A 72,089-nucleotide genomic window follows, 5' to 3' on the forward strand; every position below is an offset into this window, starting at 1 on the left:
AAAAATTTTTGCATGGTGTAGAAAATGTTGACAAACACTCTACATTTGTGAGATAAGTTTGCAGACCGCGATAGCAGTGGTCAAAACGTACCACGAATAATCTGGTTGCGCGGGCCTTACTGTAATCACCTGGGCCGGTGCAGACGCGGCCTGTGTGTACTGCACGCCCGGTACTCTTACTGGCTTGTCAGCCATTGCCTCGCCTTTTGCTAAACCGGTGTTAGGGAAATCTGGCAGGCCCTATTTTACGCTGTTGGTCGCCACCCTTTCTCTGAGAATGTTGGGCTAGAGTAATCAGCGGCAGAGCTGCTCATATCATTTTCTCAACCCGTTTAGAACACACGCTGAAGACAAATAAGGGTACGAGTCAATGTCATAGAAGAAAGTGACCTGAAAAACTATAACGTCTTTTCATGGCGTTTTCAAGATATATTCGTTTTTTTTTAAATAATTGCGCCTGGCGTAAATTTTGCAAAATATGGCACTTGGCTCCTTAAAAACACGATAACCCATTAATCTTCTTTAGCATCTTGCTACCATTGCAGCTCGATTAATTACGTGTCTTGTATTTTCTCAGGAAAACTGGATTGAATCAAAAATGCCGAACATTTGCGTCCAGTTTGTGGGTGTGTATTATCGCACAAAGTTCGTATGTATCATTTATTTTAAACTACGGATTTAAGGGCATCGAGTTCAGCTAACCAACACCCATACCGGTTGCCTTTAGATGAGTGCATTGGGTGTTTTTTTCGGAATCATCACACCAGGAATTAAAAATTGCTGTATTTTGAAGAGCCGCTTTAATGACTAGAGTCATTGCCAGGGGCGGTATACATAGCTGCAACTGCCACCAATTGCACTTTAGTGGTTTATGCCAATTTTTCTTAAATATAAAATCATTCCCTACATTTATTTTAATTGTAGTTGTTGTATATAGAATAGTTTATTTTGTTTATTAACCCTGGAAGGTATGGTATTTACTCATACGGGTTTGTATAGTGCCGAGTCAAACAAAGCATATTTGCCAAACACAAATCTTGGTGCTTAAATTCTTTTAAAACGTGCGTAAAACTGTCGCCTTTTAAGTTCAAAGACATTTAATTCAAGAATGTTGTTTGCACGATTTTCAGATGTGGTCCAGCTTTCAGAAACTTGCCGCAGTGTAAAGATAACGTACAGACACGCCCTTCAATGAAAATGTAGGATTGACTTCACGGGCTAGGAACAGCTAGCAAGTTGACAGTGTTTGTGACCAATCCCAAAATAATACATTGTTTTCCATTCAAAACATCAAGTTTTAGACGTCACTCCGATATGTTCCATTATAAATTCTACATTCACGCAAAACTTCAAAAGAATGTTTTGCTTGAAGAATCTATTTTTGTTCTTCTGTTCTTTGTACTTTCGGTTCCGTTTTAAAACCGTATTAAAGCCGCGGCAAATGGCGTTCGTTGGTCGGTCATTTTATTTCGCAACATTAATAGCATTATTTCTCGTGTTCGATGTGTGACGCAGAGGGCTTTGAGGGAAGGCTACGGTAACGATGTCGTCCACAGCTCGCCATCTGTAATGATAAGAACAGCGTTGCTTCTAATTATGCGAGCCCGGCTTTTCGGGCCTGAATCCCGCAGTGAGGCTAACGATGTTTCACTGGTGCCGATTTATTACGGGAGAGCCAGTAGGGAGAAGACGAGCGTTGGCGACATGCGTGCACTACTACGGGGCTGCGCCTGCGCTGTGCGTGGTTGCGATAGTCGACGTAGCGACCACTTTTTTTCCGCGGCGCCGCTCCCAAGATCCACGACCTCACAGCCATCCATTTTAAAGTGATCAGCATCGGCATGGGTCGTTACTGTCGTGTGGACAAGGGAGAGAGGGAACGTGACGCGTTTGCACGTTACCATGCTATGCACCCAGAGGGAGAGAGAGAGAGAGAGAGAGAGAGAGAGAGAGAGAGAGAGAGAGAGAGAGAGAGAGAGAGAGAGAGAGAGAGAAAGCTGTAATAAATACGGTAGAAATGGTTCTCCATTTAGGTTCCCGCTGGAAATTTGCCGTTCGTAACCGGAACTGACCGGCACTAGCTGAGCCCCACCGCCACACTCTTGTAACCTGATCGTTTTGTATAGGAGCAGACGATGACGCGACGTGCTAAGGCGGCGCCATATAGCCCCGCCTTCCCCTTTGGGATGGGGACTATTTGAGTAGGCGAGGTTGGTGCCAATTAAACACTATAGAATTTATACCGGATCATCTTGACCAGGCCAGCCAGGCTACGAGCATTTATGACACCAACGTGCTGCAATGGCTGCACGGTTGCTGCAAATTGGTACACTTATGTCAACCAGACGGCAAGTCGTCCAAACCCACCCCCCGCCGCGGTGGCTCAGTGGCTAAGGCGTTGTGCTGCTGAGCGCGAGGCAGTCGCTTTCCTGATGGAGGCGAGAAGAGAAAACGCCCGTGTGTTCGAGATTTCGGCGCACTTTATAGATCCCCAGGTGGTCGAAATTAATCTGGAGCCTTCCACAATGGCAATAAAGTTCATTGTTTGTCTGTCTGTCCTTCCCAATGGCGCGCCTCGTAACCCATCTTGTTTCGGCGCGTAAACCCCCCTACTCAATCAATCAACCCCAACCCACAAGCAGGCATTAGCAGTTGATCAGTGCCTGTACCTCTCGCTAATCGAGCGGCGCTCACACCATCTGTTGGGTCACATCCGCAACTTATTCTCTGGACCTGGCTCACTCAGTGAAGACGCTAATTGATCAACCCATCAGCCTCCCCTCTGCACCTTCCAGAAGTGGAAAAGTGGGAACTCCGGACAAGACATTGTCGTGCAGCGCAGGGGCCTCAATGCCGCCTACGCAACGGACTATAATAGGGGAATATCGTAAACTGCTACACTGATGTGCCGTTAACCTGCAGCGCAGGTAAAGGTGTCGAACATGTTCTACGGCGGCCCTTCAGCTTCATGAAGACGTAAGACGACGATAAAAAGCGTAGATAGCAGGAAATGAACAACGTACGAAGCAAGCCAGTCCTTCTTTTTTTTTTTACAATTTTTTTCACAGTTATTTTACTTCATTTAAATGCCCTTACCGAGGCATTTTTAAGATCTTCAAAGTTAGTCTTTATCTCATTTTCTCTAAACTGCAGTCGCCGAGTTTTCCAATATCGGTCCCGGACGCCGACTTCCGTTAAATCCTTCTTCCCCGGTGCGGCTCCTAGTGCCCAGGAGCGCAGAGCTTTCCTCAAATTGTCGCACAGAAGTCGTTTACGTGCGCCACGATGTGCGTTAACCCTTTTTCGCTGAGCGCCCGCTGTAATTTAAAGTTCAGTCCTCACGGGGAACTCATTTGGCTTAATCCTCGCGCCCAGAGGGACGATTCTGCGCGCACCACAAGGTCGCTTCGAGTCTTAAATGAGCGAGAAGAAATTAGAGTCACCTTCCAAGACGTGGAGGAGCAGTCGTCGTCGGGTAGTCGATGAAAACTCGGCGCAAAAAGACGACCTGCCTGTTTTCTTTCACAGAGAGACGGGAGGTAACTTATGAGAGAACAGCCCCCTCCCCGTAAAGAAAGCAAAGTGCCATACGCCAGGTAATAACACTTCTTGCCACAGATTAGAAACTCCAATGACAATGACAGGTTAGTCAACGTAGGTTTCCCTTTTTGTAGGCGAAAGTCAGGTGTTAGCGGAGTTCATTTGTTTTATAATGACTAAAGCTTTACTTGGTGGTTTTATCCCATGGGATAAAACGTCGACATCAGAAGTAAAAAAGTTCAGGGTAACTACGCAACAATTCGTATTTAAGTTTTTTTTATTTGAAAGAAAAGAAAAATGTGTACATCAATGGAGTATTAAGAACAAGGTTGCAAGTTGTAACATGAATGTTCTAACCAACAGTAAATGTAAAAATAAAGTAATAAAGAAACACCGGGGGCTTTTTTATTGCTTCCTTACTCCTAAAAGTACTGGTTAATATATTTTGGCCTTTTTAACATCGATATTAGATATGTAAACGGGCGAAAAATGATTGCGCAGAACTTTCGCCCGCTCAACTCTTATTATTTTGGACGTCGAGACACTACGGTCGTTAAGAAAGATTCTGGAAAAGCCCAAATATATATTTCTAGAATAGGACCCGATGTATAATAAGAGGGCAAGGGAAGAAAAACACAAGTTTGATTTATTGGCTAGATGGGCACGTCAGAATAATAGTCACGGAAAATTTAACGCTGACTTCAAAATATCAGGCAACAGCTCAAGGAAAGATGTGAAACCGAGCCACCTGCTCGCAACGGCCCTATGACGATTGAGGTTGCACTTTTTAAATGCCAAAGCCTGCAGACAGTACGGCAAGATGGCTGGTTTTAAAGCATAAAGTTCCTTGGTAAGTATACTAGAGAGGAAACTGCGTCTGGGAATCCATGTCGGCGGGAGGGGGGGGGGGGGTTCCGGCCTTTTGAGAAGACCACAGCTGCTGGCTTGGCATCTCTGTCGGATATTTAAGCGTCTTGTTGAGTTTGCTGTCTTCAATACTCAGTGTTCTGTCTACGAGGCAGCTGCTCCGGCCGTAATAGCCGAAACGCTCTTCGCTTCTCTCCCTTCCCTTGGAAACTCGAAATGAATTCACTCAATATGCTCATGCTATGACAGCTGGGCTTCATTACAAGCAAGTGAGAGGACTAGGTCCGGCGAGCGACCATGAGAACATATTTGCATAAGTTCTGATGGCCCACAATGTAAAAACGTTAGTTTGGGGTAAGGAGAGTGCGCTCCCCGGTTCTTTTTTGCAGTAGCCGTAGATAAGTCAATAGTGGCCGGACATCTTGACTGAGCGCGTAATTTGCCACTCCGAAAGTTGTAGGAAGCGGTCTGTTACGAAAACACGAACAAAAACAACCCGAAGGCGAGGTGCTCGTTTTCATAGGCACGCGCATAAATGTTTCTCAGCATTTCGAACAACTAAGTATTTGAAATGTTTGCTAAATAAGACTCCTTAAGCAGTTTCTTCCAAAATCTTACGTAACTGTTCACCACCAGTTTGGTCTGCAGAATAGTAGCCATAATCTCTCTGGCGGAGTTAAAGCGGCGTGTTTTATGTTATAATTATATAATTACGCACTCTTTTTCGCGTTTTCGTGGCATTGTATTTGAATATACGGCCACTAAAACGTTTCAACACAACCCAATGATGAAACGAATGTTATCGCGCAGTATAACGGCAGACCATGACGACACAGATGTCCTTGGCAGCCGTATAGACGCTAGCACCACCTTCCTCTCTAGAGTATATAGCAAGAAACTCTGTGATTTTGAGTAAAAATCGGGAATCTTTTTTTTCCTTCGAGGGATATTAAACCAAGAAACCTTGCAGAACACACACATCCACGACAAAAAAAAAAAAAAGAAAACTAGTGGAGCTTGCTCTCAGTCACGCAAGGCTTGTACCATAGCGAAGTTGCAGGATTCCTTTCTACATGAGCCCTGAAGGACACATCACCACGCATTTGTACAAGTTTGAAATCGTTTATTCGCATGTTCGGTCGTCGCTTAGCGCTCTGCTAGTAGTAGTTACCGTCATATGCATAGATATCATCGTGCTTCTCATATAGAGCCTTACATCCGCGGTAGCGCTTGACGACAGCTGGGGCGCAGCGGTGGCGCGTACGTGCACGGCGCATGCGCGGCACTCCTGGAGTGACATCGATTTTCGGTGTAGCAGGTGTTGTGCAAACTGCGGTGTTGTTGGTTGCTAGGCAACGTGACCCGCTTTCTCGAGTTTTTCGCTGGTTTTTTGTTTTGTTTTGTTTTGTTCTTGTTAAAGCCACTGCAAGAGCGTGGGACGGTCGGTGGTCTCCGCGAGGCACGCGCTCAGGAGCGCACGGCATGTTCTCGGAATTTGTAATGCGTTACGCGTTGCACGCCACACATTACGGCCAGCTACAACAGCTCCGCTATTAAAAAGAACACCAATATATGTCAGCAGTGCTGAATCAACACATTACGACCATCTTCCAATGTTTTCAAGTAAAAATGTTTTTCATGCCACATTTTTTCCATCTATTTAAGTCAGTACCCGCATTCAAAGGACAAAGGCAACGACAGTTTTGTGTTTAAAAATCTGCATCTTAATTTAGCCCCAATTCTTCCCTGTTTCCGTCTTTCTTGTGCCACGTAGGGTACGGTAGCGTATAATTGTGTCTACGTCTCTTTCGAACTGCATCCGTATCATCACGACATGTAATTTCAGCGCATGTGTGAAATCTTTGGGGCTCGCTTTTAGCGAGCTTTGTTGTCGCGCAAGCACATGCGAAGGCACATACTAATCTCAAAACTGGAAAGAAAAAGCCTCCATTCCATTTTCCTCCCGCTGAAATGACGCTGTTGGAAAAGGCAGTGCTTGTAGAGCCACCATGTCTTTTTATTTTCGTATGGGCCCACATGTCTGCAGCACCGTGTAAACCAAGACGAATGGGAAGCGGAAGAATTACGACACAGCTCTCAGGTGTTCGTCCTGAAGAAAAACGTAGATGGAGAGGGATTCCCTTCATCCATCATAATCAGTCGCCGAAGCCATTTCCCGCTGTGCCCAGTCAAGCAGGAAGAGAATAACATTTTCAGGCAGTTCTTTTAAAGTGGAATTTCCCAGAACTTTGCCGTTTTATGTCACACCTCAGGCGTTCACGCGTGAATTGTTAAGTTTATCGAACAGGAGACGAACACCTAGGGTGAACACCTACGGTATTGGGCTGTTGTGCAGAGCCGCGACAGAGCCCCGTGCAATTAAGATCGTTGCACATCCCACGCTGTCATCTAAAACAGAGTTTGGGTGCAAATTTTTGCTAGGTCATTCGAAGTTCCACTTTAACACATACATATGAAGCTATTAAAGCTTCCTACACTATTACATTGTGTAACTTGCTATCCTTGAGCTTTTCTTGTTAATTTTATAAAAGGATTTCGCCTTAATGGCGGTACCTGCATTTTTCTTGATCCTTTGAAATTTAAGATGAATTAACTTTCCCCTGTAAGGAGATGAGCACTATATGTCAGAAATGCAGTTTGAAAAGCAAAAAAAAAAAAAAAAAACCAATAATACCGCTTTCAACGTGTGGGTACAGAAAGAGTTAATCACAAAGGCACTTTAGGTTATTTCTTTCTTTAAAATTCCATCAATTCAGCATTTCATTCTGTAATGGGGTGACCACTAGATGCCAGAAATTTATATTATCCTATTACTTTCGTGCAGGTACTACTTGAGTTTCTGGCATTTTTCGGAGGAACTGGTCTCGGCATTTTCCGGTGGCGGCTAATCTCAACTCAGAATTTTCAAACACTGTTTTGGCGATTCTTTTCCGCTGAAATATGTTGCAGTCCGGTGCTAATTTTTCTGGGGTACTGCAATATTCTACCATTAAGTAATTTATTCTCTCATCACCCCTTATTTCTTAAAGATATCAAAGACTATTTGTTCAGACAAAAGTGGTTGAAACGCAAAGCTTCGACCGCGTTAGAATGGCACAAACGAATGGATGTCGTCTTCATAACTCCACCAACCTACGTCCGATTCCGACCACGGGAAGCCCCCCCCCCTTTTTTTTTTTGAGACGCTTGAAGTGCCTTCGCTTATTATCATTTCCCTTTTGTGAAACCACATTGCGTAAAGTTGGCTGTCCTGCAGTGCATAGCAAAGAAAACTTTGCTTTCGGAAATAAACAAAGTTTCCTGCGAACGGTGGGCACTTTTGTACTCACGCATAGCCTCGCTTACTTAACACACGGCAAGCACTGAGCTTCCTCTCGTTATGCCACTGCGAACGGGCCCGGTTAGCGCATTAGCCTACCATCCCGGAGGCCCACGTTTAATCACCCGCCGCGGTGGCTCATTGGCTAAGGCGTTGCGCTCCTGAGCACGACGTCGCGGGTTCGGATCCCGGCCGCGGCGGCCGCTTTTCTGATGGAGGCGAAAAGCAAAAATGCCCGTGTGTACGAGATTTCGGCGCACGTTAAAGGTCTTCAGGTGTTCGAAATTAATCTGGAGCCCTCCACTACGGCGCGCCTCATCACCTGCGTTGCGTCGGCGCGTTAAACCCTACAATCAATCAATCAATCAATCAATCAATCAATAAATCAATCAATCAATCAATCAATCAATCAATCAATCAATCAATCAATCAATCAATCAATCAATCAATCAATCAATCAATCAATCAATCAATCAATCAATCAATCAATCAGCACGCTTAATTCCCGTACATACCTAAACAGGATTTTTCTTCTCTTTGGGCGCTGGGTGTTTAAGACCACACACATCAAAATCTATGGGAAGGTAGCCCATACAGCCCCGCTTCAGAAAACCCAGAGCGCTGCGCAAGGTTGGCCGAGGCAGCAATATTTTGCGGCCGCAGCCCAGCTCTCACGGAATCGTGTCTCAAGCTAAGCGCTTCACCTTGAAAATGTAAACTTCCTCTGGCGTCCCTGCAAATTGTGTAAGGCTTCTTTGGCGCGGAGTAGTCCAGATTACACTGTACGGCAGTGTACCATACTGCACTATACCACGTTGTAATATCCCATAATATACTTACAATTACACATTTCGTCATTGCTAGCACAAAATAATTTATAACTGTGTGAACGGGTGCCCTGCTATCATTAAATCGATGTCACCACTGCTGACTCCTTGCTTCACAATGAAGATACGGAGCACGTCGATGTTTTTCTCCGGCCTTGAATTTATATGGCTTAGTAGAAAGAACTCGCTTCACCACCCTTGCAAGTTATTTAAAAGGTAAAACATGACGTAAATATGATATATCTCTTTCACACAATAATTAAAAATAAAAAAAAAACCTCCCGCGATTTCTGTAAAGGAAGGTTGGGAAAAAAAATATTTGAGGCTCGCAGCACGTCGTGGACGGCTGTTCAAAGGAGGCGAACCATTACAGTTGTTCATATATTTCGCCAATCCAAGACTAGCCTTTGTAGCCTACTGTCCTAATGATGGGTCAGAAAGCAACACCGACCGCACGTGATCCGTAAGCGATTCACTTCGTTGGCATAAACGAAACCTCTGGGAGGATTCTCACGTTCGCTCAGAGAAGCGCGAAAAGAAACGATGGAGCGTCGACAATAAGAATGATTTAGAGCCAGAAGATGCAGTGACGGTCTGCTTTTCGCAGTTTGCTTGCTCAAGCTGAATTAGGCGACTGCGGTGAGCGAGTGGCGGGTGGCAAAAAAAAAAAGCGCACCTGGAAAAAAAATCGGGATCCGTAGATTTCTACGCCGCAACATCTATGATTAGCTCGTCGGTCCCATTTATATTCAACAAAACAAAAGAAAAAAGCTGAGGGCCTTTAGCAACAGAAAAAACTGCTACGATTCCCAGGTCCCAAGGCGAAGTGTAAGCAATACCGCTTCATTTTTTATGCCCTCGTTATTCATATACGGACTTTGTCGTTTTGTTTTAATTGCGCTTTTTTGTAGCACAAAAGCTCAGCAGTTTGAAGCGCGCTGCGAGAAGCTGCATTGCTTGCAGGTAACCCACTACCGATTGTTATTATTACCACCTGTGTTGTTTTGTGTCATAAAAGCAGACTTGTTTGCTAAGAGATCAGAAAACTCGTTATTCCGATACACACGCACACACAAAGGCACATTCACACACAGAGGCACCCACCGACAGAAAAACAAGAGCGCTAACTCCGGCGTAAATCAAACGAGTATTAGTGTGATTAGACCAAAAGATGAGGATAACTCGGATAGATGCCTTATTCGCCGATATATTTGAAACATTTTTATTTAGTATTTACCTGCAATGAAGTTTGAACAGAATAGTCGCCTTTTAACCCGGTCCTAGGCTTTCACATCTATCAGCGACTATATAGTATAAGATCTTAACCTCATATGTTATTGAATGTAAGTGAAATTTAATGAACCGAGAAATCGCCTCTGGAAAGTGGCACACCACAGTGAACGGCTATGGATACTGAAACTCTGCGGTTATTTGTCTTACCTTTATTTACAGAGTCTGCGCTACTATCTCAAGAAACAGCTACGTGCATTTTCCTGTCCAGTTCACAGCTGTTTGCTCCCGCTTCAAGCAACAATGACAAGGTACAAAGAGGAGAGGCAGAGTACTTGGCGTCATCTGAATTTCTTCGTGATGGGCGGGATAGTGCAGCATCAGATTTTTATAAATATAAAGTGTTGCGACACTGACAATCTGGAGGAATTTCTGCTAACCTTTCCCAATCTGTGCTGCACCGGTACTGTACCTCGCTGCAGAGAACCAAAGCCATAGTAAGTATATTTCATAGAAAACAAAGCTTCGTACTAACCCCCAAGGGGGTCACTACATCCCTTGAAGCATGCTCAATTTTTTTCTTTTGTCAAAAACACTGACAATGTGAAGCGAAGCGTTGATTTATCAGGGCGTTGAAATGAACCGAGGCCGAGAAAGGAACAAAAAGAACATGCGCAATAAAAGCCCACCCTTAGTAGTGTCGCCGTATCCCGCTTGCCCATCGCTGTTACCCCACCGGCAGCATGCACTTGGAAATGCGTCTTCACAATACGTGGGACTGGGGCGAATTTTTCGTTTCGTACCACACGCCTACCCTAGTTAGATAAAGGGCGGCGACGTTCGGTGTACGGAGGCGCCCCTTAGGGGTTCCAAACTTCCCCGCAACCTAAAATGGTCACTGCTAGCGCACGCTGCGGACGTCATCCGTGTCTATCGCATATCTGGCGAGAAGGCCCTGTGCACACAAACACGTGCCGAGCAGGATATGGTTCCGGCGAATCCCCAGCAATACGGCAGCGCCCCGAGTAGAGAGTGAGAGAAATAAAACAAAGCAGCCCACCACGGACGCTTGCTGAAAAGGATGCTTTGCACCAGTAGCGACCTCTTGGAGCTTTCTCGCCAAAACAAACGGGATTTCTCCGCAGCTGCACTTCTTTCGTCAGAATATTCTAGGCGAAGGCTTCAAAATATTCTCGTATGTCGGAGTTTTTCAAAATTTTCAGTTTGTTACACCCTCTCGTATGCCCGAGCATCTAATAACGCTGAAAAACCACTAGTTGACCCGCCGCGGTGGTTAAGTGGCTGAGGCGGTTGCGCGGCTGAGTGCGGGGACGCGGGTTCGATCCCGTTATAAAAAAATAATTGTCATAGAAATGAAGCGTGAACAACCAAAGTTTGTATTTAGTTCGCTATAGCTGATAATTCACTATATCAGTGCTCGTCATAATAACTTTCAACTGTATGTATGTACATACATACATACATACATACATACATACATACATACATACATACATACATACATACATACAGTCTTCGTCAAAATTTTGCGGGCCACGGCGACCGTGGCCGGAGCAGGCGCGCGGCCGAGCAGGGGCGCTGCTCTTACCGCTGTCGGCTGGTTACGCGGCTAAGGAGAGTGAGGGGAACTTTCGCGCTTCCTTTCATTGTATGGCTGGCGCGATAAGTGCAGCGGGGCCGGTTTCTATGAGCAGGCGCATTTCGCTTAAGCGCAGGCACTTTGCGCAGCCCTTGTCGCGCCGGACACACTACAAAAGCAAGAGCAAAAGTTCCCGTCACTCTCTTTAGCCGCGTAACCAGCCGACAGCGGCAAAAGCAGCGCCCCTGCTCGGCCGCGTGCCTACTCCAGCCACGGTCGCCGTGGCCCGCAAAATTTTGACAGACTGTACATACATACATACATACATACATACACACATACATACATACATACCTACATACATACATACATACATACATACATACATGCATACATACACACATGCATGCATACATACATACATACATACATACATACATACATACATACATACATACATACATACATACATACATACATACATACAGACAGACAGAGAGACAGACAGACAGGCAGGCAGGCAGCCGGATGGATGGACGGACGGACGGGCGGAAGGACCAAACTTTTTTCCTTTAAGTAGCGCAAAGACTTGGTCGCGTATGTGCCGCAAAAAATTGGCCGCGTATGTGCTCACTTCGCTGCAAATGTCACTGAAAGACGATAGTCCTCTCTGGGCCTCTGCCTCGTGACTGTCTCTTCTGCGCCCCTCCCATCTCTCACTCTCTTCACTCCCCCTTACGATCCTCAGACGGTAAACAAAGTCAATTCAGTTTTCCGAGTTTCACTGGTCTAAGAAAGCACTAAATACACAGAAAGTATTCAACACTAAGAAAGCTTCGCTCTCAACCATCGTCGTCGTCAGAGAGTTGCATAATTTTTCTTCGGACCACGGGAAGCGCTTTTTCTCTTTCCCGTCACCCACGATCATCATCATCGTCAGAGAAAGTTGGCTTTTCTGCAGCGTGCTTTCGGCGAAACATACGCCATCAGTGAGACATGGGAGGCTTCGCTTTAAAAGGAATCAAAAGACAGGTGGGGCCCATCAATGCAGCCCAGCATGGACGTGGAGCTTCTGTCGTGCCGTGAGTGTAAGATGTTGCCTAATGCACATATGGTAAACCATGTTTGACGTCGGCTTTAATACCTGTCAACAAACCAGTGCCATTTGTACCTTGCTGAATTTTACCTGTAGCAAAGTTGAACTAACCGCTCCCCTCGCATGCATCCGTCATTTCTGCGAGGAAAAAATTTTCTATACTCGGTTACAACTCAAGAACGGCACCACCTCATGTATTGTATCACTCCGCCAAAGCGCCGGACCCGTGACGTCAGTGCGCCCGCGTTTTGAAAGGGGTTTGCTATGAATGCGTGATATCGTCTGCCTTGTCTCACGCAGTTTGTTTGTCGTCACTGGAGTCGTTTATAAGTATATTAAGCCAAAAAATCACGGGAACGGCTCACGCCAGCTTCAAAATATTCCCAGTAACACCCTACTTGCGCCGCGCGGAGAAACATCCGGCTATAGTGATAAGGCACAGCGGCAACTTCCGGTGCCGTTCTTAAGTTGTCACCGAGTATACACGTATCACAATCGTCGTGTGCTCTAACATGGCGTCACTTGCCCTAATTTGGGTATTCCATTAGGGTGTGCACAAGAATGCATAATGCGAGTGCCAAACGCCGCCAAGGAATTTTAAATTCGACCGTCTTGAAGTGTTGCGCGACCACTTATGCATGCGCGGGTTCTTATCACCGGGCGAAATATAAAAGCATGGGCGCGCACGCAGTGGCGTCACGCGACAAATAGACGTTCAAGCCAATTAGGGAGATCAGTGGTTCTAATACATTTACCGATTCGTGCCCACCTTCCGAACAGCTAGGCTCTCCAGGCAACATAACTTATACAAATTTCACGAGTATCTTTGTTCCGGGAGCTTAAAGCACCAACTATGGCGGCGCCGGAGGTTTCTTTCGTCGCAGCAGCTTTTACTGCCCAACTTGAGATTTGCGGTTCACTGCGATTACTCTTTGAAATTTGCAGCCACGGCAGTCTGGCCGTGACCAAACAGCGTTATTTAGAAATATCGGCCTGGTAAAAGCGTGAGCTCCCAAATGCGGGTTTTCAAAATACTTACCTCCCGTTGGACTGGGGGAAAAGCAGTCACCAGTAGAAGAAGGCAGTGTATATCCACGCGGCGAATAATGGACAATTGAGAAATAGGTATAAGTATTGGACAACTTAGCGTTTATCTCTCTAAAAACGCCCTGTCAATGGATTCGAAACACAGTTAGCAGCTGGGGTGCGAGGCACTTAAAGTTAGGACAGTTGCCACAGAGACCAGAAGACAACAGCGGACGATGCGCAACTAAAGCAATAAACACAGTGAGTGTAGCCTTGTTGTCTTCTGGTCCTGGTGGCTACTGTACTAAGTGTAAGCCCTTCCGTCCTCAGCTATGCCACCCCAACTAGACCCTGCCGATGCCCTGACAATTGGCAGGGACACTGCTCGGCGTGTGCAAGCATACATCCTTCGTATTGAGCTGGCAGATCAACCACACACAGTTTGTATCCTCGCTATCTCACTTGTAAGCAGTAAACAATGGGGACTCGTATCAATGTTTATTCTGAGCCCCAAAGGTCATGGCCATGCAGATATACGGATCTGGCATGAGGGGAGCTTACTCTACTTTCAAGGCGAGACCTAAGCACCACATTCTGCTAAAAACTGCCCGGTGCCAAAAATGGCCGCGTCTGCGAAGAGTAAATACAAAATACAATTGGAGTTTGTACGGGATTTAAACCTGGGTCTCCAGATAGCGCCAACGGCGATAGCACCGCACTACCTCCTTGTTTTATTTATTGCCTAACTTTGACTTATTCACGAAAAGCAACAGATGGCAGCACAAGGCTAAATGAGATAGTACGATGCCTCCGTCCGGATCTCCGGGATGGCTTTGACGTTAAAAAAGTTATTTCAGTGTAGTCGATGGTTCTTTGCATGGCGACCATTCCGACACAGGCTATTGGGCTCCGAGTTTTTCATCATAAAGCGACACACACTCACAAAAAAACTGCCTCACCCGCCGAGCTACATCCGCGCGTTGGCAGTGGCGGAAAAAATTACACTAGTGCGTTCACCGTGACACGTGAACGTGATGGAACGTGATTAGAACACGTCCACCAGAGCCGCAGAGAACTCTGAGTGTGGTGAAGCGGTGGTGATGTTACCAGTCAGTTTTTTTTAAGTGATTTGTGCCTAAAGACGAAGGAACAAATGCGAAAAAACAAACGCACGCATGGTGTAGTAGTAGAGGATTCCGTCGAAGCGATTCGCGCTAAAATACTAAGGAAGGAATGCGACGAAAAAGGCGCAAATACGATGTAGAAATTAGTAAGCCTTTACAAAAAACGCCTGACTTTCGCCTTGCAAGAGCCCCGTAGAATTTATTTATCCTCCTTTGCTATGCCACTCTGTTAGATTTTTGGGGAAGTAGCCTGAAAACGACAATGCAATAATATTGTCGTGAAACATCTCCAGGTAAGGGCCTGTTGCTTTGGTCTCTGATATGATACGGTCCGTCTACTGTCTGGCAAGCAATAGCACGTGTTGGGGCTATTGGTGGTGTAGAAAACAGCAGGCGTTAGTAGTGCACCCTATTGCGCTCACCCTAGTGCATGGTTCAACCGAAGCGGCCCCAACGCTTGCAAAACCCCGACTACGCATCGAAGCGGGAACGCACAAGCGTCTTAAACCGTGCTAATACTTGCTCCTGCCTCGCTGCTATCGTCACAATTCAACCGCTTTCACCATACCTGTAGCTGGGAGAACGTTGCGGGAAGCTGTAGCTGAACTCCAGAGGAGGAGCCAATGCTGTGGATCTGTTTCGGCTACTCTACACATGCGCTCTCGGTCGCGGGCCTTCTGTTTTCGCAAGCAGATGCGTTTCGCACCGACCTGCAACGATCGTCAGTACACTCTTCACTTGCAAATGAGAGTACTTTGCAGCGACAGAAGGTGACGAGAGACGAAGCATGCAATTATTTCGCGTACACTAAGACAAAAATTTCCTTAAGGCGTTTTAAAATCACGTTAAAGTCCTATAAGTGTTGAAGCGAGGTGGCTTGTCTCAGAAGGTTGCACTGCCGTGAACGCAATAGTGAGTAGAAGTTTAGCAGCCGCAGCACTTGCGTATTACCACAGAACATGCGAGAACGGGAGAACTCCACCCAACATTAATCTCTGCGCTACTATTTGTGACCTGGAAAATTATAAAAGGTCAAAAGACATTTCGCAGAGCAGTGTAACCGTTCTTCCTATATAATCACGAAAGCATGACACAAGGAGATAAAAAATTGAGAGTAAAAGTGTCCAAACATTTTCACTGAGTATTACGAAGAATTTTGAAACTCGCTGCTGAACTACCGTTAGTTGGATTGCCAAAATTAAGCTATCTTTGTAGCTTAGATATTCGTCAGTACCTAGTCTTGGTGCACAATGTTGGGAATAAGCCATCCCACTGCTGCCACCAACCTTGGGACCCGCATCCCAGCCCTGTCACCAATGTTGGGAATCAGCCATCCCAACGATGTCACCACTGTTGGGACTGGGCCTTCTCACCGCAGCCAACTCTGCTGCGACTGGCCATCCGAGCGCAGTCGCCGGTGTAGCGACGTTGCCTTGCTCCCATCGCTATCGACGCGGCGCATAGCAGAGCGATGAAGTTCTCGAGCCGAAGAAAAGTTAAACCAACATTCATATCAGTATGTTCAAGGGTAACAAAGGTGTTACATGGATCGCACAAAGCCGACAGCATCTCTCCACTCGGTGCTTCGGAAAAGTGCCGCCGATAAGTGCCGCGCTAGCTTCTGCCTCCGGGCGGGTTTTTATACCCCTGGAAGTCCGTTATAGCCGCGAGCGGTTTGAATGGCTAGAATCAGGACTCTCGCTGGCCGAAGTTTTAAATCAGATGAACGGAGGCGAAGTGGTTGCGTCAGCCGCGCCGCCACGATGGGGAAAGGAAAGGCGACGCCATCGCCGTCTCCGCGAAGCCGTCTCCCAGCATGTAAACCGCATGACGGCCAGCGGTCGTTCACCTGATGCATGATTCGGCCGAGCCGCCGAGACGGGAAAAGGAGAGGCTACTCTGCGGTCATGCAAGTTTGGGCCTGTCGGCCGCGGGTGGTTTGATCTGGTTTGGACGAGGCGTGAATCGGCTTCGCTGTTGGCGCGTCGCCCCGTGCAACGAATTTGGGCTGGGCGCTCTGGCACAAAACATGTACCGTGAGAAGATTCTGTGGAGGGGAGTGAGGGGAGTGGGGGGGGGGGGAGCGTGCCGAGAAGTGCTGGAACATTTCATGGCAAATTGGGTACGTATTTAATATGCCTTCTTATTGTCGGCGACACGTAGCGGGCGCGGCAAGCTCTGGGGTGCCTTAGCTGCTGCTGCCGCTGTTTAATTAGGTCAGCTGTATGTCTTTCTAAAAAGACAAGTTGGAATCTCAAAGTCTAAATAGGGAATTATTGGGACGGTGAACTAAAACAAAAGTTATTCCGACCTGAGGGTTAGTTTAGGAGACAGTACTGAACATGTTACATGCGCACAAAGCCAGACTTGAGATAGGCGTGATAAATAACATCAGGCGAAAATGACAAATAAGGAATAAAAAGGGACTGCACAATTAGGAACATAGACGACTAAAGCAATGGGGATCAAAATGAGAGTGTGAGATACAGCTGCACAAAGAGAGGCGGACGCTGGCCTCCCATTTAAAGTTTTCTGAGAAAACCGCTAACTATTACACTCCACGCATGATTTATGCACACTGTCCCACTAGACGTTTAGTGTACTGCCAGACACCCCATGCGAAAGGCAAAAAAAATTCCTTAGTTCCAGTTTCACTAGAACGTTTTTACGGCAAAGCAGTATATGTCTCACACGTAGACACATACTGCTTTGAGAACGTTGAGAACGTAGACGACGTTCTCAACGCAAGGCACAAACTTATCTTTATGTTTTATCTGGCAGCCTTTCTTCTTTGATTTGGCAGGAGATATTTCTTCGAAAAGATTTGACAGTTGTTCGGGCGCTGAAAAAACTCGTACGGCAGCCTCCGCGCAGTCGATGTTTTTCTCCGCGTGTATCCGTTCTACGCGCGTGCCGCCACGTGCACTTTTAACGGCTCACGAATCAGGCTACTTCTTGTTCCATTCTGGCAGGGTGCCGGGTTATACCTGTCATCATCGCTCCTGTCTGCTGCTCTGGCGACCTCAGTTCGAATCCCGCGCGATACCCAGTTTATTTTCGCTTGGCAGGGGTGTTCTTTTAGCTACCGTTTGTGTTGACGTCGACAACGACGACTAGGACTAGTACGGTCAGTTCTTGTGTTTGATGACACACCTAAGGCCTTAAAAAGTGGGGCTAAAGTTTCTTTGTTACGTCCTTGGACGTAGCAATAGGTGTTCCGGGTGCCGTACAGTTATCAACCTGATTTAAATCCCTTGGATCCGCGTCTGCGTAGGGTGACAGTGTGACGTCAGTGGCGAGAAGATGGAGCAAGGCGTCGGAGCGGACGTACCCCGTGTGGAAAAGGAGGACGCCGCGTGGCAAGGGTGACGGGTTGATTGTTAGCCATTGTCTTTGCGCGGGCTAAAGCGACGTACAGAGCAAACGAAGGTGTTTCAAAAGACGTGTCTGAATGACAAGCAGCTGTCTCAGCAGGACACGAGAAAATTGCAAAAAAGATCAGGGTGTTTCCGAAGAAATGGAATAACAGGTCTGTGCTTACGCGCCTATAACGCACACGAAACGTGACAGATATTTTTTCCTGGTGAATAGAGATTGCAAGGCTGGTACGTATTTCACTTGTAAGGGATTTATTATAAGCAAATGTGGTCTTCGCAACATTCAATAATGTTTTTGGCGTGTAATTCTGCATGTACCTACGTACGGCAGAAAATCCGTCAACCTTACTTCCATGTTGCCCAACATACGAGCAGCACTGAAGAACAATAATAATCTAAGGCTTGGGTCAGCGCTGCCATATTTTTATGAGCGTGCAATTTAGTGTCGAAATAGAAGTCCGGGATACACACGTTCAACCAAACTCTTGTAATAATGCCCTAATTTTGCGCATTTGAAGGCATACCACATGGTAATCAGATTTCGTAATGCCACCCTCCTCTTGAAAGCTGGTTGGGTCCTGTATCGACCGGTTACCGCACAAGAGAAAGCCACTGCATCGCTGCACGACCTTCTAGTCTCCTAAGGTTGTAAACAACCCCGTCAAGTGCAACGCTGGGTTTACAACGTTGGTACATTTCTGGCCCAGCTTCAGCTCGCACGTGACGTTGAAACTACACGTCCTTTGCGGATGAACAGCGCTGGCTTAGGAGAGCACGCTCAGGCCAACAACGCCTGGCAGTAATCGATGCGCTGCCATCGAAGGAAGACGCGTCAGCCTGTCACTATACAACGAAGCACGCCAGTGTGCGTGGGCATAGGCCGCCGCATTTCGGGGAGAAAATGGCATAGACACTGGGTATTTACAGGCCGGCAGCCACTGAAAGCATTATACGACGTATATTGCATACAAGGGCTGACTGTCTATGCTGTGGCATAGGCCTTTCTTTTTCTGTTTTTTTCTCTGGTGATGTAAGATGTTACGCCGTTAAAAACTTGTGATGGCCGACCAAAGGTTTATTAAATCATATTTCCGACCAGACTATATTTCGTCAAACATTACACTTAAAAGTTGTTACGCCTGCTTCGTACTGTTTGGGATACTACATCGGGGCGTTCAACTCGCGATCGCGATATACGTGTCTCCATGACTTGAGCAGCGCAAAGCTCGCACTTTAGGAAAATGGCTGTTGTTGACACAGGGAGGGCTCATAAACCCTTCCTTTCTCCTTATCTAATGACCTATACAATTCATTCCGCGTCTGCGCAGTTAAAGCCGATCGTGGTGGCCGCGCAGTTTCTGCACCCGCGGCAGATGCCGCTAGCTGAACCTATGGCAAGCGCTTATGACATTATCTAGCCGAGCTAGGAAGCCTTGTTTCACCTCCTCTCTTATTCTTGAGCCGTGCCTATACTCACTCGCATAAACAGACGGTGGCGCATGCTACCTCCGGAAGTTGTTCAAGGCCCTACTCTAAAATGCGTGGCAGCCTTCCTGGGGACCCGGTCACATGCGGGGTATTTTTATTACATACGTGACATGAGGAGAATAGGTTGGTGTGGGCCGAATTCCTGCTATGCACAGCCACATCCATAATGCCTGCAGTAGCCTGGGTTGGCTTTACCGATTGTGCAACTTGTGCCTCCTGCGAAGCACGTCGCAGGATCATCAGCCGCCGCATCGACGGTTACGCCAGCTTTCTTTCGAAAGACGCATAAAGAATGCGGGAAACGCGGGGTGGCAGCTTCCAGGGAATACCCAAAGCACTCAAGTACCACAACAATGACCGCTATTAATACAGCCTCATCCCCGCAATGGAGCCTCAAATACCAGCTCTCATCTCCCTAAACGCTCATCCGGTAGCCATAATGTTACTACGTAGATCACAAGGCCTGCAGGGGCCGTCCTACTTACTCGTGTTCTCACAACTACTTTCTATAAGACTTTCTTCCAGTTACTACTACTAAACTACTTTTTTTTCGCTCAAGTCTTTGTCATGTAACATCGGCGCTTTAGTGTTTCACCAATTGGGCACCGTGGACCTGAAGCTTTTGTACTTTGGTAGTGACGCTGACCTATCGTCAATCCCGCATTATGTCTTCATCAGAATTCGAATTCCCTCCCCATTCTCGCGCAGACTCATAGGTCTCCTCTCATATTTTTTCGCCCGTCTGAGTGTTGCCCCAGTTTCGCGAACATTCTTCTCGAGTTTTCGGCGTCCGAACTATTTGCATGCGGCCTTGTCTAGAACGCGCGCCTTCTTGCATGCCGTCGAAGTATTGACAAATACCGGATAGAGAGGTCGAGAGAGGAGGAAACGAAAATTATGCCGCACCGAAGCGCGCGTGTGCGCGATATTGCCGCGAGATTGCCTTCGGCCCCGCAGCCGCTAGGAGCAACGCTTTTTCCGACATACTGTGGAGTATATTCAGAATAGCGTGGGGGCTGTTCGAATATTGTAGCTGAAAGCGATGGCGGCGCACGCTGGCCGGCTTATATGTTTAGTTCATATCTCCACTTCTATACGTAGGCGTAGGAAACTTTATGACGGTGTGCGGGCTTTACAGACGGCAGGAAATTTGAGAACCTCCGTTTAAACTTTGAAGGCACTGAATACTTTCCCGCCTTAAGCTTTGCTTCCGAGCGAAGTTTTTCGCCAAAAAGGTACGTCTTTATTTAGCGCCACTGGCACGCACCTCTGCTGACGAGCGTGTGCAGTTCAGCTTACGTAAGGAAAGTTGACCAGTTAATATATACAACACCAACGTTAACATCCCAGCGTTAATAGTACAACGGGGGAAAGCTTGATAGCACTGCTGGCTTTGCGAAGACGTTAAGAGCATAATCGTTAAGGGCAATGATGAAGTGTAACCAAACACGTGCATACTAAACACGTCAATGATCCCTTATCTGGAGGGGGGGGGGGGTCACTAACGGTCTGCTTTCTTTCTATTCTAACGGTGTGGCTTCCTTGGCTGGCATAAACATGAACCCACAACTTCACTTAACGCCACTTCTTCAATTAAAAAGGGCCCATCTCCCCGCGAGGGGGACTCGAGTAAATGCGTCGCATAGGGGGTGGGTGTATTGCGTTAACGTTTAGTGTTTGGGAAGTTGGTGGTAGTGAATGCTTTGTATCAGCAGCTTCTTGACGTAGTTTGAATGAGTCAAGGATATAAGCCGCGTTCGTAACCTTCCATTCTGTGTCGGCTTTGTGGCGCAGTGGGTAGAGCACCATGTACCTTGCGTTCCGCCCGCAGGGTCGTGGGATCAAAACCAGGCGCCGGTAATTATTATTTTTTTATATAGTGTAGGGGGAGGGGTGCGGAGCTGTTGTTGAGAGCGAGGAGGGTAGCGTGATGCGGAAGAGGAGGAGTGGGGGAGAGGGCGCACCTGAAACGGCTGTTGCGGACGCCGAGGCACGCCAACGCCGGGTGACATCGTGAGTTAAAGAAATGCTCTGCGTTTAAAACAAAAGGAGGTATTCGTCTTTCAGTCTAACAATTCTTCTCTCTGTCTATCTCTTTAGCTCAGGTAATTTTTGTTGTGACGAGACAAGCAAAGTCGAAGAACCCGCCTGAAATCTACATTGGCTGTACACGGGGCAGGCCTATCTGGCGGGAAACGGTGAGGCGGAAGCTTTGACCCGAGAACACGCTCTGCGGGCATCCCTGCCGGGCGACCGCTCCCTCGTCCGAATCCCCAAATGGTTTCAGGACACCACGGAGCATTGCCAACTGGGAAGGACGGGGTACCCACCCTACCCCGAAGGTCATCATTAGAGATCAGAACTTTATGCAGAAAAAAGTTATGGTTTTAGGCGGCTATAAAAGACGTTGAAAAAGGCCATTCAGGCATATACAGGCATAAAACACCACCGTTGTATAGGCACAATTCACATATAATTCAGCGGAGTATTTCAGGACACATTTTCGACTTTCCATGCAAACAGCGGATTGATCTTGGGCTGTGGGAAAGGAATTTTACTTCCTTCATAAATACAAAACGGAAAAAGTGCCGGAATTTAAATACATTTACGGGAAATGTAGGGTGATTTGACACTGAAAGACAGGCTTATAATAAAGCACATGAAAAGCCTGCGCCATTTAAACGTTGTACGGTTGAAGTTGTACCTTATTTCAGTCCATATTTTTTCGCGAAAAAAGAACACTCAACGTCCACTGAAGTTGGCTGAGCGGGCTTGTACTTCGGAACGCTCGATAATCAAATTTCATCTGGAACGTCAGACAGTTTGCCGTCCAGAACTTCTGTCATTTCATTTACCACAGGGGATCCGGCAATGTTTGTCCAAGACAGATGAAATCTTCAGGATGGCTCTATCAGCAACCAGCCCTTCGGGGACGACGGCGGATTTCAGCGCTGGATTTCTGAAATGAGCTCAACATTCTGATTCAGATTGACGCCAAAATGTTCGGTTGTTGAATACTTTCTGGTAATGAAGGGAAATAAGTGCGTGAATGTGCCAAATCATGCTGAAGTGTCACGTGGTTCTGACGACCAAAGTTACCGAAACGTCTGTAAAGTCTTGTAGGTTTATGCATGGGCTACAACGTTCTTGTCGGCTGCGAAGCTGTTAGTACTACCAAAACCGGTTAATGCAGAGCAGTTAGTGCCACCTGTCAGTTTTTTTTGTAGTGGTGTTGCGCCCTTATCCATATTTCATAACGGGTAAGAACAGGCCCAATCGGTAACTACTCCTGGACGACACCAATGCGCCTCGAAAAACGCTTTCTTTAGTGCGTCTATTTATTCATTGAAAAAACAGCACGACCTTCTAAGCTAAACAATATTGATGATACTCAGGAATAGCACAGGTAATTGCAATTATTCCAGATGAAAAATGGCTTAGGGGAAGCGAAGCCAAAAAGAAAAAGAAAGCAATCTCAAAGGAAAAATGCATTTTTAGGAGCTGAACAGGCGAGTTAGGCACTTATAGACACTATAAAGGATTGCTTACGGTGATTGTTTTCCCTTAATTCATGCTTAGGTGTTAAATAGGCTTGATAGACTCCATAAAAATAGAAATTTTGCCTGAAGTTCCGGTCTCTACTCATCACGAAGAAGCGGTCCACTTCTGGCGAACGCCAACCACTCGTTACGGCATGGCATTTCACTACAAGAAATGTATCCGGAACTCTGCTTCCTCGAATGGTTGCTCCGTTCCAAACGCTCTCTACCCCATGTTGTGGAAGTGTGCGGACACGGACGTAGTACACATTACTTAACCAAGCAAGGAGCAGTGGGACGCAGTGTTGCCAAGCCCAAGACTTCAGGACCAAATCTGTCTGGTGGAGAGGGAAACGCAGTCGGCCAGGGCCCATGGCATCCCCTACCAACGATGCGTTTCGCCTAGGGCACAAAACAAGTCTTTGCTCTCTACAATAACTGTTACTACTTCCGCTACTACTAGTTCTCAATCTGTTGTGTTTAAACCATTGCGGAAGAAAGGCTGAAATTAGAACATATAAGAGGCTTCACAAAATACGTTGCACAAAGCAGGCTTGACGAAATAAGTTCCTGGGAGAGTGAAGATGAGTATGTAAAAAGGTAACAAGGCAAATACATAAGGGCAAAAAAATATATTTATCCTCATGCTCGTGAAGAACGGCTACTCTCAAAGGTATGGAGGGCAGTATAATTTCGGTGGTCAAGAAGGAAGGAAAGGCCACAAAGTAAGGAAGCGCAAGCCAACCCATAGGGAAGCAAAGGCTTACTCCGTCAAAGGATAACTTCCGATAACGACGATTCCCTGGACGCTCGCCGCAAAGACGTACGGGCACTAAAACTGTCCGCCCAGTGAAGACAAAAGGCCGAAGGTGCTGTGAAAGCCTTTACCGGAAAGCAATGGGCTGAAGACCTTAGCTATAAGCAGACGCCATTGAGCACTAGGAAGAGGAAGACCCACCGTTTTAGGAACGAGGGATTTGCCGCCATTAGGCTGTAATCCCCTCTCCCTTGCTTGGGATAAGACTGGCTGAGCGACGCAAGAAGCGGAGGCAAAGAATAGAAAAGAACAAAAAGAAAAACAGAAACTGCATGCATAATGCACACTACTCGAGACGAGGGCGGCCCGCTTAAGGCAGTCGCGCATTACCAGAATGATGAGGGACTAACTAATCCTTGCAGTGAACGCTATCCGCCTAATACCCGCTCTCAGCTTCAATAAAGAGCCCACGAATTTCTTATTACATGGACGGAGGAGCACTGATCCATCTCACGAGCAAGTGACAGAACAAAAATGTTGAGCCCTCCGTTCCCCGAAACGAGTTTGTCGGCTATACGAGACGCCTGTACGGCAAGTACGAAATCTCCTGGTGCTAGTAAGGCAGCAGTACATATGAATGGGAATTACGCTAGTATTCACAACCGTTTTGCCAGAAAGAAATTGAAACAGCATGTCGGCGTAAACATTTAAGTAGAGTCTTCCCCCATGCAGAGTATTACCACGGCGTTAGCATTAGGAATTAAAGTGACGCTAGAGTGTCACACTGAAACAAGATAAAACTGAATGGAATGGAACACGTATGCTGTCTCATGTTCTGAGATTTTTTTTTCTTGTTTATTAGCGACAACGCCCCTAGAAAGCGTCCCGCATTCAAGCTTTGTTTTGCGTCAACTTTTCCGAAGAAACAAACCCACATTTGCGATTTTGTGCTTTTATGTGTTTTATCGTAAATGTCTCTGCAATATCGTTTTTGTGCGGCATATTCCACTGACCTCACTTTGTTATCTTTAACAGATAAGCTGAAGAAAGCAATTGATGGAGGCTACTACGCAGGCTCTCTATTTGTAGACTTCACCAAAGCCTTCGACACTATCAACCACCACATTCTTTTTATGAAGCTTGAAGCAAAGGACTAACTGGTCCCGCACTATTACTAATAAAAAATTACTCGACAGAAGTGAGGTTGTTAGTGTGTCAGGAATTAACACTAGTCCCAAAGTAACAAATATAGGCTTACCTCAAGGTTCTATTCTCGGCCCTCTTCTTTTCATAATTTACATAAGTGATCTACCGAACTGTCTTAATACTTCAGATTGCTTACTTTTTGCAGATTATACAACAATTGTTAACACTGATAAATGCCTCCAATCCCTGAGAGAAAAACTAAACAATGACCTGGCAAGCTTGGAAGCTTGGTGCTCTTATAATAAACTACATATTAATCCCACTAAAACCAGGTTCGTTGTTTTTCACTCTCACCAACGTGTACTAAATTATATCCCACGAGTATTTCCGAATCTATTTGAAATTGGAGCAGAAAAAGAGGCTGTTTTCTTAGGGGTTCAGTTGGACCGTCACTTAAAATTTCACTCACACGTTTCTTATCTGAGAAGGAAGATGGCGTACGGCATACGTGGTTTGATTAAGTGCCTTGATGTATTCTCTCAGCCTACGTTACTTTCTTTACACTACGCTTTTGTTCATGCCCACATTAAATACTGGGTATCGTCTTGGGGCAATACCTACAGCATCCACCTTGCCTCCCTTCAAACTATGCAAAACAAATATATTGGAATACTTACCCGCAGTCCTTACCGCAGTGACGCCAAAACGCTCCTTCATGAGAACAACATTCTAAATATTGAAAACAGTTTCAAATATAAGCTTGGTATCCTATTGTTTGAACTAATTAACAAACAGCTTCCTGTGTTCATATTTCCCGAATACAACCTATTAAATACTAACTTCACAAGGTTTGCGGGTAATCACAACTTCATTTTACGTCTAGTTCATTCCAACTACCTCAAACAAACAGCTCTTTTCACCGGTATCCGGCTATGGAACATCATACTAGCGGAAATCAAAATTTCCCAATCAATTGGCGAATTCAAAAAAGAACTTAAAACGTTCCTCACATCCATGCCACAATCACCATAACTTTAAATAGTTTTTACTTTTCTTCGTGTTCTTCACCTTTCTACTTTCTGTCTCTCTCTTTTTGATGCGATCCTTTCCACAACCCTCTGCTGACGAATCACTTCATTGGTGGTTGTTGTATATCGCTGCAAATAAATGTGGTTTCTTTTTGGGTCCTCATTACTGCTATTTTTAAACCTGTATCGATCGCACAATTGGGAATGTTGAGTTACCCTTCTTTTTGTTTTTTTTTCCTGTATAAGGTTTTTTTTTTTTCTTTATTGCTGTTCTGTTGTGGAATACATTGTGTTGCCTACAATGGACATTATTATTTGTTTTTCGCTAATACAGTTTGCTGCTTCAAATATATTTCTTCTGTTCATTATTATAGGAGGTCCCCTTTCAGTATCTGACTATGGGACCTCCTTCTGTATAAAAAAATTTTTGTGATCTATCTATTGCCTAATAAAATCATTTTATGATCCTGATTCTGATTCTGAATGGGGGTCCCCACAATCTCACGAGTTTCTCTTCTGCTGCGCCATTATTTAAAGCTAAACTGCCCTCACATACGAATTGTTATGTTAACTAGGCAGTATAAAAATCCTGGCGAAGTGGCGACACTTGCGTTCGCAATGTATGGATCCTTCCCGCATATGTTTACCCAGACAACGCACGGCAACCATAATTCCAGAACATGCGGGGGCCATTGTCATGATGGTGTTCAAGACATTCTTTCTCCGTAAACGACAGTGCTTCTGTCAAGGGAACAGCGCTTGCCTAAGTAACTTCGACAGCACCACCTGCTTTCATTTTAGAAAATTCCCTATTCAGACTTCTCTTTTGGCGTTGTTAAAAAAAGCAGACTCATCGTAGTAGTTTATTCTCTTACTGTTTTAAGGCGAGAGACTTTCATCTCGATGTTGCATGGAACACGTCAGTATGAGGTACACATAACCGTCCCAAAACAATGGTTTTCTAATGGGGTGTGCGGAACACTGGGGTCCGCACGAACATTTCAGGGTTGCGCTAAGCCCTTCCCGAAACTCTTCCATACATTAATTTTCTATTTTTAGGATTGTTGGGCGTTCATAAAGGTGGCTTTTCTTGCATGACTTTACGCGGCAGCACAAAGCGCGAGCTATGCAGAAGAGCCAGACCCAGGAGAGGCTGCATAAAGGTTTGGTGATATTAGCTGCAAAACCAAATCTCTTCAGTTCGGCTTCTCTAAGTTACATAAACTCAATCGAGAGCTGCAGAACACTTTTCTTGTCACTAAAGGACTTCCTTATTCGTCGTCCGTTTTCAATGTTTCTGGTGCGAGCGCGTGCGATTCTTAGTCGACACGTCTCTATATACGGACTCAAATTAAACCAAAACCACACAGCTCCGACCACACAGCGCACGACAGCTCCGCACTAAGAAGAAAGGCGAAAAACCGATCAACTTTTTCTGATAGTGTTAAGTACCCTAGTTTTCTTTGCTGAAGCCACTAACGTTGCTAAGTCCTGGAATAGCTATTGTAGGTGCTCTGTGTGTTTTTTTCAACTCTTTCCTCAATGTGTTGCGTCACATTGGGTCCCCATCCAAGCAAGACGTAGCCATAGGCTTAATCTTCTGTCTCTTGTCATTCAATTACTTCGTAAACCTAAATACTTTGCTTTGTCAGTACCCTCTCGACACATGTAAACAATAGGCAGATGACAACCCAGGACGGTAGGCGACGTGAGAACATAAAAGCACGTGCACAACCACGTAAACATTCCCAACGAGCTCCAACGCTGGCCTTTCTACGAGACTAGGTCACAAAGCGAAGTCCATTTGTGCCAAATTTTCGGCCTCGGCGCCATTCGTATGAATTAGGGGCAAAGGAGAAAGAGGGGGGCCATTCGGCATCTTGATTCCTAATGGCGACATCATTTAGTCAGAAAACCAGGTTATTTCATGGACCGAGCCTATTCCACTTTTTCCACTTCGTCCCCTCTCGTTCACGGCGGAAGTACCCCTAACAGGTGCGAAGGGTGGGGTTTCGTGATCATGTCGCTGCGAGCTCACGTAATGTTTTTCCTTGAAGTATAAGCCATCAGGCTCTCCACCGAGGAAAATTAAGAGAAGACTCCCGTGTCTTGGTCGTTGTTAAGGGGAGACACATGTTTTAGAGACAATAGTATTTCGTGGGCTGCATACACGGGAAATTTTAGTCTCTGTCCATCCGTCCGTCCGTCTGTCTGTCTGTCTGTCTGTCTGTCTGTCTGTCTGTCTGTCTGTCTGTCTGTCTGTCTGTCTGTCTGTCTGTCTGTCTGTCTGTCTGTCTGTCTGTCCGTCCGTCCACTGTACTGCCCTTTCGCTCCTTCCAGGATGAACACAATGGAAGTGGACTCAATTCAATCCAATTTCTCCTCACTCCCAGCAGGTTGCACGTGTACGCTCGAATAAGAACTCTTGGACTATAATGGTGTGCATGGCGTTCGCTGCAGCACAAGAAAGTTCCACCCGGCCATTCTCGCCGTTCGTATTAATAAAGGGCCTGTTTGTGGACTGGCTCTCGTCGCAGGATTCGCCTTTCCAACTGACAGAGGGTCAGGGATGGCGAAAACGTAGAGGTCTGCGAATCTCTTGCCACAGGAAAGGATGCACTTCGGCCTTGCTAGTGTTTCTTGTTCCCATTTCAGCGAGAGTTGCTGTCTCGTCAATTTTTCGTAATGGCTCGCCTCAGCAGAATTCAATCTCTTGCCTGCAGCAGAAATGTTGCCGACAGCAGGTTTCGCAAAGCCGCTATCTTTCTACTTAGGGTGTCTTCATTTTCTCGAGTCCCTGCAGCCACAAAGTGTCGACCCCAGCACCACTGACACAGTCGTCTCGCTTCATCTCGACCAGGCTGCTTTCTTTTCCCGCCCCCTCTCTTTACCCGAAGCAAGGCGGGGAATAGGAACAAACCAAATCCGATTATAAAACACCCAAGAAAGCTCTCATTGTTTCGCCTGAGCGAAAAAAGACAGCATCCCGCTACAACATTGAATGAGTTTGGTGTGTTTGTTAGACTTCGCAAAGAAAAGAAAAAGTAGTTGGGGGACGATGTTTCATCGGCCGCAGCCTACCTCCCCGAGTACCGAAACCTTTCTTGGAAACTCCTGGATCAGGCATTTCGGGCAGCGACCGTGAAAGTGCCTCTGTCTGAATTACCGGGGCAAACAATAGGACGACGTTAGACGACAGGAAAATTCTGGATAGAAAACACTCCTGGACACGGGGAGCGAGCGGAAAGCAGACTGTGTCTTTGAGCGGCGGCAATACAGGAAATGACAATAGCAAATGGAATGAGCAGGGCGCGCCAATGAAGAGCCCGAAATGAGAGAACCCTTTCTGCGCGCGAAAAAAACAAACTATAGATATTGCAGGCAGGGAGAATATGCTTGTTTAATGGCAAAGCCGAGCAATCCGGCCAACCGGGGTCAAGACGAGGATGTCCCTTGAAATCGGATTTCCTCCAGACCATGATCAGCTCTGACTGCTCTTTCACTCGCCGAAACACGCACACACTGCGGACGAACACCACTTTGTTGCTAGACAGAGTGAGTCTGGGTGGCGAATTCCACCTCTGAGAGTGATCACCCAGGTTCCTCGCTGCTTGTGATAAAATGAAGCGGGTCATGACTACTTCTCTTAATGCGTGAGCATCACTCGACATCTCGTGGCTGATTCGGCGAATAAAGCGGCATTTGCGAACTCCGTCACCAAACACGGTGACCAGCGAATTTCGTCGTTATTGCCATTGGCTTAACGTAGCCCGAAACCCCTCAATAATATTACCAATGGCTATGCCGACCTAGCGACGTACTTTCTAATAATGTATGGATTGGCCAGTTACCATGACAGCAGCCATCAGACGTGCCCGGAAAAATCAAGAACGATATCTTTGCTCACTGGTGTTGATTTTTAACGTTGTCAAGAGGAACATGCAGCTTGTCGCTTAATGAGTTTGACGTTCCGCGCAACTTCGTTAGTGCACAAGGTATGCTTCCTTAACGTTACGGCTGATTATATGCCTAATAAGATGCCTACGCACGTGGATTGGCTAGTTACGATGATATCAGCCATCAAACGCTCACCGCCAATTAAACAACGCTAGCCTTAGTGTCCCGTCTCCTCACGAAAACTTTGTAAATGAAGGATTATAAAGAATTGGAACAGCTTGCACTATAGTGGTGCAAGGCTGGAGAAACAGCAGAACTGGCGCCCCCTCTCCCTTGGCCTCAGACCCGGCTGTAGCACATCACATTTATTTTCACACTTACCGCTGAAAGTTATTCATGACTTGGAGGCCCCGTTAGTTTGGTCCCCATGCTTTCCCATCTCTCCCAAACTACACCGCGTTAACACACGCTAGAACCCGCGACGAAGTCCAAAGCCAACGCCCGCGCTACGAACCCCAAGGAAATTCTGTGCGCCCGGAACGCGATGATAGTTCAATCGCATTCCCTGGGTGCCTCGCTTTATGACACTGGTGTCATAACACGAGGGACTCAGGTTCAATTCCAACCTCGGGAAGCGTTCTTTTTTCTTTCCAGTTGTTCGCCCATGTTATTGATCTCCGCGTTTGCTAAATCCGTACCCCCCGGCCTGTGGGGTGGCCCAGTGGTTAGGTTTTGGGTTTCACGGCGTAAAGGTACCGGGTAGGATTTCCGTGACCTCCCTAACCACACTTTTTTTTTCTTGAGGCTTCAAAGCATTCTGGTGCTACGTACGGAAAAAGCTCCGCCTAAAAAGCTCTGCTGTTAATATTCTCCTGCACTTTCTTGACCATGAAAATATGACAACGCTACGTCTGAAACAGATTTTTTTCGAGCACCATTTCCACCGCTGATCTCTTAAGCTCAACCACCATTTGGCTTTGGATTTAGAGCAGCTTTGTCGTCACATTCTTCTTGTTTTTCTTCGTCGCCTTCATATCCTTGTGCTCCTCCTCCATTGTCTTCTTCTTCTAGAAAAAGAAACATGGGAATGGAATAGAATGGATGAATTTATTAGGAGGAGGCCAAAGAGGCCCTATTGAGAGACATGGGAAAAAGGGTACGGAAGATGGTTCACATGAGTCCTTTCACTGCACGGTGAACGTTCACTTAGCACGATATGCACAGTTGAAGTAAGGGAGAGGACATTCTAACACGACAATCATCTGAGTATCGAGCCATTCATGAGCCACAAAGGGTGTGTTTGGGGGGTCATCTAGAGAGGGGGTGAACGATGCGGCATCATATTACTTTATAGATACCTGTTTTGAGACCAAATTCTGTAATTTGCTGTAATATTTGGGGCTTGTTTCTGACATGTCGGACGTGTTCTTCAGAAGTCTTCGGGCGTACTTGCGTTGTAAGGAACTGGTCGCGGTCAGTTGAGTAAGCTGAACAAAAAGGAAAACAAAGAAATGAAAGGAAAACGAAGAAAGAAACGCGACAAAATTTGAACACATGCATAATTCTTTGGAATTACTTCAAATTAAATTGATATTACTTGATATTACATGCAAATTCTAGAATTTTATAACACCTGCAAATACCTGGGAAGTGCTTAAAATTGGCAGGAAATACTCACAAGGAAGTTTAAACAATCTGAAATTACTGAAGAGTGCTTGGCACAGCCTGGAATTACGGCGAATGATTCATAAAGGCTCATGATCACGTGGTATTTTTGGATACTCATCTGAGGGCTAGTGATGAGGAATCATGAGGACACCTTTTGCCGAGCACCCGACCGCGAAGGGTGTAATTTCTTTTATCTGCGTCAACATGCTTCATCAGCTTAGAGAATGAATCGACTTGTAGATCAGTCTTAGAAAAAAGTTGGAACACAAAACAAGAAATAAGGAAGTCAGAAGTGGCTTAATCGTGGGTGAGATCCAGATCTAGCAACAATCGTCCGACGTAGAGAAACAAAATAGCGAAAACATTAAAGATTGGAACTGAAAATGAAGTAACAAAATCCAGAAGATATACGTGGTCCAGCGCCCTCAAGGCATAAAAAAAAACGCAAGAAACTAAATGCAAAACTCAATTCATACATATAAAAGTAATGGGGCGCCCCCATGTGACTAACTCATAAACACAACACCATAACAAATACTTATATGAAACAAAAATAACTAACGAAATCACAAAGATTTATCAAGCTCAGCACCTTTATGAGATTAAGAAACTATCAAAGAAAAAATACGAGGACGCCGAAGGACTTGTGAATGCAGCGAATGTAGCGAATAGTGAATGTAAAAAGATTAGTGGTCAGTTGCTGGAATTGTTCTGCAATCTTTATGTGAGTTTTCATCATTATCATCATCATCATCATGATCACATCACAATCATATTTTCTTCTACCTGCCATTTAATGATGATCATCAGCAGCATATTTCACATTTTCACCTGGAATGTGTGTTCGGGTGCAGGTTTGCTATAAAACATGGGCCAATACGTTATGCCGTGGTTGGATTGCCCCGTGCGTAAGTAAAACTGGTAGACTAATACGACCAACAGTCAAGTATGCATCAGAGTTTGCCAGCTAACGCTGCACGTTAGTCTTTGAGCGCTTACGAAGCCCTCGGGTTCCCGCAGCTTGAAGTACAACGAGTACAATGAGTACTGTTTTATTTAGGTCCTGGTTGACGACGTTGAACTACAAGGTAGGACGTTAGGCCTGACGAGGATTCTTATAAACATCGTTACAGTATCTTAGCGTTAAGCCTAACGACGTACCAAACAACGTAAACCTCGTTGTACGTAGAGCTCAGGGTACCACTTGAAGGCGTGAATCCTCAAAGGGTGATTTTAGGCCTAGCATTGAGCTATCGCACACCTTCGTCTCCCCTTTCCTCTGCTGCGCAGAAATATTTGCACAAGGGAGTTATAAACAAGACCATGCTGGAAGCTTCATCAAGGGAACGATGTCCAAGATACCACGCAATTAGGGGCGGTGGGATGATATTGTTTCTGCACAATAAACTGTCCGGGAATAACAAAATTTTGAAGAACAAAGTACAGAGAAGTTTTCGTAGTGCAAACATTCGCCTGCCCTTTTCCGGAAAAAATTGTAATTAGGATCCTTAGAAAGAACATTCACGACCTGTGCGAGAAAGTTAGCGCGCGCCACCGAAAGCAAGAAGCATGTGAAACTTTTGGAGAAAAAAATAAATCAACGCAAGACGTGACTATGCCGAGGAGCTAATTTCGCGCGCGAAAGGTGCCTCGATACGGGCAAACAGAAGCAAAATTCGCCAGTGGGTTGCTACTCGAATTACTTCGATAACAGCAACAAAAAATATAAAAACGCCGGGGGCTGGTCGAAAAAAAGAAGCAGGCGACCTGACCCCTTCTAATTAGGCTGATTTAATTAGGCGAGTGCCACGAGGTAACTGATCCCAAATAACGATGGCCAATGTTTTCCTTTTTCTGATTTTACGCTTCGTATACGCTCGCAAAACGCCTATTTTTCCTATTACAGGCGACAACTAATTATCCTCCAGACGCGAGAAATAAAATTCAAACATATTAGTTGCATGACACCGATATTCGCACGTCCTTTCCCGTGTAGAATTCAATTAGGATTGCGAAACATATCGTGATAGTCGAGGCAAAACACGCCGGTACAGTCGGATTCTGTTGCTTCAGACCTGTTTTCCTACACATTACTTTCCTCTCAAACATTTTCTTCTCGCGTTTTTTTCTTAAATTTCGCACTAGCTAGACGGAAGGCCCTCCGCTGATGCCCCAAAGCGGATAACCCGCTTCATTTACGCGCATATTTTACCCGGGCGCTGCCATATTTGAAGGCTTGAAAAATGCAGCAGCTTTGTCTCCAATGCTTGGGTCAACTATACAGGGTTAACCCCGAACATCTCGAGAATGGAACCACCTTCCTGTGAAATTTTTTTTCGATTACTGATGACCATTTTTTTTACGACGCCTTAGCTAACAATGTATACAAAGGTGAACTTATCTTTGTAGACGAAACTGACTGCTTCCTTGTGTTTGTATTGTAAAAAATGTAACCTCCCTCCTATGCAATACCTTCTGACCCTGAGGGTGAAGAAACAAATAAATAAATAACAATGTAAGATGTGGGGTTATCGAAATCCCTCCCGTTGAGGATATTATGATCCCTAAAAAGGCAAACCATAATGACTTAATTTGAGCGGTAGTTTTCTGACAAAAGATATCGCCTAACATTAGGAGCAGGAGGAGGAGTAATATCACGAGCGCTGGTGCTGCTGTTAGGGCATTCGCCCGGTGGGGAGCGTCCCTAGTCCGGGATGCCCTGACCTTGGCTGGCAGTCAAGGATGTATTTTTTTTCTCAAAAAACAGCATACATAGAGAAAGATGAATTAACGAATAAAATATTTCATAAGGATGGCGCTATGGCGGAAGAGGGAAATGAGTGATGGAAGAAAGGAATTAAGTACGATGAAAGTATCAATGGAAGCATAAATGCGCAGTTTTCTTGTATGCACGTGGGGTGCATAAATGGGGGCTGCGTGGCATCTCTTGGCCGACGTGCCTGAAAGATGTCGATACAAGAGTGCTGCTGATAAAAAAATTGTTGCGATTAGTTTAATGCGCGCAAAAACATACTTAGTGCTAATCATAGTTACATCCCCAAAGTTAACTATTTTAACTTCTTTATTATATGAAATGGCTAACCATGATGAGCACGCCGACAGCTACCTATGACAAAGCTTAATCATGCCAGTGACTAAACAAAAGCTATCTGTTGGCTTGAAATGAAGCCTGGGATGGTTAGCATTTTTAAGAGCGAAATGACGCAACAAAGCGTAGCACAACGTATTAGAGCTGTATTAGCGGCAGAATCGCGGGTTTGTTCACGTGTGAAGAGATGGGGGATGAAAGGTTAAGTTACGTACAGCGATCAAAATCTGAGGAGTAAGCATAGTCCAAGCGAGATAGCGGCGCCTTCCGTGCATCGCTAGCTGGCAGAAGAGCTGTCCAGGGGGAAGCAGTTTAAAGGATTGGGCTTGAAGGTCCGGATACTCCGGGAGCATTTTTGCACTGTTGTGGGCGTCTCAAAATGCTCCGGTGATGCCTGCGCAGCTCTCGCAGTGTACAGTTTTCTGCTGATAGCACTGCGCCTACCACACGCTTTAACTAATGCTCTAAAGTGACTGCTCGTATTTAAAGATGACAACAGCACGAAAGGCATCCCTTTCGACCTCCATCAGGCTACCGCCATTTTCGATACTTCGCGTGTGTAACCGCCAACACATGAGGGATTTTGCGACCTGATATAATCCATGCCACATCCCGTTTGTTTGAGAAGGTCCGTGGCTGACCGCACGAGATCCACGACGCTATCCATCACCGGCGCATGAAGTCCGCGCATTATGGAATACTCCAAGTCATTTACATGTCTTGTTTTCGAGATCCCTACATGAGGGACAATTGCCAAGTGACTGGAGAACCGCCAGAGTAAAGCAACTGCATAAGACAGGATGATTAGCAACTACCGTCCAATTTGTTTAACCTCAACTTGTTTCAAGTTACTAGAACACATTATACACGATCACATATCTGAATTTCTGGAAACACACAGTGTAGTAACCAACTGTCAACATGGGTTCCGGAAGGGATACTCTACCTGTACTCAGCTGGTACATACAGTGAGACAGTGCAGGACTTTGCTATGCCTAATAATGACGGCAATCAAACTGACGCCATTTTTATGGATTTCTCAAAAGCTTTTGATAAAGTCTCACACAAAAAATTGCTTTTCAAACTAGATAAAATTTTCCGGAACACCCAATTACTTAAATGGATCCTGGCATACCTATCAGGCCGGGAACAGTTTGTTAATTTTAAAAACAGCAGCTCCTGTAGGCTAACGGTCAACTCTGGCTTTCCCCAGGGCTCGGTGCTTGGCCCCATCCTCTTTCTGGTATATATTAATGACATAGTTGACAATATTGCTGTGAAAAGGGAACTTTTCCATATGATTGTGTAATTTACTGCGAAATAAGCAGCACGTCAAATCAATTTCTTCTAAACCATGCTCTTCAAAAAGTTATCACGTGGTGTGAACAATGACAGATGGCTGCAAACTTCGATAAAACCGTAGTCACGAGAATTACACAAAAAAATTCTTTTGTCTTCAATTACTCTGTGAACACAATCACCCTGACGGAAGTAACTCAATATAAGTACTTCGGTTTCTAGATAACTAATAATCATAATTGGAATAAGCACATTGATTCAGTGACTGTTTACTTCCGTATAAATCAGTAGTTCGAGCAGCATTAGAATATTGCGTTGTTATTTGGGATCCTTACTCCAAGGCTAACGTCAGCAGACTCGAAAACGTACAAAAGAAGGCTGAGCGCTACCTATTTAACAAATTTGGGTGCACTTCAGTTACCGAGCTCCTAAGACGAGCCGAGTTACTGTCGTTAGTACACAGAAATCTTTTATCTTCACTGAAGTTTTTCCACCAAATAATCAAGTGGAATTATAAAATAGATTTCTTAGGTGCGATTTCATTTTTAGCTGGGTACGCGACAAGACAAAGACACCAACTAACAGTCACCCCCCATCACACACGTACTAACTGTTATAAGAATTCCTTATTTCCTAGAACCATTTTCGATTACAATAAACTTCAGAATTCACAAGTTCTACAGCCTTCATTAGGTTTGTTGGAGTCCCACCTTAATTAGCATTGTATAGCAAATCCTCTGTTGTTTTTTATTTGTGTGTGATATTATTTGTAACAAATGTTCGTACCCGAGAAGAAACGGAGCCTTTTCACCTGTGTTGCATTGTACCATTGTTGTAAACCATCTATTTTTTTATGCCCTGTAACCGCAGGGATTCCAGAATTTATAAATATAAATATAAATAAATAAATATTTATGAGCGTGATTAGGAACGCTTGGGCAGTCTCTTTCAGCATCGGCCGCAGCATCCGCGATGCTGTGGCGCAACATCAGGTGATCCGGGTTCCTCCAATTTATCTACTAATTCCTCATATCCAGAATTCACTGCTGCCCGCATCGGGCTTGCGCAGCTCGGCTGCAGTCCTTTCAAGAACGGCCAGTATCTCCTGAAGCCTCGTACAGCAGTGCAGGAAATGCATTTGCGCAGAAAACCAGTTACCGATGTCGTTCATATTGTAATTTTTTTCTGACTTCTGAACCGTCGATGATGTACTGTTGCATGCATATAGCCGTTGTATCTTGGAATTCTGGGCACAGCTGCCCTGGCTTCCTGCAGTAAGAACGCGGCCGGCCAGCTGATACTGAGGGAAAGCTATGAACTCACTCGCACACCGTCGCAGTGGGGACAATTCAACTGCCAAAAGTCTCTAGGCGGAAGCCCTGTGAATTTATTTCTAGCTATAGCTGATTTATAGTTGCAGCTTTTACTCAGTAACACGGATGTCTGTTGTTCACGTAGGCACCACTCGCTGTTGAGCACGTGAGGCGTGGTTGGCACCCATGCTGGAACCGACGGTTGATTTACTGTTTGTGCATTTGTTGTTTCTGAACGTGTATTTTCTGCGTTGCCAGTAGGAATCGATTAACCTAAGTTTCATGTTCCGTAGTTCTTGGATTTGCTGTTACATCGCCAATTGCATTACGGCCTTTCACCGTTAAGATTCAATATTTGCGGATGTGCGGCACCGTTTGTTCGTGTTACCTGCTGTCCTATTGAGCCCTTGACTGAAACTGTTTGCTTTGCGATTTTACTTTCACTCTGTGTATTCATTGCGCTTGCGTTTATCGTCAACCGCGTTCCTGGGAACATTGCTTGGCTTCTTCCAACTAACCTCCATCATTCGTTCACCTTGTCTTGTCCTTCAAATGTCTTGTTCCGTCGTTAAGGTTGGCACAGCCTTCCTTAAAATATTCTCACGAAGCCACAGACGACGCAGGCACCGCTACAACCCGGCAGTCTCCTCGGCTACAATATTCATGCCCTTACGCACAGACAAAGAGAGTGACTGGGGAAAATAACGACGAATCCATAGGAATCATTAGCGGGATGACAACATACAACGCCGAACGGGATATTTATTTGCATGGTTTCCCGAGCTTTCCTACATTACTATCTGAGTGCCCAAAGCCCAGCGCGGCAATTTAGTAACACAGTATCTGGTATTTCCATCTTAGATGGGGCTTGATTTTAGATGCAACGCATCTCATGCTCGCCCCTCTGTGCTTCCTGCGTCTGTCCGGCGTTGTCCGCACAGCTGCGCCTCTCCTCCTCTCCTCCTCTCCTGTCTCCGATAGCGAACATTCTCTCCCAAACAGCTGCGGGTTGGCGCAGCACGCTCTCACTTCGTTGCTAGGCGCCGGTGGGCGGCGCGGCGCTCGGCGCTGCGCCCGCTGCGCATGTGCAGTACTCTCTCTCGCCGCACTCTCCTCTCCTTCGGGCGCTGTGAATATAAAGCGGCATGCCGCGCTCCGACGGTCTCAGTCGACGGTCGTCCGCGTTACCCTTGCACTCTCTCGCAGTACTCGACGATTGCTTGATGCAATCGTCGAGCCCCTAACTGTGCACTTTACGGACCACAAGGCACTCATTCTCGTCTGCAATAAAGACCGTACCTGAGCATACGTGCACTGCATGTGCATTGCATGGTGAAAATGGAAAATTACGTCCACCTCCCTTTCGCGTGAGAATCCCTGCTATAAGCGTAATCAATACGATGGAAAACGACAATGGAACCCCCCATGAGACGCGTTGCATCACACCAGGGTTCCCGAGAGGGGAGGTGGGCGTAATTTTTTATTCAATATTACCATTGGTCTAGCTCCCCCTCTTCCAATCCGTTGTCCATATAGACTGCAGTGACGGATGGTAATACACTCCCCCGCATCATTGGACCACAACCACAAAACATAGAAAAACGGTGACACTATTCGAAGGCGCCCATTGCTGCGACGCAAATAAGTAGCCACTGACTGCTACTTGCGCTTATACCGACCTGGCGGAGAACTTGATGCCGACAAAAAGTCGTATCGTAGAGGGAAAGAATAGTGACCCAAGAAAAGTTCTAGCGGTGGCCCTTGTTGACGCAGCCCACTACCTCGCTTACGCGGCTCTTCTTCCCAACACCCCAGATAGCGACTTGTTGTTAACTCTTGAGGGTTTACAATCTCACCTTAACATAACCGGGACCATTCCCATGGTACCCGCCCACGCGGGCATTGAATGCAATGAGTGCGCTGGTAGTGAGGCGCGAGCTTCATGTCGCAATGATACTACCCGGCCTGATGCAACAAACAGGAAGGATACCATAAGGCAGCAAAGGCGGCGGATACTTTGCCACTTTGGTGAGGAAAGGGAAGACTGCAGAGACCAGCAGACACTCTCTGTTCCTGCTAAACCGGAGTGCTTATCAAGTGGCACACAGACCCAAAGTTGGCATTTTAAAACAAACACAACCATCTCCTCCGGTACTACGCCAGGTCTACCCGACCGAACAACTGTGTAATCACTGCCGCGTGCATGCGACTGGCGGTTCACTTGGATTGGCAGCATGATTGTGTACTCCCAATACCACACGCTATAATAGCTTTAATGCACGCTTCAATGATCATATCCCTCCGTTGACCTACACTCACGCGGCACATAACCATGCCTTTTCTACTATGGAACCATCTTGGTGAGTCTGAATACAACGTAGGCGATCCGTTTGTAGTACTGCATTATATTAAAAGACGGTAATACTAGCCCTGGTGATGATGAGGCTGATTAGAGGCCCTTCCACTTATTTTCTCTAACCTTAACTAACCTAAAGGGTTTGCCCGCCACTCTCGCCCCCCCCCCCTTCTCCTCCCGGTTTTAAACTTGCATCCCTCCTCCTCCCTTCCTGCCCTTGCACACTTGTTCCCTCTCTCATTTCTGTTCTAAATTATCATTCGCTATCTTACTCTTTCTACGTCCCGCTCTGTTCCCCACTTTCCTTCCACCACCACTCCAGCCGTCTCTTCGTCACCTCTATGGCCTGAAGTTGAGGCACCCCCTTGCACCAAATTCCAAAGCCTCGGTCAACGTCGTTTCCCAATCGTCCCTCCGCCGTCGTATCTCTGTGCAGTCTATGACAATATATTTTAAGTTTCCCGATCCTTACCAAAGCATACACAAATTTCATCCTGTTGCCTGTAGTAAGCCGTGTATTGCCGTGGCCTGAGACCCCCCGCACATGCTTCAGAGAGCACCGCACTTCCTCGCCTATTGCCATAGAAATCTTCCTTCCTGATTTCTAGTTCCTCGGTTCTGTTCACCTACAGGTTTTTTAGGGGCGAAGCTCCTTAGGGCGTGGGTCTGTCCATCCTCGACGTATGTATGTAGCTACCTCTAGTTTAGTTCTTGGATTGTTTACTAGATGGCGTGGCTACCTCTAGTTTAGTTCTTGGATTGTTTACTAGATGGCGGTACTTGTATATGATGAAAAGATGCGCTTGGATTGTTTACTAGATGGCGTGGCTACCTCTAATTTAGTTCTTGGATTGTTTACTAGATGGCGGGGAGCGTTGTAATAAAATCCGTTCGCTGTTGGCGCGCGCTCGGAGTCGCCCGATGGATAAGGCTGCAGATGTGCGAGCCCGCGAGGCAGAAGCGCTCCGTGAAGCTGCGCGACGCCGCCGCCAAGATCCTGCCGTACGAGAGCGGGAGGCCGAAGCGTGTCGTCTGGCTGCGCGACGACGCCGCCAAGATCCCAGCGTTCGAGAAAGAGAGGCCCAAGCGTCACGGCAACGGCGCGAGGACCCTGCCGTACGCGAAGCGGCACGGCTGCGGCGCGAAGAGGATCTCCAAAACGTCAGAGAACGGGAAGCGGCGAGAAAGCGCGCGTATCGGCAGGCAGATCCCGATGCAGTGAGAGCTCGTGAGGCGTCTGCAAAACGCATCAAGCGAGCTCAGCCCCAAGGTGCCGACGCGCGGTTTAAGCGAGACTTTCTAGACGTTACGTTCGGACACAGATGTAGTGGGCGAACTTTCACTGAAGAGTCACGGTTTTACCGATGATTTCCCCTCAGGAGCTTCGCCCACTCATCATCATTCACCCCGTCGATATGCTGTGAATTTTTTTTTTCACTTCCGTTCTCTGTGCCAACTTTGTCATCTCTGCTGCCTTTACCGGCTTTTTAACGGTTGTGTATACCCCGCTTTCCCCTACCAAATTTCCGTACCGCTTGATGAGCTGTCTGGTCCTCCGTCTCCACCGCGTGTCCATGCTCCTCATATACAGGTACTTAAACACCCTCGCCGTACATTTTCCGTCCTCCGTGTCACGAAGTCTCTCCTGACATTTTATCTTGCTCTGCGCCTCCCTTGCCTCGAATAACGACCAGCCCATATCCCCGTGTGCGTTTCATTCGTAGTTTTGCTATGGGCCCCTATGGCCAGCCTGCCTACCGCCCTGTTATTTACCCCCAAGCCCACTTGAGTCTCTGATTTTATGCACATAACCGAATTTCCGAAAGTCAATCCTGGTACCATGACCCCGTTCCTCCCTCCCTGAAGGCATCTACATGCCCTCCATGCCAACATCGACATCGAAGCGACTTAGTGCCCTTTATTTAGACTCTGGAGTACCTCCCTGTATCTCCAAAGACATGAAGCATGCGACTAACTATAGACGATATTCGTTGAAAAGTTTAGCGGTCAATTTCTTCGCTTGGTGACACTGGAAACGGCCACAGACATGGCTGATGCGCCACGGACACGGCACAGCCTTGGCCACTGCGGCCGCACGCCGAAGAAAAAAAAGACACCGGCGTGCGTCATCTACTCCGTTCCAATCCGATTCTAAACTGTGGCGCCAAAAGAAATGTTATTAATCGCACTCACAGTGAACTCGACGCAATACTTTGTGTTCGGCGAAGAGTTCGTAACGTGAAACACAGTCATGTGTTTCACAGTCGTGCTTAGCACGGACAAGTGCCGCCATCCCGCGGAGCCCGACGTAACGAGTCGCGGCGCACCACGGCCGGGCTGGAGGAGCGGCGAGCGCGCACTTTCATACGGCCTGCGCACCCAACAAGGAAACGATACAGCAGACTCTTGACAGAGTGAGGGCGCTTCGAACCAACCCTCTACCCTCCCAACCCTCTTTTTTCTTTGTCGACGCATCGCCTCTGGCCGAGGGAGCCGACAACGCTTGCCGCACGTGTTTTGGATCTGCCGCGGAATATCACCGGTACCAATGAATGCCTTCGTTGCTATATCACACCAAAAAGAAGACTCGTTGTGCACTTCAGTTGCATGATTAAGAGTTTTAGCTGTATGTTTTGACAGTGCGCTCGCTACCAGCGGTCCGCTCAGCCCGACCGGAGCATGAGCAGCAGAAACACGTTTTTAGCTAAGCGATAACCGTATCTCCCTCGGCGGGAAATCATTCGCGTCACTGGTCGTGCCCTGTGCGCGTGCTAACCAATGCATCATCCGAAAGGAAAAATAAGAACTGATATTTCAGTCACGGAAAATGCCGCGTTTATTGCCTGCCTCACCATTCTCATATAATACAGTCGCTGATAAGATATCAAGGCCTCGCATATTTTTCTTCATGTGCCACGAGTTAAAATGTTTCTTTCAAGTTTTTGATTAGGCGCTTCCGAGTGATAATGTTAGGCTGTTTGGCCCTATTAGACCGAAAATTCAGAAGGCTGGAAGGAGTCGCCTATTTTAATGGCGCACATATAAATTTACACGGACAAGTATCACGTGTAGCCACGTCAGGGCTAGGGCAGTGGCAAATACGCGCGCGCCGCCGCTCTACCCCGCCCGTGCCGTAGGTCAACCGGCGAGGGTTGGTCCGCAGCGCCACGAACTAGCGGCGGTGAAAGGTGGGAACTATACCCCAAGCGCAGGCCGTATCAAAGTGCGCGCCCCCCGCTCCTCCAGCCCGGCCGTGGGCGCACTCACACGGTTGCATCGAGGAGAAGAGGGGTGCCTGATCTGCGGGCCGTGCGCACAACGTCGCCTAGCAACAGACGCTTGGCCACAGATATGGCGGCGCACACTTGGTTGCCTGCATGCATCCCACGCCATTGAATACCGAGGATACGGTTGGGGGGGGGGGGGGGGGGGAGGGGGCGGTCGTAACCAGATCGGAAGATGTTTGTTTGAAGCTAGTAACTTTGAAGCTCCGAACGCACGGATTATATTTATCCATCCATCTGTCTAAAACATCTTGTGTCCTGGTTATTAAAATCACGGTCCTGTCCTGGTCGGCTGTGTTATAACCACAACGCGTATTTCGTAGTCTCCAGCGTAAGGCGTCTAAAATTATTTTACTGGTTCGTGTTATTGTACAGCACCGAATTATTGTAGCAGAGTCGTTTCATTTATTCAATTTCCTTTCTATTCGCCCCGAGGGAAGTTTGGAACTTCCTCGTACGAGGCGTCGATGACTCAGCCCACTCAGTGGCTCGCCGGCAGTAGTGAACGTTACTTACAGCAAAGGGGAAAAAGAAAAATTCCCCCGCATTTCCCCGAGGGGGAGAATGTGAAAGTGCGAATGCACGGTTGTCGGCCCGCTTGCGGCGCTTGCGCTCGGCCACCGCAGCCCACCGCCTCGCCGCCTTCTCTTCCATCTCTTCCATCGGGTATGTAGTATCACGTGTACACCACGCAGTTATCAAGCCGCTATAACGCCGCTGAGTCGCCAACGCACGCCGCTGACGACGTAGTTTGAATGCGTTAAAGATATAAGGCGCGTTACTCACACTGATATCAGCGTGGCTTCCGTGGCTTAGTCGGTAGCGCGTCGCGCTGCGGCCGCAAAGTCCTCGGATCGAAACCTGGCGCCGGATGCTGTTTCTTTTTTAAATATAGAGGAGCACTGCGGACGCCGCCGACGCCGCCGCCGCCGCCGGCGGTGGATGGTTTGGGGTCGCTTATAAAGTGCATTCGCACTTAAAACGGGTGGTGGCGAAGCATCCGTAGTCCAGGATGCCTCTTGACCATGCCGACTCGATGGCCCGAGAAACCAAGGCCCTCTGGGGGCCCGGGTCCGGGCTGGTCAGCTCAGTCTCGCAGTGCTCCGGGGTGGGGCGAGTGGCGGGTTAGTGGAGTGGGGACAGGAGTATACGAGGTGGAATGTGTTGAGTGGGGTGTAGCAAATAACAAACATAACATCCCCGCCGCTCAACCTTCATCGAAGCTTCGAGGCGTTTCGCGATGCTGGCATAGAGTTACCAGTGTAAAGGCGTGCCGATCATTCAAGAAGGAAGAAAGAGGGAATTTGTACGTTCGACGGCGGCGGCCTTTTTGTGTGTTGTTCTTTCTCCCTCCGCTGCTAGAGTGATTATAAAAAAAATCTCGTGATATAACGACGACATCTGTCAGGACATGCATCGTCATCGGCAACCGGCGTCTCGTAAGACTCCAGCGTGCTCCCCAGTCTTGAATCACAGTGCTCGTCATCGGTCGGCCTGAACTACAACGAAGCAGTGCTTCATAAGTAGCCACCAACATCGCCCCCCGGGACAGCCGTGCATCATCCGCCCCGGTCGGTGAATATTGTATAGGACTTTCGTGTCTTGCATCCTATGAATGACTCTGAGTGAATCTGCTCTGACACTTCTGGAACCATTATTTATTCATACGCTGAAGGCGAAGCAATAGAAGCTGACCGGGATGGTAAATTTCAGCTCGTGAAAGGTAAGCGACGTCGACGAGGGTCGAAAGGTTCTCTGTCAACCGCGGACGACATCACTCGCGTGAACGTGCCGAGACACGGCCTTACTGTGATTCTAAAACCCAACGACCCCGCTTAGATCATCACACGCTTCAATCCACTATCGCTGTAGGCCTCCTTCGAACTCGTAGCTCGTGATAGCGTGTTGCAGCTGCGGCCGAACTATAAGCTGAATCTCCTGACGGTCGACACGAGAAATGTTGACGCTACAGCATGCCTGTTGAAAATCACCAGTACTATGGGCATCCCTGTTGGGGCATTTGAGCCGCGTCCGGACAACTGCGCCGCTGGTGTCATGAGAGGGGTGCCAGTTGAGACTTGCGACGCTGAAATTTTAACTGGCAAACCTACTTCAGATAACGCCTGTGAAAACTGTCCGTCGTCTGGGAAAGACATCGCAATCGATACTCATCGTCTTTAACAGCGACAGAAAGCCTGAGCATGTGATCCTTGGGTATACCCGGTACACAGTGTACGACTACACTGAAAAACCAGAACAATGTTTTCGATGCCAGCGGTTCGGGCACATCGCTGGAACATGCAACCGGAAAGTCAGCTGCGCTCGCTATGGAGGTGATCACAATCGTGCTGATTGCAAGGCTGAAGAACTTCGATGCCCCAACTGTCGAACGACGCATGAGGCTGCTTACGCCTATTGTCCGACTCTCCGTCAAGAGAAGAACATATACAGGTACAAAAACCTAAACCAAATTGATTACAAGGCGGCAAAAGCGGATGTCGTTCCTAGCAAAAGTTCCACACACCATGGCACCAAGAAGGCCCAGGTGAAGAAACAGGATCCAACACCCAAGGTGGCTACCGTTGATGACTTCTCCGACTTTCCATCGCTTTCATTTCAGCTACCGGACGACAGTGGAGCCGCAATCACATTATCTGCCTCTAGCTCAGATCCTGCTTCGCCGGCGTCAACACCACCACGAATGGCGTGGAGAGGTCCTCGCCGAGCCCAAGCGAGCCAGCAGCAGCAGCTGCCTACTCATACCTCAAGCTCTTCATGGTAAGTGCTGCTAGACGCTGTGCGGTCGTTCCTGGCTCCTTTCACGTCTCCCGTGGTCCATGCGATCATAACATTACTCGATGTAGTTGCTCCCCTTACACAACACTGGCATTGAGCACCGGCACGACTATGCGCCTCCAAAATATCCGGAATCAGGCGACCATACTTCAGTGGAATGCCTGTGGGCTTCACCCACGATTATCTGACCTCCGGCAATTCGTCAGAAAGCACCGTTTCCCTATAGTCGCCATATCGGAATCTAACCTGCGCTCCACGGTTCGAATTTCTGGCTACTCGCTCTGGGAATCCACAAGCGACATGAACCGAAGCAGGGTCCTACTAGCAATTCGCAATGACCTCACATTTGATATCCATAGTGTACCCTAGGACTCTTCTAATGAGTACGTCGCGGCTACGGTGCAACACAAGGCAGTAAAATGCACAATCATCAACGGCTACATACCTCCTCGAGCGCGCTTCGACACCAAGCGTTTGCATTCAATTCTTGCCAACACGCCACCACCTCATGTGCTGACGGGTGACTTCAATGCGCATCTGCCGGCTTGGGGCAGCCGAAGAACATCATCTCGGGGAAACCGCCTTCGAAACGTGGCTGCCAACGCTGGATTGCACGTCTTCAATACGGGGAGCGCAAGATTTGTCCGTGGAAAAATATCGATTGCCTTGGATGTGACACTGCTATATACATCCCTGCTGTTATCTGCGTCGTGGTTTGCTGACGTAGAAAGCTTTGGAAGTGACCATTTGCCCACATATGCAATCATCAAGGGAATATGTGGAGGTCCACAAAAACTCAGGGTGCAGGGTACAAATTGGCAGAAGTTCAGAGATTTTTTGGAGGACAGCAGTGCCACTCTTAACACGCACGAGAGGTTTGCTGACGTTGTTTCGAGCGCGAGGACTGCATCTGAAAGACACTGTTTGCTCCCCCAGGAGGCATCAGCAGTAGACATCTAGTACGAGCGACTTCATGCAATTCGCAGGAGAGCAGAGCGGCGAGCACGAAAAACGGCGCCTCCGGATGTTATTCGAGACGCTAGGCGGGCGCAGAAACACGTCCAAAAACACATTCGCAAGCTCGCTAAAAACAGCGCTGGAGTCAGTTCTGCTCTCGACTGGATCCACGCAGACCACTCACGCGTATCTGGCAAACGTTTCGCACCTTGAGAACTACACCAAGCCTACTTCACCCGTTCTCAGCCGTGGCTCTCCAGAAGGGCGTCAGTGAAGTGAACGTTGCCGAGAAATTCTGCACTAAAATCACCACTCCGGCCAGCAACGTGGTAACTTCGGAGGTGTCCCCGTTCTGCTACTCTACCGCGAACGCAACGCTGATGGATTAACCCTTAACCAATGGAGAGCTTACCACGGCGTTGGAAAATCTCAAATTGTCTTCCTCTCCTGGCGCTGATGGAATCACGTATTTAGCTTTACGCCACTTGGGTCCCAAGGCTCTCCAGCAGTTGCTGTCCCTCTACAACCAGTCCTGGCAGATCGGGCGTCTTGAGGCCTCCTGGAAGATTGCCCGGATCACGGCAATTCCCAAACCAAGCAAACCGGCAACGGATATAGACTCTTATCGGCAAATTGCACTACTAAGTTGTATTGGCAAGGTAATGAGGAGATGGTGCTGAAACGGCTTGTTTGGGACCTGGAGAATCGAGAAATCTATCTATTGCAAATGTCTGGGTTGGAGGCGAAAAGTAAAATGGAGGTGAAAAGTAAAAACGCCCGTGTGTACGAGATTTAGGCGTACGTTAAAGATCCCCAGGTGGTCCAAAATAAACCGGAGCCCTTCACTACGGCGCGCCTCATCGCCTGCGTTGCGTCGGCGCATTAAACCTAACAATCAATCAATCAATCAATCAATCAATCAATCAATCAATCAATCAATCAATCAATCAATCAATCAATCAATCAATCAATCAATCCTGAAAATGTATACATCTTCGCTGGGTCCAATGTCAGTTGTGGAAGGGGGCAGGTTCAGGCGAGAAAGGCGGCTGTTCATTTACCATTGAAGTGAAGCCTAGCAATGAGCTGCGCTTTTCTGTTTATGGGTGTACCCCAATGGCCATGGTTGCAGGCCTCTCAGAGCATGACTCGTGTGAGAGAGGTCACTGACCGTTTCATTCCGTGCAATGCCCTGGCGTCCGGGACGCATTCGAGAACGACGATCATATGCGGTGCCTGGTGTGCCTCTTCGCTCGTAAACTCGTTGGGAATGTTTGCACGTAGAGAGTTCAGTGCAAAATATTTGAGGTCTCGTATGATGAAAGGACGTGAGACTCTACCCTTGCATGGTATCTTTGCAATAAATAAACCTATTTTACTTCGTTTCCATATACGCTAGTTACGCCATGTTCTCTGACTCCTACCGCCTAATTGAAAGAGAAATTATTTATTTATTTACTTGCTTATTTGTTTAAAATAACTCTGAATGCACTCACGAAAGAGGTAATTTCATAAAGGGTGGTAAATACAGCGGGGAAAATACTCATTGAGAAAAAGGAAACGCGGGAAGAACAGAACAAGCGCCCGTACAAATGCGACAAGAAATTACAAGGTTTAAATAACACGTAAACTTAAACATTAAGAAAACAATAACAAACAGTTCGCGGTACAAACCAAAAGAAGAATGTGTCCGACAGAAATTGTGCAATAAAAACAGTAAAAATGTAGCTTTTGATTTCGATTCGATCGCGGATATTTTAGGTGATGTTAAGACAAGTTCTTAAAAACCATAAGAGGAGCAGCTCGTAGGAGATTGATAAAAACCCGGGAAAAGTGGTTCCGCTAGAGTTTTCGGAGGTATGTTGCGTCAAGAGCTTCAAGGGAACGAGAGCAAGACATTCTTCGCCTGACCCAATTACTAGTAAAGACAACGCTGTGGCGCAAAATAACATTTCTCCCCGGAAACCACTATGAAAAGGAGCAAAAAGTGTGACCCGACCCATTTTCCTTTTTCCCTACAGACACGCAGCAAGCTAACGAGTGCGGGCTGCAAAGAACAGCGCGAAAAGAAGTTCTATTGATTGAACTCGCGGCTGACGGCAATACGCCGCAGCTAAAGGCGGGCGCAGCTGTGGCTTCAATTTGCGCTGAACCTGAGCGCGACAGCTGCGGCTGATGATTACGGAACTAGATAAAATGGCCGAACGATTCATGCCGTCGCCTTTATAGTTGTCAGACGTTAAAGAGAAAGACACCCCATTTTTGTGGACTGCCCTCTTTCTTCCGCAACCGGAAGTGCATCTTTTGCAACACCTCAAACCGAAAGAGTTTTTCTTATAGGGCCCCTGAACATTTGAAAGCGGACTTTTTAGATCGATCAGCCATACATATACCCTGTCAAAACGAATGCTGGCAAGCCTGACAGTGTGCCGCGCGTCAACATGATTTAACTCAACGTGATATGAAAAGAGGTACCATTTGAAATATTGTCCCAAGCCAAAACACTACTCACATGCAGTATTTCCTATTCCTTTATGCGATTTTGTAATCCCAGATAGAAACTGACGGAGTTGTTTGAGTATGTACGGTAGTGTCACATTTAAACACTACATAGCGCCACTTTTCAGATGACAAACACATAAGTGCATTAATAATTTTGCTTCCGCAAACTTATTTATAAATGCCTTGTGGTACTTCACTAGATAAGACGCTGCCTTTCACATGAGCTAGAAAAGGTGCACTTCACGAAAAATGGTTGCCCGTCCCTTTAAGCTCGGCCCATACACCCGAGAGAGAGAGAGACAGAGACAGAGAGAGAGAGAGAGAGAGAGAGAAGAGAGAGGCAGAGAGCTGTTTAATGCGAACAGGTGAGGTAAGCCCTGCTAGTAACGACAGATGGGGGATGACTTTAGTGATGACTGGTCAATGTTGGATATTACTAGTACAGCAGCGAGAAGACCAAAGGGGACCGTTAAAAACGAGATATAAAGCAACGGTACTAGCAACGTTCGGGCATAAATAAATTTAAAAAAGAAATCGCTAATGTCAACTCATAATCAACACACAAAGTAAACGGTGCAAAAAAAGGAAGAACACCAACCGAAGAAAGAGAAATAGATAAAAAACAAAGCTCGAAAGAGTACACATCTTGAGACACTTGCAATGTTTAGGAGCTAAAGAGATTTGTCCAGTTCACAGTCTTGTAAAAACTAGAAGAAGAACTTTTAACAACGGAGCTGTTGAACAACCCGTAAGGTCGGTGTTGGAGGAAATATTACCAAGACAGTGTGGCTCGCTGTCTTGGTACCAAGGTCTTACCAAGGCTCATACCAAGGCTCGCGCAAGTGAGCGCGAGCGTCGCCGTGACCGCGGAGTCCCCGGTTCGCACAGTGGCTCTAGCAAAAAAAAAATCTTCAGCGCGGTTGTAAAGCGCTACAGTGCAAGTAATGCTTGGCATGAGGAACGGGACGATATCGGTGCACATAACGATGACTGCTACTAGCACAGTGCTAAGCAACCACGGAACATGTAAATAACAATCCAAACTTGTGCAAAATGTTTTGTTCTTCAGGGCTCAAGTATAAAGACATACTGCAGCTTCGCCATGGTTCAAGCCTCGCTTGACTTAGTGCAAGCTTCGTCAGTTGAGTTGGTGGAAGTCTACAAGCTGAGGACGACTTTGCATTCACTACTCGCCGCGAAGAAGACGTGACGTTTTCGATGCATATGATGACGATTGCTGGCACCGTAGCTATGCTAATCAACAATGGTACTGAAACTTAACTATGTTTCCGGCAATCTCGCCTGCAGCAGCTGCGCCATTCAAGTCTTGAGCGTGAGTGAAAGCTTCCATGAATTTTTTTTTCAAAGTAGTATCAGCATTATTGGCCCTAGGGCCAAAGAAACTGACACAGTTCGAGTCATCCTGAATAGCGTACACGAGAGAGGGAGCTGGCTGCAGTTTTTCGTACAGCACCGAATCGAGGGCAGACGCACAAGTCATCGAAATTCTTACTTAAGCTTTGTAATAATAAGATTGCTAACTGTGTTTGTGAGGCCATTTTGCAGTTTTCGTATCGCAGCGAGTTGCTTGATGGGGAAAAATATGCTGTAAAGCAATACTAACCCCATGGTGTATTGTATAGTAAGGTATCGGTGCTTGGGATGTGTTACACGTTACAAGGAAATTGATAGCCTGCTCTGAGTATCAGATTATTGCCTCTGCCATTGTTATCTGATTGTATAGTCTCTTTGTTATAAGTGTCATCCTGAGATGCAACTGTACTACAGCTGCTTTTATACCAACCAGACTAGCGCTTCAAAAAGCAGTCACTGCGTAACGCTTTTTTTGTTGTTGTTGTTGGTCTCCCGTAAGCTAATTTATCACCAGCTCCTCATCTGCTAGGCCAATTGAAGCCAAAAAGTCAAACAAAAGTATAACTTGCACAAGAACATTAGCCCGGGCGCTATCTCCTATCGTTTTGTTGCCAGCCAGCCGGCGTTCTCGCCTTCACGATCTACAACAGCGGTGTGGTAATCGAATAACGCGGAAAATTTAATTAGGGAAGTTTCGGCGTGGAAGCAACTAGGTCTGTTGGAACGCAACAATCGCGTGATGCCAGCCTTGCGGGGAGCCCACTTCTTTGTCCAATGTGTGCGGGAATTGTGAGTGTATACGTGTGTTTTCCCGTACATTTCAGCTGAGACTAATTGAATTACGGTTTTATTTGGCCAAACACCAAAACACAAGGTTGGGGGGGGGGGGGGTGACGAGGACACACGGCATGCACTCAAACGTGTTTTTCATGTGTTTAGACGAAATGATGAGCTACCGCAAGCAAAAAAAAAATTAGTTTAATGAGTAACGAAGCTAAATATAAATTGTGTGCGAAAAATGAATTGAATTTTACTCCGAGTTGGAATACGGCCGATTTTACTCAAGGAATGACTCCAACAGCACCCAAACGACTCTTGTAAGTCCTGTATATGTGTAAACGTCCATGGCTTCTTGCGTAGCGAATTGAGGCGCAGATAAAAAAAGGAATTAGCCTTTGTTCTGAAGAAGCTGTCCAATGCATGTAATTCAAAAGTCTTCCGTTTTACTGGGAAAGCCAGAAATCAATGGAGCGAGCAAACAATCAATCAATCAATCAATCATTCATTGATTGTAGGGTTTAACGCGCCGCCGCAACGCAGGTGATAAGGCTCGCCGTAGTGGAGGGCTCCGGATTAATTTTGACCACCTGGGGATCTTTAACGTACGTGTGCCGAAATCTCGTAGACATGGGCGTTTTTGCTTTTCGCCTCCGTCAGAAAAGCGGCCGCCGTGGCCGGGAATCGAACCCGTGACCTCGTGCTCAGCAGCGCAACGCCTTAGCCATTGAGCCAACGCGGCGGGTAAGCAATCAAGCAAGAAATAGTGCACAGTTGATTTATAGCATGCACTACACTTTATACCATGCACAATACCGCCAACAAGTATACACACTATTGTCTGGGCATGACCTTGAGAGTTGCCAACTATTTACTTACGCATCGGTGCGGTGCTATTAAGAATTTCCGTCATTCAAACAGACATATACACGTAACTCTATTAGAGAATCGAGGGTTGCCCGTCGCTATCGGTCAGGGCCGCTGGACCCTCCGACTTCCGAACCTTTACCTCATTCCTTGAGCTGGTGCATGTGCTGCAAATCCGAGGAGCTACAGATTCGAAATCAGCATGAAAAGAAGGCACCGAGTGCAGAATATCGGAAATTGATAACGCAAATAAAGGACTGCCCGCTACTCTCCCTGGCACTACGGCCAGGGTGCTTCTCATTACCTTGCTAGCGTATGCAGTTTGGAGTTACTGAACTTTGCATACGAACGGGGACTTGGTAATTCTTAAATGCGAGAGTCGTGTTTGCCTACGCGTAGAAGCGACGTGCATACAAAACCATCAAATCTAAATGAGAGAATTTGGGCCGGACCAGTATTATTTCTTCAATGTGCTTTTGTAATTAACGAGGCAAAAAAAAATCTGTCTCAAAACTTGCAACGGGTTCCGCTGTTCAGTTTGAGCTGGCCTGTCCGCTAGCTAAAACAGTAGCATCTGGTTTGGTGACCAAATCCCACTAAATAGGGGCTATGCGCTCGGAGGTTTTTTCCCGATTAGTTTAATTTTTAATAATTTCGGTTTTCCTTTAATATTGTTGCGCAAGGCTGGCTAAAACGGGGGCTCGTTGGTCATACATGTTCTTGAACCGCGCTGTATTAAAGCTCAATCAGGTTTCCTGACGCTCTGTTAGCGGCAGTGGCCAGAAAGATGTTAAAGACAGTACTGAAGAAGGACATCACAGTGGAAGGTTAGAGGTCAAAGAAGAAAACGGGACCGGTTGCCCTACCGTATATCCATAAAGTGGTGCATGGGCTTAAAAGAGAGATCGCAGCAAGACATAATCTTCAAGCTGTGTTTGCAGTGCGGAGAAAATTGATAGGTCATTGTAAAAGCGTCAACGATGCGCGAAAACACCCAGACGCCTACTCTAATAAACTCGAGAACAAATCGTAGAATGTATAAATGAAATAATGTACCATCTACCATTACCATGCGGAAAGTGACATGTTGGACAGTCGGGCCGCTGCGTCAACCCGAGACATAGAGAACATAGGAACAAGTGGCAGCAAATCACATACCCACAGAGTCTTTCTGGCCATTTTCTTCGTGCCGCCAGTGCCCCAGCGTTCCAGGTTTCACTAAGACAAGTATCATCGGCCGAGCCAAGAAAAAGATAGAAAGGGAGCTACTAGAAGCCTTCGCCATTATAAAAACAGGTGAATGCGTAAGCATGCCGTCAGTGACCCTCACAGATAGTGAGGTGGAAATACTTAAGCACGAGCAGAGGAGCTCAGAGGAAAGGGGTTTTGAAGGGTTGGCATTTTCATGTTACCACTTCATAGCTTTTAGGTTTGCACAGTGTAGAACAATGTTGATTGATTGATTGATTGATTGATTGATTGATTGATTGATTGATTGATTGATTGATTGATTGATTGATTGATTGATTGATTGATTGATTGATTGATTGATTGATTGATTGATTGATTGATTGATTGATTGATTGATTGTAGGTTTTAACGCGCCGACGCAACGCGGGCGATGATGTGCGCCGTAGTGGTGATGGTGGTGGTTATTGCGTAGGATCAGGCGGGGTTAGCCTGGCTGAATGGCCCAGCAATTGCTCCGCCCAAACTCCTCCTAATTAGTTTATGTTAGGGCCCTTTCACCGCGAGTTCGCTTTTTCCGTCTACTGAAGAAAGCTTAGTAAAAGGTGCGACACGTCCCTGCGCATTATCCAATGACCCCTTGGGAAGTCGATGTGGTCCAGGGTGTTGTGTGGGGCTGCCAACTCTCGAACTGCAGAGAGCATTGCAGTCCGCTCGACATCCCGCTCTGGGCTACACCTTACATAGTGGTGTACATCCCCTATCACAGCACATGACGGACACAGAGGCAAATCGCACGAGGCCCACCTTGAATAGCCATGCTGGGGTCTTCGCTGAGCCCGTTCGGATGCGGTGCAGGAATCTTGCCTCTGACCTCGTAAGTCCCTTTGTGATGCAAGGCTGATGATAGGGGGTCACGTGAACGGGTGGTGAGGTTGTCTTTACCAGCTCAGACAGATGGGCGCAGGAAAGCCGTTGACGTGTTTAACAAAACATACACTTAATGTACACTTCGAAAAACCTAACACAAACCACTCAAGAAAATTACACAAAAACCGCTAAACATTACACTCACTAAAAAACACAAAATACAACTCAAGGCAAAGCCCAAACGTCTCTACAATAAAGTTCTACACAACTAGCTCAAATCAGCTCATTTCGTCACGTCCTAAGTGGTCTCTCTACCACCACAACCTTCTAGTTGTGTCTTATGACTGCGTCCCTTTTGGACTGGCCTACCCGGTCGTCAGCGCTGACGTGTCGCACCCTTGCGTGGCCGCGACTCGGTTGTAGCCGTCATCGTCTCGCTTCGGTGCCGGCGTTCGATGCGCGCGGTCACTCCTTGGACGGCGTGGGCTCCGCGCGTCCTGACTTGCTTCCACTGTGGCTACCCCCTGGTAGCCGCTCCCGCTGTAGGTCCTTGATGCCGGCGTTCGATGCACGCGGCCGTTCCTTGGACGGCGTGGGCTCCGCGCGTCCTAAGGTTTCCTCGGTGGCTACCCCCTCGTAACCGCTGCCGCTGGAGGTCCCAGGTAGGCTCGGCACGATCGCAGCCTTTCGGGGCAGTCGAACCGAAGGTCGACGGAGCGTGGACGTTAGCTGCAGGTGCCCGACCGCCGTCGCTGGGGCCACGAAGACACAGGTTCGTGGTGCCGATGCGAAGTCGGCCCGCTCCTGCCCAGGCTCGGATGGCATGGTCGATAACCTGGCCGCGTCCCCCTGGCTCGTTCAATGAAGCGCACGTGCTCCTACCTCCTCCTGGTTTCTTGCTTCTCGTTTCTTGCCTATATATGGTAATCGCGCCACTGGTCTCCTGCGCGGCGTTCTCTAATTTGTGACCAGCGCGCTGCCGTATTTGACCTTGATGCCTCGGGGTTTAGGCGCTGGTGTTCTCTTATTGGTGTGCTCCTGGCGCGCACTTCAAATTTTCATTCCTTTGTTCTTTTTTTCCCTTTTTGGGGTTTTTGATGCATCCCCTCTCGGGCGGTGTCCTAAGACACGACGTAAGGATCTCCCAAGGACTTGAAATGTTCGACGACTGTTCGCCTGAAGTCGTTTCAGTGGTCGCCGGAAACCTCAACAGTCGGTGCACATTGCAGCGCGTTCCGTGCCAACTGATCAGCGTTCTCATTGCCCTTGACGCCAACATGGTATGGAATCCATTGAAACCGCACATTAAAGCCCTTGCTGCTGAGTTCTTGCACAAGTGGTTAGGAACGGTAGTGGAGGGCTCCGGATTAATTTTTACCACCTGGGGATCTACGTGCGCCGAAATCTCGTACACACGGGCGTTTTTGCTTTTCGCATTCACCAGAAAAGCGGCCGCCGAAGCCGCGAATCAAACCCGCGACCTCGTGCTTGGCTACGCAACGCTTTAGCCACTGAGCCACCACGGTGATTTGCACCCCTGTTTTCTTGTGTATATTAGTGTGTGTTGTGGAAAATAAATCAGTTGATAGTTCGCGCATCGTTCCATCTTTGTGTGATGTTCTCTTATCTGCTTAAGTTTTAACACAGCGCGGTTCAAGAACACGTTTAATATTTCTTACATCGGATTGAGCAGAATGCGCACCAGCGGGCCGGGGAAAGAAGGCGTTCATGTGCAGTCTACTTGCGTCTATGCTTGTTGTTTTGGCAGACGCCTAGTCGTACCTGTTGAAAACCTGCGTGCTGTCAAGAACTCTGTCATTTTCTATAGAGCGATGCTGTCCAGGTGACACGCACACACGTACATCTGCGCGGTAAATTAAACAGTTCTATACAAATTTAATTTCGAGCAGCACTGAGGCTTGGTTCCACGAAATCAAAACGCGTTTTATCCAATTTGTGCTTGTAATGTCCATTACAATGTGTGTTTGCATTGTAGACTAACATTCACTTAGATACGTTTTCCAGCAAGAAGGAAATTCAAAGTACAACTCCCAAAATCCTGACGGATAGTCGGGTAGCAAGAATGAAGGCAAGGTTACGAGAAGAAAAAGACAAAGTAGACGTGGATGGAGTGAGCGAGACGTACCGGATCCGGAGGTGCAGTGCTGGTGTTTGTAGGAGTGGAACTCGTGAATCTCAATATAGCGGCATCGGCCGGGTACATTTCCGGTCGTTACTCATTCGGAGGGACGCGATAGGAAGCCGAAGGTTCCATAAATCAGGTGTCGCTGGCGGCAACGTTCTCCGGTCATTTGATGCGAAGCTCCATTCACGGCGAGCGGTTAGCGCAACAAAGCGGGAGACAGGGACGATTCGGAAGGGTGCGACAAACCGCACTAGGAAAGCGGACTTTCAGTGACTGATAGCGACTTCCTGTTGGTGAGAAAATGCCGGGAAAAAATTTGTGGCAGGCCCGGCTATTCGACCCCTACAATGTTTTGACGACTCATTGCTTAAAGCCTCTAAATGTTATGCAAAATATGGTCCCACAGTCAATATTCGAAGTAACGATTGCTTTATGCCTAAATACTGTGTAGAGGTGGTTATGGTACTTTTAGAAGGTTGAATAAGTTGGAAGCACACAGCCGCAACTCAGGTTTGCTAGTATATATATCACCATCAACGACAGCCTACAAGGTCCACTGATGACGAAGGCCTCGACCATTGACCTCCAACCGCTCTGTCCTGCGCTGTTGGAGTCTATTTTTCGCCTCCGGATTTTCTTATTTCTTCTCTCCATCGAGTTATTGGCCTTCCCTTCCTTCTAGGCCAGTGCGTCGGTATCCACTCTGCTACCCTGGTGGTGCACAGGTTGTCATTTCGCATAACTACGTAGCCAGCGTAAAAGAGAGCGCTAAAAGAGAAGCACAAAAAGCCATAAAACCAACAAGAAGAAGTTGACAGTAAGCGGGGCCCACCTCGAGGCTGGAAAGGAATTCTCCAAGCGACAGAACTGGCGCGCGAATGTTGAATGAGAGGCCACATGTATAATATTTATTAGGGAAAGGAGCCTGCGAACGATTGTGGTTCAGTACCAGGGATCGCATGACAAGCTTCCACGAGATCACGAAGGCCTACAGGATGGCCAGACGAACGCTACCGCCGCCCTGCAAAGGGCTCAGCCGGGAGCAGGCCGTCATATACACGCAACTACAAACAAGAACGATCCCGAGCCCAGCGCTCAAGCACAAGATGTACCCAGAAGCACACCCCGACGACAAGTGTAGGGTGTGTCGAAAGGAAATAACAACGCTCGAACACATAGTTTGGGACTGCATCAATTTCCCAACGGAGTCAGTATCAGGGAAGTTACGGCCGGCGATGGAAGAAGGAACGCGGCAAGGAAACCAAGACCTACAAATCGAGGCCGTCCAGCGGGTCATCGTGGCACTGGCTCGGCAGGAGTCCGGCGGGCCGGGAACGGCTAGCAGGGCTCCGGCTGCGGTTGGGGTCAGGAAGACGACGTAGGCCACGTCTGAAGTCTGCAAGCAGACTTTACTGCGGGACCAATAAAAGTTTTTCCAATCCAAAAATAGGGAAAGATAAAAAGGAGGGAAAGAGTTCAAACAAATGGCCCCGTTTTATGCACAAAATCTACGCACACTGAGTTGTAGTTAGTTGGCTCTTTGCTGATGCCCGTGCCTAACTATTTGCATCTGGTACTTACAGTATTAGTGCTTATCTAGTACTTACTCTAACATCCGCCTTTTCTTTGATACTAAATTCCCCTATAATAACCGAGTCCTTTACGGTTAAGGTGTCTATAACTAGGTCGGAAATATTAAGCCAACCTGTCGTTCGATGCACCACAACTCCCATTGCTAAAGTCACATTTCATTTTATACCTTTGAACTTAGTGGTAACAACAAGCAGTGTGAATTTTCTTTCGTCCTGACTATCTGCTGTTACAAGTTCCTTCAACAGGGTGCCAGTTTCCTAAATTTTACACGCCTTTTGGCTTTACTTAGGTATGTCAGCGTGCGGATGGTAGAGGTGTTCTTTTTGTGGAATAGCGACTTTTCCGCGTTCGTTCATGCGTCTAGGAACAGTATTTCAGATATTTAATTAAGCAATTATGATTAAGAGGGACTGGGCAGATCGCCCGCTCGGTACGCATCCATCGCTACTTCGACATCTACTTGCCCAACTTATAGCACGCGAAAATCTGCAAGTTTTCGCCTGCAGTCACGGATCACGGCCAACGTGTAAAAGTTGGTCTTGCCCTTGTGATCAACCGTAATCTTGTAAACTTCCTCGAGAAGGATTGGCTTCATGGCCTTGGCCTGTTGCGTCGTGTATGTGGGGGACGGGCACCCAACAATGTAGTCCATCTAGTACGGAGGTGCAAATAATAACGTAGCCCAAGTCCTCATCTAGAGTTTCTTCGTCCGTGATGTGGCCGAAGTCCGGCCAACGCCACTCGTCATCGTATCCCATAAACATTCTTCACGTCCAGCATCACGTTCTTGCCGCTGATTCTGAGCAGCATGCAGCTGCGCCCAACGCGATCAATGGCGTCGAGCGGAGTCGAATGAATCTGCAGCATCTCCGCTTACTCTTGTCGTATTGATCAGGTACTGCAGCAGCCTCACAAGGCATACGAAATCACGAACATCTATTTCGCTGCAAAGCAACCGATAATACAAAAGAAACCATTGTTCTTTTTCTCAATTCTCGAAAAGAAAAATGGGGGGAACATTGCTTGCCGATGCCCAACAGCCAGTTGTCCATGCGTCAGCTGGTGGTGGTGGAGGAGGGAAGATGTGCTTCGCCCAAGTCGGCCTGGTGGATCTTGTAAACCGTCTGAGGTGTCAGCAAGGCCGATACGCTTTAAGATCGCTGCAATGAAAATGAAACGGCACTTGAAAATGCACTTCACCTCAGTTTTCGAATTTGTGCGGTAAATGGCGGCCACGACACCAGCGGACGCATGACGTCACTAGGAAAAACTAACAAGGAGGAGTCGCTCCGTGGAAGCTCCCCTTGACGTGCCGCTCACTTAAAGGGACAGACAACCAATTTTTGTCGAGTATATGTTCTCTATCCCAAATGAAAAGGCAGCCCTTAAAGCACCTTAACAAGAAACGGTTTTGCTGATAACGGCATTGAACTAAAATATTTTAAAGCGAAATTTTTAAATCAAAGATACGTATGTGACCTCCCAAAAATAATACTGGCAACCATAACATACAGTACCACGGCAACAAACTTTTGTCTGTATGGGAGATGAAAAGTGATATTTAAAAACTTGTCCCCAGCTAAAAAAAGTGTGGATTGCAGGCTTTCTAATACCTTTATGTGGTTTTTTTAATTCACTATTCTATTTTGCATGAAGGCGCCATCTGTTGGGATGGACGATAGATATAATGTCGCTCCACGTTGTGGAGGTCGGCAGTCAGATTCTCCCAGGGCGCGCCTATTTTTTTTTTTTTTTCAGCGGCCGTTAGCTTATTTGGAATCTGAATTCGAATATTTCGGCAGACGAAACACCCTTGACTCAGACAGAATTGTCAAAGCTCGTTCCCTGGGTCTGTTTACTGAACGCAGCCGTTGAATCTTGGCATGGAGGCTCTCAGTTAGCCATACTTAGAGCAACCAAACGGCGGCGGCCGGCGTGCCTTAAAATTTTCAAAATCATGTTTATAAATACATTTACAATTTAAACTTATACAAATAGTCATGCTAAAAGGTTTTCAATAAGCGGATAAACGTTTCAGCAGTTACAGTGGCTGCTAGCTTTGCAGGTCAAGTGACCGGGACACATATTGTAGTGTCAAGTTTTTACACTACGAACCGCCATCCTTCCCATTTCAGAAAGTTTGGTGCCAAATTAAAATTATTCTCGCCAATTTGTAATAAATTGCTTGTGGTTGCCGGGATATATAAACGCCGGCTTTCATATGAGCTAGAAAACATATAGGCGACAAAAATCGGTGGCCCGTCCCTTTAAAAACTCCTCCTGTACGGATGCGTTGTCCTCCCCAAAGGAGCGCAGCGGAAGAATGTGAGGCTCTCTGTAGAGTTGGTTATTCGCGCGGTTTGTCGCCATAACAGCGATATTCGTTTGGATTTGGGTTACTTCTAATAATTTCTCTAAAACCACTGTCTTGGTGTTCAAACAAAATAGATCCCTCTCTGGTCATTCATGCATCACTCTTCCTGCACCAGTCATGTCACAGAGAACTTTGGTAGCGATAGGGAGCCCAGTCAGATTTCGCAGTGACGTCTTTCTCAGGTTGTATCTCTCTCCCATGAAGAGAAGCAATTTTTTCTTTGCAAGGAAGTGACGATTGATTACTTTTCCGGTCTACGTCATCGTAACATTTCAGATATTGCACTGAAATAACTATACAGGAAACTAACAGCTCGTGTAGCGAGGAAAAAACGTGTTGTGTGAAACATGGCGTCGCTTTCAACAGTCCACACTGCCTTCATCGCTTCAACGGGTGCTTGTAGGCAGGCCGCGCCATTTCAAGCTAGGTGCGAGGCCCCGCGCAAACACGGCACACCGGCGTCTTCCCCACTAATGAACTCGGCGCTTCTTCCCTGGCGCTGCTAACGGCGTTCATTGGTGCCGTCACGGTTCGTCTCCCCATTACGCAGTCCCTCGAGCCAACGTTGGGAGGGTAGAAAGGCAATGTCGTCCAGAGGGAAGATAGGGTTAACTTGGCTTGTGAGATGACCTCACTGCACGTCGGAGACGGTAGGAGGGTCCAAACAGCTGTTAATCCACCTTCCTCCCGAAAAAAAAAACTTTACTATCTCTTTCTAAAAAGCTGAGAGAAGCGCAAAAGCTTTCTTCCGGCAAAACTACATCAAAACTAAGTCAAAACGTTCGCTAAAAGTGCGTCTAACCTTCGCTGAAAGTGCGTCGAATCGATCGTCAAACCATCAAAGACCCAAAGAGAAAGAACGAACCCATGCCAAGATTTTTCGCGCACTAAGTAAACTCACCAACGAACTATCTAAATGTACACCGATGCGTGGTTTATGAGATAAAGGTACGCTGTTGCACTCCTCCTTTATGATCGATGTGTGTATTGCCTTATCTGGAGCCGTTCCTTTTTGGTGGGTTTCAAGAAACCGTTTTGACACAATGGAAACCCGGTTTCACGCACACGCAGTGTGTCCAAAATCTTATGAGAGCTTTTCGGTCGACCAAACCGTCTATGGGGAAGGGCTTTAGTTTTTCTACAGGACGCCATCGGTGCCGTCAAGCAAGCTTTCTCTTTAATTAAAAAGGGAGGAAGATGGGCAACGCACATACTTCCCTTCACCAACTTAAGAACGACAATGGAAGTTGCACCTGCGCCTAATCACCGCATCCGGATGCTCCTCCGCGCGGCACAAAGAGTGCGTTACTGCGAGTAGTTTCGAGCGTGGCGCGAGGCGTTTACGTGATGTTTCGGACTTCATCTCTTTATAAATTGTTTCAGCTACGACAAAAAAAGCTACGTGGGAAAAAACAGTCGGCGTCACGCATTAAACGCTATCTCCATTCAAAACTCGCGCGAGGGTTGACATCAAAATCCGTTGCTTCGGCGGAGGAATACATGGGATATTCCCGCTCTTAACTTTCACCCGAGTATAGCTGCCGCCTCGAGCAGCCATGAGTTGGCGCAGTATAGCAACGTAAAAGTGTGGATGAGTTGGTGATGCATGCTGAACCGCAGCACGAGCAATGTAGACGGACACAAGAGTAAAAAACTAATAAAGAGCTTTGTTCACTCTCCTGCCTTTTGTCCCTATCTGGAATTGCTTGTGCAGTGGTTCAACTTTCCACAACAGCATAACTTAAGCTTCTCTCCCTCCTTCTCACCTACAACAGGAAGCATCACTTTATAGTACAAAAGAACTCATAGCCTACTTTTGCTGGTCTCACGGGAAATTTCCGAAATGTGTTTTGTGAAGCCTTTTCAATCAAGGCTCTCGTATTTTCAAGTTTGTTACTGTCCTCTGCACCGGTCGTTGCACAGCAAATATAGAGAGCATAGAGTTTCTTGCAAAATATACTGCAGAAGAAAGTGACGCTGCAACCGCGTGTTACCATGGGAATTATGGGAAGAGTGCCGCTTTCCAATCACGCAGCAACTGGCTGCGCTACAACATTGTAATGGTGGTTCTCTAAAGTGTAGGGCGAATCATAACTGACATTATAAAAAGTTTATTTACGCAGGTACGAAATAAAAAAAACATCGCTATAGCGATGAAGAATTGAAGTAGGGCGTATTTTCTTCCTTGTCCTTTTTTTTTGTATCAGGTATCTGGGTACGCATTTATCGTGTGAGATTCGCCTGCCATTCTCGCGGCTCGAATTAGCTTTTATAAAATATACATTTATCTTACAGAATATCCAGCAGTGTGTCGGAAAGCGTGAGCGTACTCAAAGAAAGCGTACTGAAAGAATCGGTAACGTACGTTGTGCCTGGTGACAAAGTTTATTAAACAATAGTTCCGGCGTTATAAGTGATGTCATTTATTTTTCATTTGTGTCTTCATAGTATTTACATATTTGTTTATGTGCTTGTGCATTTATTTATTTGCGCACCTACACTTGTTTTTATTAATTTCTTCCTCTATTTTCTATTATTTATTTATTTATATATTTACTTATTTTATTTATTTATTTATTTATTTATTTTTGTATCTAAATATACGGTGGAAGGTGACTGATCCGACCACCAACTAAAGGGGGTCTCATAGGCACCTATAACTTTCACCCTAAAGAAACACGAAGTAAGCAAACATTCCTTCGAATCTGAAGATTTTATTTTGAATGCGCTTACTGCAAGTGTGTTAAACAGAAGCATTCGAAATCCACTGCATTTTATTCGGTCCATGCGAGCCACTGCGCGAGACAGTTCTCTAATGAAAGGTCCTTACTAAACTTTGAAGCGACTGTGTTTCGGTGTCCTCATCTGCGCATGCGCCTTTAATGACCAAACAGTCAGGTGCGGTTGGGAAGTTCGCTTTTCACGCGAACTGCAGCTTTGCGATTCCGGCCATATCGCTGCACACAATCAATCTGCTCAAAAACATTTTCCTTCGTAGGCGCCTTATTCGCTTCTGTTTCCCCAGAAATCAACTGCTGGCTTGTAATGGCCTGGCCATGGCAGTGCCTTTAGAACGGGTCGTTTCACGCACCCTCGCAGCGAGTGACCGTGGTCCGCGTGTGCGATCCCGCTCGCATGTCCTCACTCTCAGACCCGGGGCCCGAGTTCCTGCGCGGCTCCCAATCCTGGGATAATGTTATCGTCCTCGCAGGGAAGGACAAGTCCTATCAGCCAGCGTCGGACACGCGGGGAGAACAAGACAAGAGAGGCCCAGTCGCTCCTCTTGAGGGTATATGGACACATCAGTGGCAGAGCGTTGTTTCTTGTGCGTGTTTTTTCTTTGTGCGCTATTATAACCCGCTAGCCGAGCCTTCTGCCACTAACCGGCCCCGCCTGCGACCTTCCCTGCCACTGCGTCCTTCGCCTTTGTGTCGGCGTAACGTTATTCTTTGGGGGCGCTGTGCACAGCAGTGACGCGGAACCAATCCCCGGGCTGCAACTAAAACAAAGAGGTGCCTTTTAGAGGGGCTTTGCCACACAACGACTGCGCGTTGCGGGAAGCTACAGCTCGTAGATGCTTGCAGGCAGGGATTGTATGCGGACCTCGAGTTTTTTTTTTTTTTTTTTTGCGATTCCTTTGCACTTGCGTTTGCGCACACTCTTGCGCTGGATAGTTTTGTTTTGATGCCCACATCGTATCTTTCGGAGCGTGTTTGTTGCGGGGACAGGTCGCAGACGCATACTATGGGTGCGCAAACATTTACTCTCGGCCCGAATTCCTTACGCCTTTCTCTCGGCATCGTTTAGCTAACCCTTCCGTTGATGCATTTTAATACGTACGCCACTTTTGGCTATTCCCTTCAAAAAATCTTGCTCCCGTCCGTAACGTACCGCTTTGCGCTTATATCAACAACAGTCCCGGGGCCTCCATATTTGAATATTGGTTATATTACCCCTAAAACAACGCCGTCACAGCAATTTTTAAGGAAAGCAGCAAAACTATTTTTAAGGGAATCCGTGACACGCATGCAAATTTGCAAGGGAGTGTTTAATTTTGAAGTTGCCTGTTCAAAATTTTGCGGTGTGTAACGAACGCCACGTAAGAGAAGAGACTGCGTTAAACGTAACGTCCAAGAGAAGCAGAATAAACTTGGATCAAAAATAGAACATACAAAAAAAATCTTACATGAAGCCTTAGGACGCTAAAGCAGCCACCTAAAACAGCTGAACAGGAATGTGCGTTAACAACTATGGGTACGGCCCGTCAGCTTACGATGCCGAAAGTTTTCTCATAAAAGTTTCGCTAGGACTTCTTGTTTGCGCAGAGCGTGTCTTGACGAACACCGGCAGTTTTATCAACGACGAGTCTCTCTCGCGCAACAAAAACGGTACAGTTTTGGTCTGCCTGTCACTCGATTCACCCACCCCGCCATAATTCGAAGAATGCTCGCACAAAAATTATAGTAAAAGCTCGCCAAATCGAACTTCAAGATATCAAATTTGTGGATAATTCAGACATTTCTGGTCCAGCCAAGCTTCTCTGGTCCAGCCAAACTTCAGACATTTCTGGTCCAGACAATTCTGGTCCAGCCTGGACATTTCCGTCCAGCCAAGCTTCATTGAAATATAGGCATTATAAAACCCGAATATAAAACACGGTTAAAACCCGGTTAAAACACCTTAGCCACTGAGATACCATGGCTAGTACGTCTACATCGTCACGTTCGTTACATTTCGTTTAGTTATTCAGTGCCTACCAAGAACAATGCACCTGAAGTAGCTTTAAAAACAGTAAGCGTTACCAATCGTATGTTAAATGTCATGGATTGTCAAAATGACAGATGCGCACCCAGACCCTTTGTCAGCCGGAAGAACATCGCAAAACTGTCATTCAGGCAAGGATGGCGAGACTTCAGGCAAGACTTTGGGCAAGACTTCAGGCAAGGATGGCGAATTCACGGAGAATTCTCGCAGTTGAGAATAAAGCCATTTGTACATAAGCGCTGTCGTGGTTTCTGAAATTCAGCAGAACTTAGCTTCAGCATTTGTGGTGTTGAATAATTAGGATAATATTAATAACTTATTTAAATCTACTGTAGGAACAATGTGAAAATCCTGCCGGCTGCCGTGTAATGTAACGACACTTCTTTGCAATAGCGAGCGTCTCCAATACTACCAATTCACCAATAAATCATGTAGCAGCTACAAGGGCATCTGGATCTGGTTCGCCAACGATGTGAAGAAATGATTCCACCAACATCGCTTGATGTTTGCTGGGGAACATTGTTTGGAACGACTTTAATGAATAGTTGTTCAACGATAAAATGTTTGCTCAATGCATTTCAGGATGCAGTTCCCCTGTTCGGCACCAGCCATGCCGATAAATGCTTCCTAGGTATTGCGGACACAATGTTCACATTGCGGACTTGCGCCGTATTTTTTTTTTTGCTTTTTACCCGAAGAAATTCCAACATGCAGTGGCGGTGTTAATTCGTTTTTATCGCGAAAAAACACTGCTCTGTATTTGTTTTGCTTTTTACCCGGGAGAAAATCCAACATGCAGTGGCGGTGTTCATTCGTTTTTATTACGAACAAAGAGCCAATTTAGTGGGAAACTTTCGAGAGAAATTAAGTACAGTCGCTTTGAAGGACCACACAAATGGGTGCTTTTGTGCGGTCGACACTCTAAGACTGACCATTTGCCGCTTAAAATCGCGACACTTTATTTTCCCGTATCAGAATTTGTACTAGTAGGTAAAACAGGCTGCGTGCCGATGGTACGCCGTTCCTTAATTCAGAAACTTCATTAATTAACCGAATTCGTTTTGTGTAAAAGCAAACATGCAGGACCCATCGAACGCCCGTTTTAAAATCGGCGTTCGTGGGTGAGCCTAACGTCAAGAGGTTGGGGCTGCTGCCTCTCGCTAGAACATCCGTGCCGGAGTCCGCTTGCTTGATTAACTATGCACGAATTCGGCTCCGAGTGCGGCTTTTAATTCTCTTTGCTGGGCAACATGTCCCTCTCTTTTCATTACAGTCTTCTCACGTTTCGAACCGAATCGCCGCGGCACTTTTCGTTTTTAGTACTCGCCGCAACTGGCGACACGAAACATCTGTTCAGATGGAAATGAGATCGATTTATTGGTGATGTAGCGGATAGAGAAAGCCTGTTTCCTTCGCCGAGAACAAGTCCGGAGTGTTGAAATATGATGTGGTCACAGAACGAATGTTCTACATAAAAGAAAGATTTCCTGAAGTCAGCGTGAAAATAAAAAGGTGCAAGAGGGAGTTGGCTTTACGTTAACATGCCCCCCCCCCCCCTCCCCCCCATTATTCGTGAGAAGATCGAACCTTGGTTACACAATTCCACTTAACAAAGCTTAGTGAGAGCTACTGAGTTCTCGCATCACTGGAGTAAGAAAACGCTTGGTTAGTATATAAATGGGCTGTTCTTATGTGTTTTACGGTAAGACAAGCAAAGGCTTGAAACGTCGTTCACAACGTTTCAAACGGGATGACTAGACGGGCTTTGCTTAGGTTTAGCGTACATGGTTAACCTAGTTTTCGCTGAAAACAATGTCTGAAGATGGCCTTATGCTGCATTCTTCTTATATGGTCACCTGTGATTTTGCAGCGAAATGTCTCGGTGGTAGGAGTCCGTATGACTAATGTTTGTCACTCAGTTCACACGCCGCAAACGAAAAAGGATAATTAATAAATATATTCATATCTACTCACACGTGCCTTCTCGGCGACGTCGTTAAAAGGGATAACCGCTGCAGTCAGTTGAATTTTTATTATTTATGCGCGTCAGTTTACTCGTACTTTTTTGTGCGTGCGTGCGTGTGTGTGTGTACACTTGCAAAGGCAGCGAGTATCTTATAAGCAGTGCGTCGAAACGAAAAAAATACAGGTTCGGTTGCGGTTCGAGTCCGGGAGAATTCATTTCGTTCCGGTTTAGTTCCGGTTCGACTATATCGTCTATTAAACCGGTACGCTTAGTTGAATCAGCAGCGAAGTGAGAAAAAAGTTTAGCTGTTTAAAGGAACCGTAAAAACAAAATACAAACAAAAATTCAAGATACTGCTTTTTACCAATAAGACTGGTGCAATTTGAAAGAAGACGGTAATAAATTGCGCTAGAAATTAGAGGAAACAGACGAAGTGGTTGCGATTCACAAGCCAATTTTTCGCCCAGCCCTGATCTCGTCTTAGAGGCTAGTGCGGAGTGTTTTCACTAGAAGTACGGGGCTGCTGTGTCCAGTCGATATTTTTAATTTGAACAAAAAAATGAAAATGGCATCTTTGGAGCATATAATAAGATATCGTAAGTTAAAGGAAGGAAAAAAGCTTTTCTTTTTCTAAAAAAGAAGTTCCAAAGCCGGCTCGAACAACAGAGGCGTTGAAAAAATCCCACAAAACTCAAAACGTTTACCCCTGTAAAACGCAAGGTATTGTGCAGCTACCGCCGCAGATTTTTTTCGGTCGCGAGTTTGCATACCTTCAAACGAGTTGCCACATTTCTTTCTCATTTCAAGTAGTACTTCTTTCCAATAAAAGTTACAACCTTAACTTATTTTCAGAAATTGCCAGAATGTCAGTTCCTGTTTTGCTGAATCTAAACGGGCTAAGGAGTTCAATTTTTTTATTAATTTTGTCACCACTCTCTGTGTCAATGTTATTTATTGGGGCAAAACGGTTGAATTTGAAGAAATGTGCTACGTTGCCGATACGTCGGGCGTTTTGCGCTAATTTGTAAACCAATACAAAAACAAAGGTCGTCATGGATTTTTTTTTCAGCTTTCACAAATCAAATTCAAGGTAGTAACCACATGCCTCAGATACATGTTTCTTTATTTGTGTACGGTTTTGTAGCGACAAAGCACGAAACATAAACTTATTAGCTGTATTGCAATGGCACACTAAAGTGTTTTGAAACAAACTTTGGACTTCAACGTGGGACGAGAAATCGCCCGTATTAAATTCTACGTTGTACGCGTCCTGAGAAACGAAAAATTATATGAGTCATTACAGAGATGCTTGGTTATGTGAAATTTCGCACAAGGGAAGGAACTACTAGAGAAAATCTACCATCTTTTGGTGCTTATTTGATGATTAAGGAAGCGTAAAATACCATATTTGTGCATGTACGCTGTCCGGAATGATTTAACCAGTGTGATGGGCCTCATCTTTTTGTTTTCCTGTGGAAAAACACCTGTCAAAAATAATGCCGCGTTTGATGCCCCTAATCTATGTGTGTACTCTGAGGCGTGCCACATATGGCAGGGTGACAAAAAAATCTTGACAGGGTGGGAATGTTTAATGGGCGTTGAAATATGAACTAAATGGGTGTTTTCGTATTCGTCCACATCAAAAAACGCCCGGGGGGCCGGTGATAGAACAAGCATCCGTCATAGCGGCTTAGCCACTGAACCGCTCATGCGAATAACACGTTTACACTTTCCATGTGTGCGAATTATATAAGCAAATTATTATATACAACAAAAAGGCATGTTTAGGGTGGCGATATTTTCCTCGCGCAGTGCAGCAATACTGCACCCTGACTACTACCGAAAATCGCAATGAAGGAAGGGCAAAGTTTATGTTCGATATCGCCTGCAGGATGCCGAAAGTGTGCCAGTTCTTCCGTTCAGCTTTGCATTCTGCACGCTCGAGTAGCAGCAGCAACATAGCATTACTGCAAAATCGGTGCGAGTATCTTTCCCCCATGTTGCGACCACGTATGGAACGTTGATAAATGGACGTTTTAGCATAGAAGCTAGCGTACGCTACGCTACGGTCGGCGGATGCCCGGGCCCGACTGGGCAGGTGCGGGTTCGTTTCGCGAGGGGGGGGGGGAAGGGGGGGAGGGGAGGGGGGGATTGATCTGAAGTAGAAAAGTGCGCGAAAGGTTACGAAGTTGTTGATCTTAATATCAACTTAAAATGAACTTTGTAACCTTTTTCGTAACAGAGCCGGAATTGCATTGATTGCGTGTTATCAACAACGGGTGGCCGAACCGTTTCGTCGCGAACCGGTAATCGGTATTTATTTTTTGCTTCAGTTCCGGTTTGGGTTCAGTGGGCTGGAGAAAAAAAATGGCTGACGATTGATATACTCCCTAATGCGAAATTTGTGCGCAGCGCGAGCTGAAGTGTTCTCGGTCACAGCGCATAGCTGCTGCGTCTCAGGACGTGACCGACGGATCAGCGAACGCATGGCGGAGGCGCGCGCTCCTCTGCCGTTACTTGGCAGCGCGGCGTCGCCGCCACGGATGTTGTTGTAAATTGTATTTGAACCTCCCGCGCAAATGTCACGTGGTTCGGATGAGCCACGCCGCTATGCGACGTTCTACGTGCAGCACGGAGTGCGTGCTGGGCTTCTGCGGCTCCACCACGGAATACCACCGCCCCCCCCCCCCCCCCCCCCCCTCACAATTTGGCCACACTTTCCTCCTGCGTTTTCCTCCTGTCTTCGCTATCGCCTTCGTTTCCACGGTTACGAGGCCGACAAAGACGTCAAACCAGAGTAGCGGACTCTTAAGTGCTGCACATAAAAAAACGGTTCGGATTAGTGCTCAGTTTCGGTGAAAAATAACGATTCTGCTCCCGTTTTTGTTTCCGTTGGGTTCCGGTTCGACACCCTGGTTGTAGCTTATATTATTCCCATGTGGGCGTTCGTATTACACCATCCGGCAACGAGATACTAAGCTAAAATCCTCCCACCACTCCCCATCCCACACCTGGCCATGAAGACAAAGTTTAGGACGTGAATTTCCTGTTTTATACAAAAAGTTTTACATGTGCTACTTTAGCACTTGAACAACAGGTCTGGGGCACCAGGTCGTCTTGCAATCTTGCTTCTTCTGGGAAACTCGACTTCTTGCCGCACCTACACCTTCTCATCCTTGGAAGACGCCAGCGGACGAGAATTGGGATCGAAGCTATGTTTTCACAATTTTTTTTTCGATAATTTTTTTATGTCTGTCTCTCCACACGACTCGGGCCCAGCTCATGGCGCTTGATATCGCTGCAAGGATGTAATGATCCGCGCTTAGAAATTTAAGGAATATCATCAAAACGCGTTCTCGCAATTTCCCACCGCTAATAATCTTTAATATATCGATCTGCACAGCTACTAGGCTACACTCTTAGCCAGTGGACAGGTAGAGTATGTTGTATTATAATAGAAAATGCCAGTCTAATATAAAACTTCATTAAAGCAGAAAACGCCGTTAGACACAATCAGCATACGCCTATATTGTACATCGCTTTGACATGTTAAAGTGATCAGTAGGCCCTTACGCTGTAGTTATGCTCTTGTGTAATTGTGTCTTTATCAGAGCCATATTAGCAAAATAATCAGATGAAGGGTAAGGAAACCACCAGATTTCAAATAATATGTAGAACGCAAACTAAACAAACATGAATTTTTTCTTTTCACACTGCAGCACGGGTGACCACGCCAATTGCTATACTTTTGTGCACACGTTTTCAAGAAACGTCTAGCTGCGGCGGAGGCATATACGGCATAAAACTTCGAAAGATACTGCGTCGAACTATTTTTGGTTACGGAATGATCATAAACATTTTTGAGCCAAGTGGCTGAAAAAACACCTGCGAACATTAATTCCATCATGTGAAAACCACCGAAAAAGGCAGACTGAACCCGTTCACCAGCGCAGCTTACAAACTCGCCCTGGGACTACCCCATTCACGTTCACGCTCAAGCTACTTCAACTGTGAGTCCAGAAAATGTTGAAAGAATCGCAAGAAGTCCGTCGCGCCTCCCAAACAATTCACCTCAGGGTCCCACCCACCGGGCCCTGACACCCTCAAGTGACTCGCATATCCAGCGCTATCCAAGCATGAGCAGCAATACACACTCGCCAACACAATCGGGTAGCCTCACGAAAACAAATAATGGCACAAAGCACGGGTGTCTTCGAAAACAACAACAATAAATCAATACTCTCTCAGGGCGGGAAAAAGGTCTTCGACAGCATCACACTCCAGACCATCTTGCAAGCGTTCACCTTTATCCACTCTAAAGAGCGCACAAACTCCTACATCATTTCCTGCCCAAACATCCCAACGGCCACGACAGGCATAGGACAGCAGAACGCTATTACGCCGACGCCGCTTGGTTGCAAGGGCGCGGCTAGAAAATATATTACCTTACCTTTAATTCCTGTAGGGCTTAGGGGGCACCTTCAGCGTGGCCTTACGTATGGGACGGTCCGAAGCACGTTCGCAGTTTGGGTGAAATTCAACATTCAAGCTTGCGGGGGAACGAAAAATAAGACCGGAATGATAACATTTTTTGAATTGGAATTGGTGCGTCGGGGAGCTTTTATCGGAGAAAGTTCGGACAGCTGAACCGAAAAAAAGACACAATAATATCCGCGCTAAAGTATCTGTATATAAGGCACGCAGTTAGAGGCTGAGCGACTTTCTCGGCGTGCTAGAAAGAACAATGAGTCCGTTAGCTATGTGTCCGGCAGATCTAGTGGCAGCAGGAGAACTAATGTGCACGTTCATGAAAAGTAAAAAAATCACATGCGCAGAGATCAAATGTAATTACGGCAAGCTTTTATTTCTAGCGGCCCTTTTGTGTGAAAAAAAAAATTAATAGCTTCTGAGTGAACAGCGTACAGAACAGTCGTTAAAGGACTTGTGCGCCGAGGCTGTGCTTAGTGACTTACCGTAGTAATTACTCGTTGTGTCCGGCATGCT

The sequence above is a fragment of the Haemaphysalis longicornis genome, unplaced genomic scaffold (genome assembly GCF_048455015.1).
Source record: "Haemaphysalis longicornis isolate Haplotype H1 unplaced genomic scaffold, Haemaphysalis longicornis Haplotype H1 scaffold_4, whole genome shotgun sequence".
In the NCBI taxonomy this organism is placed as follows: domain Eukaryota; kingdom Metazoa; phylum Arthropoda; class Arachnida; order Ixodida; family Ixodidae; genus Haemaphysalis; species Haemaphysalis longicornis.